The sequence below is a fragment of the Setaria viridis genome, chromosome 1 (genome assembly GCF_005286985.2).
Source record: "Setaria viridis chromosome 1, Setaria_viridis_v4.0, whole genome shotgun sequence".
Taxonomy (NCBI): Eukaryota; Viridiplantae; Streptophyta; class Magnoliopsida; order Poales; family Poaceae; genus Setaria; species Setaria viridis.
The window spans coordinates 18438166-18510254 of NC_048263.2; the positions used below are offsets into that span (position 1 = coordinate 18438166).

Sequence of the window (72089 nt, forward strand, 5' to 3'; positions counted from 1 at the left end):
TAACAAGAGTTGCTGGTAACAAGGTAAAATCGAAAGAACAGAGGCAAGGTGGAGAGGGCGCACCTCTTTTTTTTTTTTTTTTTTTTTTTCCTGTTTTTTTTTTTTTTTTTTTTGTTTTCACAGAGGGTGCCCCAAAACTGATAATATGAACACAGAGGATCTCAAATATCAAATGGCGGCACACACTCTCTCTCTCTCTCTCTCTCTAGAGTAAGGCGGACCTCAGAATAATAAAGGACCAAGAAAGAGAGATACGGATGTGAAAGGCTGGCACGGAATGCGTGGGGGAGGGGGGAATTAACACCAGAGAGTCGTGACCCAGGAGGAGTCACGGCGCTCGCAAAGGGAGGTTCCACCGAAACAAATCCGAATCACCTTCCTTCTCCCTGTTGGATTCTTCTTCGTCTTTTTTTTTTTTGCTTCTTTCCTTTTGTTTTTTTGCACTTTCCTTTTTTTTTTGATTGCTTTCGATCTTTTTTTTTTTTGACAGGGGAGGGGCGATCGGAGTAGTGGGATGGCGCGGCGCGGTTGTCGCGGGGGGAGGTGCGGTGGGCGCGGCTGGTAGGGCAAGCAGCGGAACGGCGGCGGCGGCGAAAACTAGGGTTAGATGAAAAATGAGAAACAAAAGATTAAACACAAGTAACCAGCAACAATTGAACGAGTAGGCACACAAATTCAACAAAGACACTTATTGAAAGAATGTGCGAGGCTAAACGGTTGCTGGGACAAAGGATCTAACCTGAAAAAATTTGTTTTGGTTTTTGTGGACTGTAGGAAGGGAAAAACACTCGGTAAAACTCACCGATCAACCTGGAAAGCTGATACCACTTGATAGAGTCGGAGTGCCCGATCTTTCGGTGAGTGGAGATAAATTCGATTTGGTGGAAGTAGACCCTCACGATCCGACTACGACGAGCGAACCCGAAGCGCCAATGCAATCGCTGAACCAACTCCCGATGGTTACCAACCTCGCCGGTGCGAGATCAGCCTGATCACGAAGATCAATTCCTGTCTGCAATCGAAGAACGAACAAGAAAAAGAGGCGAGCAATCTAAATATCACTCGAAGGTGGAGTTCTGAATCACACAAGGACAGCGCGTATTTGCGCGTGTTCAAGGGTAGCTAAAGCTAGATGTAAAACAAAACTCAAGTCGTAAACAAAAAGGACTCGGACTAAATAAAGGGGGCGCAGCCCCTGGAGTCCGAAGGGGTCACGGCGCCCAACCCTAGGCGCCCCACCTGGGCTGCCCTGTTGGGCCATCTTCTTATTCCGATGGGCCTTCGTTCCTTAACAGCATGATGAAGTTTAATTCTCTCGCACGGGCTCGAGTGATTGGCCCAACTGGATGAGCAACTGTAGGCGCCTGAGGTGGAGGAGCAACTGGAGGCGCCTGAGGTGCTGCTGGTGTAGATGTACTCGTGGTGTCCTCATCAGTATGTCTGTTCTCGTCATCTCTGTCCGGTCAGCTTTCCAGTGGTTCACTATGCTACCGCCCAATTCCATCATTACTGGGGCCGATCTGGAGAAACAATTCCACAAGTACTTCTATGCAGGAGTCCATGAGATGAAGCTCTCAGATTTGACCAGCCTTAGGTAGAGGAGCGACGAGCCAGTGACCAATTACGTGCAGAGGTTCAGAGAGGTCAGAAACAAATGCTACACCCTAGTCCTGATCGACGCTCAGCTGGTCGATATCGCCTTCCAAGGTCTCCTGCCACACATCAAAGTGAAGTACGCCTCCCAGGAGTTCGAAAGCTTGAGTCAAATCGTTCACCGATTGGCCGGTCAAGAAGTACGCCCTTTTGATCAGCGGAGAAATTTTCAAAAGAAGGTGGCGTACTTGGAAGGATCTGAATCTGAAGAGGAAGCAGAAATCGGTCTGGTAGAATGGGTAAAAGGGAAAAAGCCGATATCATGCCCATTCGGGAAGAAAGAACTAGAGATGTTCGGCTTTGACACGACAAAGGCCGATAAGATCTTCGACTTACTTCTCTAAGAGGGGAAGATCAAGCTCTCACCCTACCACACCATTCCATCGGCCGAGCAACTCAAAAAGATGAAATATTCCAAGTGGCACAATGCCACATCTCACGACACAAACGACTGCAAAATCTTCCATCAGCAGATACAGTCGGCCATTGAGCAAGGCAGACTCAAACTCGAAGTCCCGGCGAAGCTAGTAAAGCCGATGAAGATCGATCTGTAGGGATACGAGGTAGGCTACGCTAGCGCAATACAAAAAATTCTACCGTGTATAACCAGGAAGAACTGCCGTATAAGGATCACGGGATTACCACTCGACGCACTACTGGTGCGGAAGATGTAGATATGCGTCGATGCAGTGAAGACGATCACGTAGTCGTACGTAGTCGATCAACGTAGTCGTACGTAGTCGATCATGTCACGTCCAGCAGCTCCTCATCAGCTCATCCACGTGCAGCAAGATCGCCTCCGGTGCCGCGGCTCGTCGTCGGCTCGTCGTGGCTCGTCGTGGCTTGTCGGCGGCTCGTCCAAGTGCTGCAGGCGCAACACCTCCAAGGTATCCACACGTGCAGGGAGGAAGCGTCGCAAGCCGGACTGCTAGATTCGCGAGTTGCAACAGGCGAGGGCGTGGGAGGCGCGGCAGGTGTGTTTCGCCAAAAAGGTGTCAACCCTAGGGCGCCCCCACCCCTCTATTTATAGAGGTTCCTGATGGGCCTCTGGATCCGAGGCCCATTAGTACTTCTAAACCTAATCCAACTCGGATCAGATCCAAATTGGGCTTCCAGCCCCTTAAGTGTGTGACCCTATGGGTTCGGATACGTATAGACATGGCCCGAGTACTCCTACTCGGCCCAATAGTCGGTAGCGGCCTCTAGCAAGATGTGCCAACTCCTATACGCACACGAAGATCATATCAGACCAACCATCACAACATAATATACATTCTATTCCCTTTGCCTCACGATATTTGGTCTAGCTTCAAGCCGACCGCTCTTTCTCGATCCTGTGATTCGGAATCCCTTTGTAGGTTAACTCTTAACCGTACATAGCATGGCCATGCATTTTCGGATCCGATCACTCGAGGGGCCCAGAGATATCACTCTCAATCAGAGAGGGGCAAATCCCATCTTGATTGACCATGTCTCATAGCATGCTTCTTGCCAAACCCGAAAACTACCTTTATAACTACCCTGTTACGGCGTAGCGTTTGATAGCCCCTAAGTAGGTCGATCCACATGTAGAATACATGCGACAATCTCAGGTCTAAGGACAAAGCGTATATGTTGTTTAAAGAGAGAACTACTTCTCGTGTTGGGTCAGTCCTAACACATGTCTCCACATGTGTCCACATTATTAGTTCAACATCTCCATGTCCATGACTTGTGAAACATAGTCATCAACTAATACATGTGCTAGTCTAATATTCATGTGTGTCCTCACATGAACTCCGACTAGGGACAACTTTGGAATAACCATACAAGTAAAGAGTTTCACATACAATTCACATAATTGCAAATCAATTCAAGTAGCCTTCAATGGATATTCAATGAACACAACATACAAATCATGGATAAAAATGGAATATCATCATCTCTATGATTGCCTCTAGGGCATACCTCCAACACGATCAACATCCTTTCCCTACTAACATAGTTGATATGGGAAGAAACGTGCTTCAAACCAAGGTGCTGACGTCGGAATCAGCTAAGAGAAACGGCACCGTGGACCCCTGAAATCAGGCCACGGTCGAGGATGTCAAAGGGAAAAGATGGGTCGAAGATGAAGGCGAAGGATCGGAGAGACCGCGTAGAACCATCACCTCCCAATTCTTGCTCAACAAGTATCAGCGGCAGCAGGAAAGTTCGAGACACCGCGAAGAGATGATGCGCCAACATGAAGATCATTGGCGATGCCCGTTCTTCATCCACTGCTGGGAAAATATGTTGGGATACGAGGTAGGCTACTCTAGCGCAAATGAAAATTTTTCTACCGCGTAAACCAGGAAAACTGCCGTATAAGGATCACCGGATTACCACTCGACGCACTGGTGCGGAAGATGTAGATTCACGTCGATGCAGCGAAGTCGATCAGCGTAGTTGTACGTAGTCGATCACGTCGACGTCCAGCAGCACCTCACCAGCTCGTCCACGTCCAGCAAGATCACCCTCGTGCCGCGGCTTGTCATCGACTCGTCGTGGCTCGTCGGCGACTTGTCGTGGCTCGTCGACGGCTTGTCCAAGTGCTGCAGGTGCAACACCTCCAAGGTATCCAAATGTGTAGGGAGGAAGTGTCGCAAGCTAGACTACTAGGTCCACGAGTTGCAACAGGCGAGGGCGTGGGAGGCGTAGCAGATGTGTTTCACCAAAAAGGTGTAAACCCTAGGGCACCCCCACCCCTCTATTTATAGAGGTTCCTAACAGGCCTCTGGGTCCGAGGCCCATTAGTACTTCTAAACCTAATCCAACTCAGATCACATCTGAATTGGGCTTCCAGCCTCTTAAGTGTGTGACCCTATGGGTTCGGATACGTATAGACATGGCCCGAGTACTCCTACTTGGCCCAATAGTCGGTAGCGGCCTCTAGCAAGATGTGCCAACTCCTATACGCACACGAAGATCATATCAGACAAACCATCACAACATTATATACATGCTATTCCCTTTGCCTCACGATATTTGGTCCAGCTTCAAGCCGACCGCTCTTTCTCGATCCTATGATTCAGAATCCCTTTGTAGGTTAACTCTTAACTATACGTAGCATGGCCATGCATTTTCGGATCCGATAACTCAAGGGGCAAATCCCATCTTGGTTGACCATGTCTCATAGCATGCTTCTTAACAAACCCGAAAGCTACCTTTATAACTACCCTGTTACGGCGTAGCGTTTGATAGCCCCTAAGTAAGTCAATCCACATCTTGAATACATGCAACAATCTTAGGTCTAAGGACAAAGCGGATATGTTGTGTAAAGAGAGAACTACTTCTCGTGTTGGGTCAGTCCTAGCACATGTCTCCACATGTGCCCACATTATTAGTTCAACATCTCCATGTCCATGACTTGTAAAACATAGTCATCAACTAATACATGTGCTAGTCTAATATTCATGTGTGTCCTCACATGAACTCCGACTAGGGACAATTTTAGAATAACCATACAAGTAAAGAGTTTCACATACAATTCACATAATTGCAAATCAATTCAAGTAGCCTTTAATGGATATTCAATGAACACAATATACAAATCATGGATACAAATGGAATATCATCATCTCTATGATTGCCTCTAGGGCATACCTCCAACAGTCTCCCACTTGCACTAGAGTCAATCTAGAAGATACCTAATACCCATAGCTCTTACATGCGCATCATGCTTAGCCTGCGGGAGTGGTTTTGTCAATGGATCAGAAATGTTCAGATCCGTGTGTATTTTGCATATCTTGATCTCACCCCGGTTAACGAAGTCTCGAATGAGATGAAATGTTCAGATCCGAGTACTTATCATTGCATACATGATAGATCCAATAGCCGAGGCATATGGCACTCTACTCATGCGATCCCGCTCATCAGCAGTCGAAGGACACTGAGTCTTGCTGAGATGTATGCCAGGTGACATAGGCAAGAACCCTTTCTTTGCCTCTTCCATGCTGAACTGCTTCAACACTTTGTCAATGTAAGTATCTTGGCTTAATCCTATAAGCCTTCTCGATCTATCTCTATAGATCTTAATGCCCAGAATATATGCCGCTTCCCCTAAGTCCTTCATAAAAAAAACTATTTTTCAATGAAGTCTTTACGGACTCAAGCATAGGAATGTTATTTCCAATCAGCAATATGTCATCCACATATAAGATTAGAAATACTACAGAGCTCCCACTAACCTTCTTGTAAACACAAGACTCTTCTTCGTTCTTGGTGAAGTCAAACCCTTTGACCACTTCATCAAAACGAATGTTCCAACTCCTAGATGCTTGTTTCAATCCATAAATGGATCTCTGAAGCTTGCATACCTTTCCAGCATTTTTCGGATCGACAAAACCCTTAGGCTGTATCATATACACGTCCTCAGCTAGGTTTCCATTTATGAAAGCTGTCTTGACATCCATCTGTCATATCTCATAATCGAAATATGCAACTATAGCTAGAATAATCCGAATGGACTTAAGCATCACTACGGGCGACAAGGTCTCGTCGTAGTCAACTCCTTGAACTTGTCGAAAACCTTTTGCGACAAGTCGTGCTTTATAGATGTGAACATTTCCATCCATGTCCTTTTTCTTCTTATAGATCCACTTGCACTCTACGGCTTTAACACCATCAGGCGGGTCAACCAAGTTCCAAACTTGATTGTCTCCCATGGACTCTATTTCGGATTGCATGGCACTCTGCCATTTTTCGGAGTCTGGGTCCATCATTGCTTCTGCATATGTCGCAGGCTCATCATTGTCCAACAATAATATTTCCTGCATTTCACGGAGCCTTGCCAACCTTCGTGGTTGTGGCGGTGCCATGGGTATCTCAACTTGTTCTGCTACGTTAGCATCACTCATTGATTCTTGCCCGATCGGCTCATCTTGAACTTCTTCAAGATGCACTGTCTTTCCACTCTTTTCTCCTTTGAGAAACTCTTTCTCTAGGAAAACCCCGTTCCGAGCGACAAACACTTTGTCCTCTGACCGGTTCTAGAAATAATATCCCAAAGTTTCCTTTGGATATCCCATGAAAATGCACTTATGCAATTTGGGTGTGATCTTGTCCGATTGAAGTCGCTTGACAAACACTTCACATCCCCAAATCTTTAGAAAAGACAAACTGGGAACCTTTCCAGTCCACATCTCATATGGTGTCTTAACTACGGATTTAGATGGTACCCTATTAAGTGTGAAAGCTGTTGTTTCTAGAGCGTATCCCCAAAATGATAATGGTAGGTCCGACTAGCTCATCATTGATCGAACCATGTCTAACAAAGTTCGATTACGTCTCTTGGATACACCGTTTCTCTAAGGTGTTCCAGGCGGCGTAAGTTGTGGAACAATTCTGCACCTCTTTAGATGATTGCTAAACTCGTGGCTCAAATACTCGCCTCCACGATCAGATCGTAAGACCTTAATTTTCTTGCCACGCTAATTTTCAACTGCATTCTGAAATTCCTTGAACTTTTCAAAGGTTTCAGACTTGTGCCTCATCAAGTAGACATAGCCATATCTACTAAAATCATCAATGAAAGTTATGAAGTATTGGAATCCTCCTCTAGCCATCGTGCTCATTGGTCCGCATACATCGCTATGTACGAGTTCCAACAAGTCTACTGCTCTCTCAGGAAAACCTGTGAAAGGCGTCTTGGTCATCTTGCCTAGCAAACAAGCCTCACATGTCTCGTATGATTCAAAATCAAACGAAGTTAGAAGTCCATCAGAATGGAGCTTGTTCATGTGTTTTTCACTTATATGACCCAAACGACAATGCCACAAGTAGGTAGGACTCAAATCATTAGGCCGAGGCCTTTTAGCACTTACGTTACAGACAGGTGAACCATCAAGATTTAAAACAAACAATCCATTCACAATAGGTGCAAAAGCCATAAACATATCATTCTTAGAGATCACACAACCATTGTTTTCACTCGCAAATGAATAACCATCCTTCATCAAGCATGAAGGAGACAAAAATTTTCGACTTAAACTAGGAACGAAATAACAATTATTCAACTCCATAACAAATCCTAACGGGAGGTGGAGTTGCATCGTCCCGACAATCAACGCAGCAACTCTTGCATTATTGCCCACATGGAAATCAACTTCTCCTCTTTCCATGCTTCTACTTCTTATCATTCCCTGCATCGAATTGCAAATATGAGCAACCGATCCGATATCAAATACCCAAGAATTAACAATTGTATCAGCGAGAAATATGTTGTCTATAACATTAATAACAAGCGTACCTGAGGTGGAAGTACTCTTACTTCCGCCATTCTTCAACGAAGCTAGGTACTGCTTGCAATTTCTCTTCTAGTGACCAAGTTCATGACAGTAAAAGCACTCTTTGTCTGGAGCAGGTCCAGGTCCAGCTTTCACCTTGGGCGCTGGGTTTGGCTTGGACGTTCCATCCTTGCCCTTCTTCTTCCAAGAATTGCCCTTCTTCTTAAAGCTAGGCTTGTTCTGTATAGCCATCACATGGCTGCTACTAGCGCTTTTCTTGATGACAGCCTCTATTGTTTTAAGCATGCCACACAGCTCATTCACACCCTTCCCCGTCCCATGCATATGGTAGTTCCAGATGAAGTTCCCATAGCTAGGCGGAAGAGATGAAAGAATGAAATCAGTGGCCCACTCTTGGCCCATTGGGAAGCCCAGCTTCTCCAACCGTTGAGTGTAACCAACCATCTTGATTACGTGTGGTCCTACTGCTGCGCCTTTTGCTAGCTTGCTCTCCACAAAGGCCTTAGACACATTGAACCTTTCAGTCCTGGCCTGTGTTTGGAACATGTCACTAAGCGCCACGATCATATCGTGCGCCTCATGGTTTGTTTCGAACTGCATCTGCAGCTCGGGTTCCATGCAAGCAAGCATAAGGCAGCTTACTTCGAGGTTAGCATCACATGCTTTCTTGTAAGCATTCTTAGCAGCAGCAGGTGCATCATCAACAGGTTCTTCTGGTAGTGGGTTGTCTAGAACATCTTCCTTTTTCTTAGTCCTGAGAACAATTCTCAGGTTACGGATCCAATCCGAGTAGTTTGTTCCATTCAACTTGTCCTTCTTAAGGACCGAACGCAAAGCAAACGGTGTAGTGCTGCTAGGTGCCATTTAATCTACAACAAAAATAATGCAAAATACACTAAGACAAATGTATCCATGATAGAGCAAATCACATTAAACTATTTTAACAGAATCTACTCCCACTAAAACCAATATCCCTCTATTGATACTTAGTGATTCAGGATCCACAACTAACAAGTCTACTAGTGAGCTTTAGCATCACCGCTAGCAAACAAGGTAGATCGGTAAGCAACTTTTACTAATCATATCACATATGACTCCTGTTGTTGGGTGACATCTCCATGTCTCGGCGCCCAACCTTTATGCCCCAAGGTCCTTAACCGTTAAGATAACCTTATTAAGCAAACCAACCCTTATGCATGTAAGTGTCCGACACAAACCCGTCTAGTCAAGGAAAACTAGTGGCACCCTAATTTCATAGACCCACCACTAATTGTACAAGACATGGGATGGTGCAAGTTTTAGTTGGGAGGGCATACTAACTTAAACATTGTGAGGGATCGTTCTACTTCTAACATCACAGCATGCAGAAAGTAAAACATAAATAGAATAGCATTCATACAGTTGTGACACAGTATGGCCCGTTCTCTTATGGTGATCTCCATCTCCACAGAACCTGTTCACCATGGTGATCTCCATCTCTATGTTCCATGTGCGCCATCCTCCTGGTGATGAGTCCTCCAAGAACTAGAACATGCTATTACACCTAATGGCTAGTAAAGAAGCTAGCAATAAAGATTACATAGTTGCTTGGATCATCACAGATTGGTACGCAGACCATTAAATACATTAAAGTGACAACACATATAGCTCCAGTTGTGTTGCTGTACGCGTGACGCGCAGGTCACGAGTGAGTTACACACATGCATCACATACACAAAGGGGCCATACTGATCACAAGATACATACATCCTGCAAAACAGAGTTAAGTGTCCTAACGTTCCAATTTTCGGAGGCCCGAAACTCCATCTTCCAAGACAAATTTGGGAAATCTAATTTTGCCAAAAATGGCAAAGCGGTTGAATTTCATGTGTAACCTTTTCTGTAGATCAATTTTCATATAAAATTTGCCCCGATCCGAGATCGTACCGAAAAGTTATGGCTGATTTACCGAAGCACACGCACACGGCAAAATCTCGACCCGGTAGTAGATCCAATCTACTATAGCACATCACATGCGCCTGGCGTATGAACCTGGATTTCGATTCGACCAATCACATTGATCTTCGCTCACTGCAACTGGAATTACGTGTATCACTTAACTCCGATGGTGGAAACCTGACCGGTAGGAGTATGTCGTTACACTACCATTGCAGCAAGAACACGAAACCAGGACATAGATCGAACTGAAAACTCGCATATCTCCATATGCACACATCCCGAATCCAAAACTAAACAGCTACGGCTCTGATACCACTGTTGGGATACGAGGTAGGCTACGCTAGCGCAAATCAAAATTTTTCTACCGCGTAAACTAGGAAAACTACCATATAAGGACCATGGGATTACCACTCGACGCACTGGTGCGGAAGATGTAGATTCACGTCGATGCAGCGAAGTCGATCAGTGTAGTCGTACGTAGTCGATCACGTCGATGTCCAACAGCTCCTCAGCAGCTCGTCCACGTGCAGCAAGATCGCCCTCGTGCCGCGGCTCGTTGTAGCTCGTCGGTGGCTTGTCGTGGCTCGTCGGCAGCTCGTCCAAGTGCTGCAGGCGCAACACCTCCAAGGTATCCACACGTGCAGGGAGGAAGCGTCGCAAGCCGGACTGCTAGGTCCGCGAGTTGCAACAGGCGAGGGCGTGGGAGGCGCAGCAGATGTGTTTCACCACAAAGGTGTAAACCCTAGGGCGCCCCCACCCCTCTATTTATAGAGGTTCCTAACAGGCCTCTGGGTCCGAGGCTCATTAGTACTTCTAAACCTAATCCAACTCAGATCACATCCGAATTGGGCTTCCAGCCCCTTAAGTGTGTGACCCTATGGGTTCGGATACGTATAGACATGGCCCGAGTACTCCTACTCGGCCCAATAGTCGGTAGCGGCCTCTAGCAAGACGTGCCAACTCCTATACGCACACGAAGATCATATCAGACGAACCATCACAACATTATATACATGCTATTCCCTTTGCCTCATGATATTTGGTCCAGCTTCAAGCCGACCGCTCTTTCTTGATCCTATGATTCGGAATTCCTTTGTAGGTTAACTCTTAACTGTACGTAGCATGGCCATGCATTTTCGGATCCGATCAGTCGAGGGGCCCAGAGATATCACTCTCAATCAGAGAGGGGCAAATCCCATCTTGATTAACTATGTCTCATAGCATGCTTCTTGACAAATCTGAAAGCTACCCTTATAACTACCCTGTTGCGGCGTAGCGTTTGATAGCCCCTAAGTAAGTCGATCCACATCTTGAATACATGCGACAATCTCAGGTCTAAGGACAAAGCGTATATGTTGTGTAAAGAGAGAACTACTTCTCGTGTTGGGTCAGTCCTAGCACATGTCTCCAAATGTGCCTACATTATTAGTTCAACATCTCCATGTCCATGACTTGTGAAACATAGTCATCAACTAATACATGTGCTAGTCTAATATTCATGTGTGTCCTCACATGAACTCCGACTAGGGACAACTTTAGAATAACCATACAAGTAAAGAGTTTCACATACAATTCACATAATTGCAAATCAATTCAAGTAGCCTTTAATGGATATTCAAGGAACACAATATAAATCATGGATACAAATGGAATATCATCATCTCTATGATTCCCTCTAGGGCATACCTCCAACAAAATAACCTCAGGTTACCGTCAGCCGATAATTGCCCTGAGTGCAACAATCCATATCATGACAATCGCCCGTTCAAGAGGTCATGCTCCAGAGACAGAGGATTAGAGCCGATCAGCAGAAACTAGCGCGAGCAAGAGGATCGGTGCCTTTCAGTGCGTGATTGGATGGGGGGCAGAGTTGACCGGTATGATCGGCCAAGGGGCAGACTTGAATAGTATGATCGGCCGGGGGGTAGGATTGACCAGCACAAGTGGCTGGGGGGCAGAGCCAGCACACACGATCGGCTAGAAGAGATGGCCGACGCCAGGGTGTCAGATGAAAACCCCCTAAGACGGGAACCAGATTGGGAGCACGCCAAACCGCCGGCCAAACCGGTGAACCCCAGGTGGTGCCTTGATGGATTGACCAAATCCAAAAAATGAAGAATCCAACGTCTGCGCCAATGGGAACAACAAGAAGAAGAGCAGAGGCAGATGGTGGATAAGAAAGATGACAGGTCTCGAGAATGGCGCCCCAAAAAAACAACAATGAGGAAGGCGATAATCAGGAATCGGCAGTTGATGTCAGAATGGTGTTCATCTTGCCGATGGAGTTCATGGCTCCCGCCGATCGGGACGACACGACAAAGATGGAGGAGAAAATGGCACAATTGGCTTTGGAGCCAATGACAGCCACTTTTGAGAAACCAGAAGATGAAAAACGACAACATCTCAAGGCTCTATTCCTCAAAGGACACGTCAATAGGTGACCTGTCACCAGGCTACTGGTGGATGGAGGCACTGCAGTCAACATTATGCCGTATGCCATGTTCAGGAAACTAGGCAAAAGCGATGAAGATCTGACCAAGACGAACATGATGCTTAAAGACTTCGAAGGCAACGTGTCGCCCGCGGAGCGCTTTGCGTCGACCTTACCATTGGCAGTAAGACCCTTCCCACTACTTTCTTTATTATTAATGGCAAAGGGTCCTACAATATGTTGCTCGGTCGCGATTGGATACACGCGAATTGCTGCATCCCGTCTACGATGCACCAATGCCTCGTACAGTGGGTCAGCGACAACATCAAGATAGTCACCGCCGATTCCGCCTACAGTGTTGTTGCGACCGACACGCAACAATGGAGCTGCGAGTACGTCAAGTGCATATCCGGTAGAACCTGGGACACTGATTTCCTGAAAGTGTCCGATTTTAGCCTACAGCCGATCCGTGCAGTCGGCTTTGAAGATTCAGATTAGATAGTCAGTTCGTCCGAGAAGATGGGAAGCTTGCACACGGATTTATGTTGGCCGATTCATTGAAGATGGTGGATTTAGGAGATGGTAGCAAGCCAAGGCCGATGTATATTAGTGCTAGCTTGGATCCCTAGTACAAATATAAATTGACAAATTTATTGAAAGAATTTAAAGATTGTTTTGCTTGGGAATACCATGAGATACCTTGTCTAGACCGGTCCATTGTCGAACACCGGTTGCCTATAAAAGCAGGATATCGGCCGTATCAGCAGCCCGCACGATGGTGCAACCCTAAAATTCTGCCTGATATAAAGGCCAAAATTACAAGATTGATTGAAGCAGGATTTATTCGGCAGTGCCGTTATGCCGAGTGGATTTCTAATATCGTACCTGTATACAAGAAAAACGGAAAGCTGTGCGTGTGCATTGACTTCAGGAACCTTAATCAGACTACACTGATGGATGGGTATCTAATGCCGATAGCTGATGTTTTGATAGATGCCACCGCAGGACATAAAGTCATTAGTTTCATGGACGGTAATGCTGGGTACAATCAAATATTAATGGCCGAAGAAGATATTTCGAAAACGGCTTTCAGGTGTCCGAGCCACCTCGGTTTATTCAAATGGGTAGTAATGACGTTTGGATTAAAGAACTCCGGCGCTACATATCAACGGGCTATGAATTATATTTTTCACAAGCTTATTGGTGCACTTGTGGAAATCTACATTGATGACGTCGTGGTCAAGTCAAAAGGGCATCAGGAACATCTAGCCAATTTACGAGAAGTGTTGGAGTGCACAACAAAGCATGGGTTGAAAATGAACCCGAACAAGTGTGCATTCGGCGTGTTGGCCGGACAATTCCTAGGATTCATGGTCCATGAGTGTGGAATAGAAGTCAACCAGAAGATCATAGCTGCCATAAACAAGGTTGTAGCCCCGCAGAATAAAACTGAGCTGCAGTCCCTAATCCGCAAGGTCAACTTTATCAGAAGATTCATATCCAACTTGTCCAGGTGCATTCAAGCTTTCACTCCTTTGTTGAAATTGAAACCCAATCAAGAATTCATGTGGGGGGGAAGAACAACAAAAAGCGTTGGAAGACATCAAGCAATATCTGGTTTCGCGACCTGTATTAGTCCCGCCACAGGCTGACAAGCCTTTCAGACTATACTTATCGGCTGATGAATGGGATATCGGATCGGCATTGGTACAGGAGTTCGAAGGAAAAGAACGAGTAATATATTTTGTCAGCAGAAGACTCCTGGACGCCGAAACAAGATATTCCCCGGTAGAGAGGATGTGCCTGTGTCTGTATTTCTCATGTACCAAACTCAGGCACTATCTGTTATTGGCAGAGTGCATAGTCGTGTGCAAGGATGACGTAGTAAAATACATGCTATCGCCGCCAATTTTGAAAGGACGAATTAGGAAATGGATCCTAGCTCTGTCAGAGTTTGACCTGGTACGAATCGGCCAAAGCTGTCAAGGGTCAAGTCATGGCCGATTTCGTGGCCCAGCATTGCGGACCGGAAATCGCTGTCGTTGAACCAGTTCCATGGACTCTATACTTTGATGGTTCTTCATGTGGGGTCGGGTCAGGAATCGGCATCGTCCTCATATCGCCTCGGGGGGCAAGTTATGATTTCTCTCTGCCGATAGAAGCATCTGCGACCAATAATCAAGCGGAATATCCAGCTATCCTAAAGGGCATCCAATTGTTGAGAGAGATCAAAGCTGATGCTGTGGAAATTTTTGGGGATTCCATGCTCATCGTAGATCAATTAACGGGGAGATCTGAATGCAAAGATGACGTCTTAAGGATTTACTAAGAAGATTGCCTCCAACTTTTAAAAGAATTCAAGTCCACGGTTATTGAGCATATTCCTAGAAATTACAATGAGGAGGCCAATAGGCTTGGCCAACACGTGTCCGGGTATCGGCTGATTTAAGGTGCAATTTCTCTGGAACTTGCGGCCGGCAATTGGCGAAAGGAGATCGCCGATTACTTGAAGGATCCGTCCAAGAAAGTCGATCGGCAAGTGCGTTTTCAAGCCACGAAATATGTGCTGCTCGAAGATGATTTGTTTTACCGAATGATTGATGGAGTTCTACTCAAATGCTTGGGAATGGAAGAAGCAAAGGTCCTGATGGGAGAAATTCATGACAGCGTGTGCGGAGCTCACCAATCGGCTCACAAAATGAAGTGGATGATTAGAAATAACGGGTATTTTTTGCCAACGATACTCGAAGATTGCTTTAAATATTATAAAGGGTGTCAAGACTGTCATAAGTTTGGCAACATGCAGCATGCACCAGCCTCAGCTATGATCCCGATAATCAAGCCATGGCCGTTTAGAGGTTGGGGAATAGACCTTATTGGACAGATTTATCCTCCATCAAGCAAGGGACATAAGTTTATATTAGTAGCCACTGACTATTTTACTAAGTGGGTGGAGGCAGTTCCTTTGAAGGCCGTGACATCGGCCGCTATGGTCGATTTCGTAAGGGACCACATTGTTTATCGGTTCAGTATCCCTCAAACCATCACAACTGATCAAGGGACGATGTTCACTTCAGGAGAGTTCAAGGAATTCGCCGCCGATATGGGAATTAAGTTGTTGAATTCTTCTCTGTATTATGCTCAAGCTAACGGTCAAGCTGAATCATCCAATAAGGGGATAATCAAGTTGATCAAGAGGAAGATAGAAGAACAACCTAAGAAGTGGCACCTATGTTTAACTGAATCTTTATGGGCTTACAGGATGGCCTGCCACAGGGCCACCAAAATATCTCCTTATCAATTGGTATATGGTCACGAGACAGTATTGCCTTGGGAATTAAGGACGGGGTCAAGACGCACATCGCTTCAAGATCAGTTGATGGCTGATGACTATTCCCTCCTCATGAAGGGAGAGCTCGATGATTTGGCAGGTCAGCGATTAAGGGCCTTGATCAGCATTGAAGAAAACAAGAAAACGGTGGTCAGGTGGTACAATAAGAAGGTCAAGGTCAAACAATTCTTCCAAGGAGATTTGGTATGGAAGTTGGTGCTGCCGATAGGGTCTAAGGATCCCAAGTTCGGTAAATGGTCACCCACTTGGGAAGGGCCATATAAAATCGGTCGATGCGCACCGGGAAACGCATATATACTGGAAACGATCAAAGGAGAGGAATTCACAAGGGCCTTGAACGGAAGATATCTGAAGAGATACTATCCTAGTATATGGGTGGATGCGTAACTGACGATAAGGTGCATCAAGATGACATGGCCAACTCCTATTGGCTCCTGTTGGTATAGCCGATGCAAAGATAACATCACCTTAAGAACGAAACATTCGACTAATCTGGCCGATTTATTATTCGGTACAAATGATAGGGTACATAGTTAACACGGTACAAGTCGCCCTTAGAACAAAAGTACCAACACATTTATTGACCATGCTTTTTCTTAATCTCCCTCTCAATCCAACCTAATTCTATCAAGAGGCGGATGCTCTTTTCCTCCAGGTCCTCCATGGCGGCTTCAACCTCGACTTGACGAGGAAGGGGGTGGCTCCTGTCAAGAGGTGGTTGGGATGTTCCCGCTGCGACATTCTCGAGGGCGACCAGGCGAGGGAGCGGTTGACTCCTTTCAGTTGGCGGCCTCCTGGAGCAGTTGGTGTCCATATGGTCCAAAATCCTCTAAATGTTAGCGGGGATATGATCTTTGAGTTCTTTGGGATGAGCCTTGATCAGATCTCTGTCCGCCTGCGACAGCGGTTCATCAGAATGCATGACCTCGATCACTCATTCCAGTTCAGGACTAAGGCGCCTCGGCTGAAAAAAGTAGCAGGTAGCCGCCCGGCGTCAGATCAATTGAAATATCAGACGGAGGAACAAAAGAAGATTTCGTACCTGATTAACAAAAAAGGAAGGAGAGGAAGAAGACATCTCGACAAGTAGTCTGAGGGTATGGAGATCAAACTACTAGAGGAAAAGAGGACGAGCAATGTGAATATCTTTGGAAACGATATAGGGCCTCATACTTATAGAAGGAATAGGGCGAGGGGTTGGTGAGACGCGTCCCATCGGAGTAAAAGGGTTAATAAATGAAAGGCTGTCACAAAGGACGGTTCTGGTTTGAATCCACACGTCAACGGCCAAAGGACATTAATGTTTTTACAGAGCATTCTATTTTTACAATTTACCCGAGAAGGGCATTAATAGCCGCAATCGCTCGCTGCCTAACCTGATCGGCCGAGTCTAAAATTCGCTGGTCGTCGGCGGCCGATCCAGGGACTTCTAGCATATGGCGATGGAGCTTGATTGCTTCATGGGCCAGGCTCTACCTCTCTTGCTTCAACTCGGCGATAACAGAGGGAAGGTCTTGGAGTCTTTTCTCTTCAACAGCTATGGCTTTAGTCACCTGCTCCATCTCCTTGGCAAGCTCTACCCTTCGACGTTTGAGGCGGTCTATGGCACCAACGATATCTGGGCGAGAGCTTTCAAGGAAGCTGATTCACTGATGCACCTCTTGAGCTCGATGCTTGTAGGAGTCTTCCTCCTCGCGGGCTTTTGCTAGTTTGGCGCGATCGGCCATGTGGCGCAAGGCCCTGAACACTGGAATCCACATTGATTCGATGTATGCGGCGGGTGCTAGAGCCTCTTCCACCTCTTCTGGAACTCGGCCTCTGATTTCACTGAGGAGTCACCGAATCGGCAAGGCATCTTCCACTAGTCGGCCGATGTCGTCTTGGAGGAGGGTTTGTATGCTCTGAAGCTTGGCGCGGACGTCATCGGGGATCGAGCTCAGTGTGATTTGGCGCGAGGCAACCTCTTCATCGTCAGAAAGTGCAACCGCGAAGGAAAAAAGACTGTTGTTGGGAGTATCCTGCTCTTGCGAAAGAATAAGAAATAAAAATAATAATAATACAGGTTAGCCGACGGTAATGGGAAATTGGCCGATTTGGGTGACAAGTTTCTTACCTCTTTGAAGTGGATTTCTTCTGCTTTCGCTGGCGGGAGTGCTACCCTCATCTCGGGAACTAGCGTGACTGGTTCATCAGAGGAAGAAGATTCGACGATTATTGGTGCCCTGCTCGGGCTAGCCTCCTGGAAAGGTACGGGAAGCAGATTTTTATAATGCAAATGATTAAGTTTGATGATATATAATGACTGCCATACCTCTGTGGGTTGCCCGGCCGATGGTTGTTGGAAAGGTACAATCGATGTGCCCAGGGTAGCCTGTATCAAAATCAGTTAGCTTTTGGTTAAGTATCAAAAAATTGAGTTAAAGGACTTTCTACCTCAGTGGGAGGAATTGCTGGCATTCTGGTTTCTGCCTGGAGTGTAGCCGATTGCTACGGAGATTGTACTGGGGTGATTTGCGCAGCCTGACAGAAAGAAGAAGTTGATATCGACAGAATGCTTAGAAGGATGTGAGGTGTACGAAGTTACCGAACAGCTTCTACCAGCAGTGATGCCGCAGTCGCTCCATCTTCTGTAGCAGCTTGGGGATCGACTTCCTCAATAATCGGCAGAGTCGGTGCAGCTAGAGATTCAGCCGATGCCGCCGCCGACTGATCAGCCAGTTCTAATGGGCGCGCACTACTCAGTGACTTGTCTTCTTTGAAGAGGTTTTCTTCGACGTCTGTTTCGATTGGCCGGTGGTGATCTTCAATGGATGGGGCATGATAGTCGATGAGTGGGAATGGTGTGTATGGGTAGCGATTCTCTATCGGCCTACCACTCTGGCTGCGCGTTGGAGGAAGTCGACTTTCGGACTGCAAAAGGAAAATAAGAATTAGTGGTAAAATTTGTAACAGAAAAGGAAATGATATTGAAATCAGCTAAGAAGAGAGCATGTACTGCTGCGTTTGGGTTGATGTTGTCAGGGTCCAGATCATTGCAATATGTTGCAGGGGTTGCACAAAAGAAGTGCTGCTTCCATTCTGTCCACCATAGCTTGAATTGTTGGACAGCAAAAGGAGCCACTATCCAATTGTTTAGATCAATGGTACTGGAGTCCGGCACTAGATTACACAGCCGATTGTAATCGAGACCCTTGGTGAGCTCGTCCCGAAATTTTGCGCGGCCGGCAAAGTAAACCTGAATCGACAGCTGACCGAGGCCAAACTGTTGTGCTGCAACTAATGGATTGTAAAACTCATAAGTTGCGGAATCCTTCCCGGAGAAGAAGTTTGTTGGTAAGATCCTTGGCTTGATCAAGGCATCCGTGAGATCGTTGTCAAAAGAGTTGGACGTCGAATCATAACAGAAGGGAAGCTCAAAAAGCAGCTCTGTTCTCTGGTACGGGTACCAACTGGTAGTTTCTTCACTAAAGCTGTTGTAAAAGCATCTAAAATACTCGGCTGTCTGGGTGGTGGTGAACTAGCAACCAGGTAAAGCTGATGCCGCTTCGCTAAAAGAGGTGCACCGTCATCGTACTGTGGGGTTTTCCTCTGACTCGATGTTGGGAAATGTCTTGGTCTCTATCTGCTGCTGGGAGATCTTGCTCATGTACAAATTAAGCTAGAGGGTGATGAACCAGCAAGGGCCACCAGGGTTACCAATCGGCTCTCCCTTTGACAGTTTGACGCCGATCTGGTGCATCATATGGTAGGCCGATCCCAATAGGTGTTTCCCTAGAGGGACGCTTGATCCTCTTGACAGGGCTTCGGCCAAAGCTTGTGTCTTGGAAGAGGGACTGACTACTCTGCCACAGAAAAGATGCTTCTCTAGCCACATCATCAAAAAGGCCGCGTATTCTCTCTCTAAAATTGTCCCGGTCCTCATGTTTTTGTTGATATACCCCTTCCACCCGCTGATTCCTTTTGTTTCCAGCCGATGGGTCGACTTGATCATATAATTAAAGGGTGTATCGGGGGAGGAAATGTCAAGTCCGGTCAGCATCAGAACATCGGCCAGAGTTGGGGTCATGGGTCCGTGCCCGAAGAGGAATGCGTTAAGCGCGTCGGACTAGAAGTAGGAGGCTGCTATTACCAAGGGTTCATTTTTCTCCATCTGGGACAAAGATAGATTGATGCACTGGCCAATTTTTAATTCATCCCATTGAACTCTCTTGGAGTTGGCCATTCTTTGGTACCATTCTTTCCAGCCGGGAGTTTCATTCAGCCAAGATCTGAAAGTGCCTGACCAATGGTTCAAATCCATAGGTGATTGCTTAAAAGGGATTCTATGGGTTTCTAAATTAATCAGATCAGTTGGGTCTGGGTTCCCCATAGGGCCTAAGCAGATGAGACCAGGAGCTTCGGAAAGGCGGATAGTGATTTGGTGTCTGACCGCCTAAAAAAGGCAAAAAGGGAAGGACTAAGAATAGATCTAAAAGATGCATGGGCGGTAAAAGGTAAAAGAGAAAGGTTTTGGATGTTTACCTCTGGGATAAAGCTCATTGTTGCTGATGGGGTCGCTGATGGAACCGCCGTCGATGGAGCTGCCGTCGGAGCCTCCGTTGCTGGTGGAGTCGCTGATGGTGCCGCCATTGAAGGGGTGAAGCGGAATGCAGACGAAACAAGGATCTCCGGAGAATGCGGTTGGAAGCCAAAGGGGCGCTGGGAGAAGATGAAAAGTGATTCGCTAGAGAGGAAGTTACCGAGCTCGTGGAGAAGAAGTGGCAGGGAACGCCAATATTTAAAGACAGTCCGAGCGGGATTTTTACCGCGCCGTCTACACGAATTTTAGGGGAGCGGTTGTCTCAGGCGTCCAGTTCGAAAAGATTGCAATCATCAGGAAGAAGACCGCAAAACAGAAGGAGATTTTTGCCACGTTTTTTCGGAGGAGAGGTTAAAAAAGAATTTTTGAAGTAAAAGTCATGTTTTACTCCGAAACTGGGGGGCATGTGTTGACACCAGATTTTGACACGTATGGGATCGGCATCAAGAGAGGAAAGGATTGGCCGATACGGCAGATTAAAAGGTTACGGTTGGGAATCGGCTGGCTGGTGCTACAGTTGGGAATCTAACGATTGGCGCTACAGTGTTTCGGGCGTTTGGGCCAATATGGGATTAAGGTGAGCCAGAAAAAGAAGATAGAGAAAGATTGGCCCGTGGGAGTATGATAACCAACTCTGATACGAGTTGTGTTTGTAAATATTCATTTTTGTTTTAAATTAGAGATAGATCCTAGTCGGTTAGGAAATTAGTTGTAACAGGCTATAAATAACCATCTTTAGAGATTTGTAAAGAACACATCAATCAATACAAATAATCTACTTTTTCATCATACTTTACTTTCAAGTCGGCAACTTCGCCAATACATCTTTTTCTTTCACGAGTTCGTACGGGTTGGCAGGGCTGCATCGACACGATCTCTAGCCGATTCTGTAAGTTTCGTTTATCGAGTAATATCTAGGCTTTAACTATTGGAGGTATGCCCTAGAGGTAATCATAGAGATGATGATATTCCATTTGTATCCATGAGTTATATTCTGTTCCTTGAATATCCATTAAAGGCTACTTGAATTGATTTGCAATTATGTGAATTGTATATGAAACTCCTTACTTGTATGGTTATTCTAAAGTTGTCCCTAGTCGGAGTTCATGTGAGGACACACATGAATATTAGACTAGCACATGTATTAGTTGATGACTATGTTTCACGAGTCATGGACATGGAGATGTTAAACTAATAATGTGGGCACATGTGGAGACATATGCTAGGACTAACCCAACATGAGAAGTAGTTCTCTCTTTACACAACATGTACGCTTTGTCCTTAGACCTGAGATTGTCGCATGTACTCAAGATGTGGATCGACTTACTTAGGAGCTATCAAACGCTACGCCGTAACAGGGTAGTTATCAAGGTAGCTTTCGGGTTTGTCAAGAAGTATGTTATGAGACATGGTCAATCAAGATAGGATTTGCCCCTCTCTAGTTGAGAGTGATATCTCTGGGCCCCTCGAGTGATCGGATCCGAAAATGCATGGCCATGCTACGTACGGTTAAGAGTTAACCTACAAAGTGATTCCGAATCATAGGATCGAGAAAGAGCGGTCGGCTTGAAGCTAGACCAAATATCGTGAGGCAAAGGGAATAGCATGTATATAATGTTGTGATGGTTCGTCTGATATGATCTTCGTGTGCGTATAAGAGTTGGCACGTCTTTCTAGAGGTCGCAACCGACTATTGGGCCGAGTAGGAGTACTCGGGCCATGTCTATACGTATCCGAACCCATAGGGTCACACACTTAAGAGGCTGGTAGCCCAATTCGGATGTGATCTGAGTTGGATTAGGAACCTCTATAAATAGAGGGGTGGGGGTGCCCTAGGGTTTACACCTTTTTGGTGAAACACATCTGCCGCGCCTCCCACGCCCTCGCCTGTTGCAACTCGCGAACCTAGCAATCCGGCTTGCGACGCTTCCTCCCTGCACGTGTGGATACCTTGGAGGTGTTGCGCTTGCACCACTTGAACGAGCCGCCGACGAGCCACGACGAGACGACGATGAGCCGCGGCACAAAGACGATCTTGCTGCACATGGACGAGCTACTGAGGAGCTGCTCGACATCGACGTGATCGACTATGTTCGACTACGCTGATCGACTTCGCTACCCCGACGCGATTCTACATCTTCCGCACCAGTGCGTCGAGTGGTAATCCCGTGATTCTTATACGACAGTTTTCCTGGTTTACGCGGTAGAAAAATTTTGATTTGCGCTAGCGTAGCCTACCTCGTATCCCAACAGTGATATCAGAGCCGTAGCTATTTAGTTTTGGATTCAGGATGTGTGCATATGGAGATGTGTGAGTTTTCAGTTTGATCTATGTCCTGGTTTTGTGTTTTGCTGCAATGGTTGTGTAACGACATACTCCTACTGGTCGGGTTTCCACCATCGGAGTTAAGTGATACACGTAATGCCAGTTGCAGCGAGCGAAGATTAATGTGATTGGTCGAATCAAGATCTAGGTTCATATGCCAAGCACATGAGATGTGCAATAGTAGATTGGATCTACTACCGGGTCGAGATTTTGCTGTGTACGTGTGCTTCGGTAAATCAGCCGTAACTTTTCGGTACGATCTCAGATCGGGGCGAATTTTATATGAAAATTGATCTACAGAAAAAGTTACACATGAAATTCAATTGCTTTGCTATTTTAGGCAAAATTAGATTTCCCAAATTCGGTTTGGAAGATGGAGTTTCGGGGCTCCAAAGTTTGGAACGTTAGAACGCCTAACTCTGTTTTGCAGGATGTATGTATCTTGTGATCAGTATGGCCCTTTGTGTATGTGATCCATGTGTGTAACTCATTCATGACCTACGTGTCGCGCGTACGGCAACACGGCTGGAGCCATATGTGTTGTCACTTTAACATATTTAATGGTCTGCATACCAATCTGTGATGATCCAAGCAACTATGTAATCTTCATTACTAGCTTCTTTACTAGCTATTAGGCATAATAGCATGTTCTAGTTCTTGGAGGACTCATCACCAGGAGGATGACGCACATGGAACATGGAGATGGAGATCACCATGGTGAACAAGTTCAGTGGAGATGGAGATCACCATAAGAAAATGGGCTATACTGTGTCACAACTGTGTGAATGCTATTCTGTTTACGTTTTACTTTCTGCATGCTGTGACGTTAGAAGTAGAACGATCCCTCACAAAGTTTAAGTTAGTATGCCCTCCCAACTAAAACTTGCATCGTCCCATGTCTTAAGTTAGTGGTGGGTCTATGAAATTAGGGTGCCACTAGTTTTCCTTGACTAAACGGGTTTGTGTCGGACACTTACACGCATAGGGGTTGGTTTGCTTAACAAGGTTATCTTAACGGTTAAGGACCTTGGGGCATAAAGGTTGGGCACCGAGACATGGAGATGTCACCCAACAACAAGAGTCATATGTGATATGATTAGCAAGAAGTTGCTTATCGATCTACCTTGTTTGCTAGTGGTGATGCTAAAGCTCCCTAGTAGACTTGTTAGTTGTGGATCCTGAATCACTAAGTATCAATGGAGGGATATTGACTTTAGTGGGAGTAGATTCTGTTAAAATAGTTTAATGTGATTTGCTCTATCATGGATACGTTTGTCTTAGTATATTTTGCATTAATTTTGTTGTAGATTAAATGGCACCTAGCAGCACTACACCGTTTGCTTTGCGTTCGGTCCTTGAGAAGGACAAGTTGAATGGAACAAACTACTCGGATTGGATCCGTAACCTGAGAATTATTCTCAGGGCTGAGAGAAAGGAATATGTTCTAGACAACCCATTACCGGAAGAACCTGCTGATGATGCACCTGCTGCTGTTAAGAATGCTTACAAGAAAGCATGTGATGCTAACCTGAAAGTAAGCTTCCTTATGCTTGCTTGCATGGAACCCGAGCTGTAGATGCAGTTTGAAACAAACCATGAGGCACACGATATGATCGTGGCGCTTAGAGACATGTTCCAAACACAGGCCAGGACTGAAAGGTTCAATGTGTCTAAGGCCTTTGTGGAGAGCAAGCTAGCAGAAGGCGCTGCAGTAGGACCACACGTAATCAAGATGGTTGGTTACACTCAACGGTTGGAGAAGCTGGGCTTCCCAATGGGCCAAGAGTGGGCCACTGATTTCATTCTTTCATCTCTTCCGCCTAGCTATGGGAACTTCATCTCGAACTACCATATGCATGGGACAGAGAAGGGTCAGAATGAACTGTTTGGCATGCTTAAAACAGCAGAGGCTGATATTAAGAAAAGTGCTAGTAGTAGCCATGTGATGGCTATACAGAACAAGCCTAGCTTTAAGAAAAGGGCAATTCTTGGAAGAAGAAGGGCAAGGCTAGAACGTCCAAGCCAAACCCAGCACCCAAGGTTAAAGCTGGACCTGGACCTGCTCCAGACAAAAAGTGCTTTTACTATCATAAACTTGGTCACTGGAAGAGAAATTGCAAGCAGTACCTAGCTTTGTTGAAGAATGGCGGAAGTAAGAGTACTTCCACCTCAGGTACGCTTGTTATTAATGTTATAGACAACATATTTTTCTCGCTGATACAATTATTAATTTTTGGGTATTTGATACCGGATCGGTTGCTCATATTTGCAATTTGATGCAGGGAATGATAAGAAGTAGAAGCGTGGAAAGAGGAGAAGTTGATTTCCGCGTGGGCAATAATGCAAGAGTTGCTGCATTGACCGTCGGGATGATGCAACTCCACCTCCCGTCAGGATTTATTATGGAGTTGAATAATTGTTATTTTGTTCCTAGTTTAAGTCGAAACATTTTGTTTCCTTCATGCTTGAAGAAGGATGGTTATTCATTTGCGAGTGAAAACAATGGTTATGTGATCTCTAACAATGATATGTTTATGACTTTTGCACCCATTGTGAATGGATTGTTTGTTTTAAATCTTGATGGTTCACCTGTCTGTAACGTAAGTGCTAAAAGGCCTTAGCCTAATGATTTGAGTCCTACCTACTTGTGGCATTGTTGTTTGGGTCATATAAGTGAGAAACGTATGAAGAAGCTCCATTCTGATAGACTTCTAATTTCGTTTGATTTTGAATCATACGAGACATGTGAGGCTTGCTTGCTAGGCAAGATGACCAAGACGCCCTTCACAAGTTTTCCTGAGAGAGCAGTAGACTTGTTGGAACTCGTACATAGCGATGCATGCGGACCAATGAGCACGACGGCTAGAGGAGGATTCCAATACTTCATAACTTTCACTGATGATTTTAGTAGATATGGCTATGTCTACTTGATGAGGCACAAGTCTGAAACCTTTGAAAGTTCAAGAATTTCAGAATGAAGTTGAAAATCAGCGTGGCAAGAAAATTAAGGCCTTACGTTCTGATCGTGGAGGCGAGTATTTGAGCCACGAGTTTAGAAATCATCTAAAGAGTTGCGGAATTGTTTCACAACTCACGCCGCCTGGAACACCTCAGAGAAACAGTGTATCTGAGCAAAGTAATCGAACTTTGTTAGACATGGTTCGATCAATGATGATCCAGTCGGACCTACCGTTGTCATTTTGGGAATACGCTCTAGAAACAACATCTTTTACACTTAATAGGGTACCATCTAAATCCGTAGTTAAGATACCATATGAGATGTGGACTGGAAAAGTTTCCAGTTTGTCTTTTCTAAAGATTTGGGGATGTGAAGTGTTCGTCAAGCGACTTCAGTCGGATAAGATCAAACCTAAGTCGGATAAGTGCATTTTCGTGGGATATCCAAAGGAAACTTTGGGATATTATTTCTACAACCGGTCAGAGGGCAAAGTGTTTATCGCTCGTAACAGGGTTTTCCTAGAGAAAGAGTTTCTCAAAAGAGAAAAGAGTGGAAAGATAGTGCATCTTGAAGAAGTTCAAGTTGAGCCGATCGGGCAAGAATCAATGAGTGATGCTAATGTAGCAGAACAAGTTGAGATACCCATGGCACCGCCACAACCACGAAGGTCGGCAAGGCTCCGCGAAATGTGGGAAATATTATTGTTGGACAATGATGAGCCTGCGACATATGCAGAAGCAATGATGGACCCAGACTCCGAAAAATGGCAGAGTGCCATGCAATCCGAAATACAGTCCATGGGAGACAATCAAGTTTGGAACTTGGTTGACCCGCCTGATGGTGTTAAAGCCATAGAGTGCAAGTGGATCTATAAGAAGAAAAAGGATATGGATGGAAATGTTCACATCTATAAAGCACGACTTGTCGCAAAAGGTTTTCGACAAGTTCAAGGAGTTGACTACGACAAGACCTTCTCGCCCGTAGTAATGCTTAAGTCCATTCGGATTATTCTAGCTATAGCTGCATATTTCGATTATGAGATATGGCAGATGGACATCAAGACAGCTTTCCTGAATGGAAACCTAGCTGAGGATGTGTATTTGATACAGCCCGAGGGTTTTGTCGATCCAAAAAATGTTGGAAAGGTATGCAAGCTTCAGAGATCCATTTATGGATTGAAGCAAGCATCTAGGAGTTGGAACATTCGTTTTGATGAAGTGGTCAAAGGGTTTGACTTCACCAAGAACGAAGAAGAGTCTTGTGTTTACAAGAAGGTTAGTGGGAGCTCTGTAGTATTTCTAATCTTATATGTGGTTGACATATTGCTGATTGGAAATAACATTCCTATGCTTGAGTCCGTAAAAACTTCACTGAAAAATAGTTTTTCGATGAAGGACTTAGGGGAAGCAGCATATATTCTGGGCATCAAGATCTATAGAGATAGATAGAGAAGACTTATAGGATTAAGCCAAGATACTTATATTGACAAAGTGTTGAAGCGGTTCAGCATGGAAGAGGCAAAGAAAAGGTTCTTGCCTATGTCACATGGCATACATCTCAGCAAGACTCAGTGTCCTTCGACTGCTGATGAGCGGGATCGCATGAGTAGAGTGCCATATGCCTCGGCTATTGGATCTAACATGTATGCAATGATAAGTACTCGCCTAGATGTTTCATATGCGTTAAGTATGACAAGCAGACACCAGTCTGATCTAGGTGAGAGTCACTAGACAGCGGTGAAAAATATTCTTTAGTACTTGAGAAGGACTAAAGATATGTTCCTCATCTATGGAGGTGAGGAGGAGCTCGTTGTAACAGGTTACACCGATGCTAGTTTCCAAACCGACAGAGATGATTCAAAGTCACAATCAGGATTTGTGTTTGCGCTAAATGGTGGTGCTGTTAGTTGGAAGAGTTCCAAGCAGGAGACGGTGGCCGATTCTATGACAGAAGCCGAGTACATCGCGGCTTCGAAAGACGCGAAGGAGGGTGTTTGGATAAGGAATTTCCTCATTGAGCTTGGTGTTTCCGAATGCGTCCAGCCCATTGAATCTCTACTGTGATAACAATGGGGCATTTGCGCAAGCAAAGGAGCCAAGGAACCACCAGAAGAACAAACACGTAATGCGGCGATTTCATCTCATTTGAGACTTCGTTAACCGGGGTGAGATCAAGATATGCAAAATACACATGGATCTGAACATTTCTGATCCGTTGACAAAACCACTCCCGCAGGCTAAGCATGATGCGCATGTAAGAGCTATGAGTATTAGGTACCTTCTAGATTGACTCTAGTGCAAGTGGGAGACTGTTGGAGGTATGCCCTAGGGGCAATCATAGAGATGATGATATTCCATTTGTATCCATGAGTTATATTGTGTTCCTTGAATATCCATTAAAGGCTACTTGAATTGATTTGCAATTATGTGAATTGTATGTGAAACTCTTTACTTGTATGGTTATTCTAAAGTTGTCCCTAGTCGGAGTTCATGTGAGTACACACATGAATATTAGACTAGCACATGTATTAGTTGATGATTATGTTTCACGAGTCATGGACATGGAGATGTTAAACTAATAATATGGCACATGTGGAGACATGTGCTAGGACTGACCCAACATGAGAAGTAGTTCTCTCCTTACACAACATGTACGCTTTGTCCTTAGACCTGAGATTGTCGCATGTACTCAAGATGTGGATCGACTTACTTAGGGGCTATCAAACGCTACGCCGTAACAAGGTAGTTATAAAGGTAGCTTTCAGGTTTGTCAAGAAGCATGCTATGAGACATGGTAAATCAAGATGGGATTTGCCCCTCTCTGATTGAGAGTGATATCTCTAGGCCCCTCGAGTGATTGGATCTGAAAATGCATGGCCATGCTACGTACGGTTAAGAGTTAACCTACAAAGTGATTCCGAATCATAGGATCGAGAAAGAGCGGTCGGCTTGAAGGTAGACCAAATATCGTCAGGCAAAGGGAATAGCATGTATATAATGTTGTGATGGTTCGTCTGATATGATCTTCGTGTGCGTATAAGAGTTGGCACGTCTTTCTAGAGGTCGCTACCGACTATTGGGCCGAGTAGTAGTACTCGGGCCATGTCTATACATATCCGTACCCATAGGGTCACACACTTAAGGGGCTGGAAGCCCAATTCGGATGTGATCCAAGTTGGATTAGGTTTCGAAGTACTAATGGGCCTTGGACCCAGAGGCCCGTTAGGAACCTCTATAAATAGAGGGGTGGGGGCACCCTAGGGTTTACACCTTTTTGGCAAAACACATCTGCCGCACCTCCCACGCCCTCACCTGTTGCAACTCGCGAACCTAGCAGTCTAGCTTGCGACGCTTCCTCCCTGCACGTGTGGATACCTTGGAGGTGTTGCGCTTGCACCACTTGGACGAGCCTCCGATCAGCCACGACGAGCCACCGACGAGCCACGACGAGCCGCCGACGAGCCAAGACGAGCCGCGGCACGAAGACGATCTTGCTACACATGGATGAGCTACTGAGGAGATGCTCGACATCGACATGATCGACTACGTTCGACTACGCTGATCAACTTCGCTGCCCCGACGTGATTCTACATCTTCCGCACCAGTGCGTCGAGTGGTAATCCCGTGATCCTTATACGGCAGTTTTCCTGGTTTACGCGGTAGAAAAGTTTTGATTTGCGCTAGCATAGCCTACCTCCTATCCCAACATTAACTTCGGGTGCATCATTGTCATTTCGTTTAGATTTATTCACAACTTATCGAAATTTACTAGAATTATAGGTTCTATCTATTGTTCTAGTTTTATCACCGGTTATCCAGCCTGAGATTTGAACTGTCGGCTTTATCATTATTATTTTTATTTATCATTATACAGCCGATTAGATCTATTTCAAGTGTTGCTTCGTAGCATTGTCTAGTCTGCTCCGGTAGATTCCTTAAAATCGCTGCGTGATTGTTGGCTATTTTATAGCCAGTCATCTTCATAGCAAATCGGTCGATTCGCTGATACGCTTTTCAAGACAGATCGGAATTTTAGCCGATCAAGATCCCTGGAATTTAATACGTTTCTTTCCTTATCAATCACTAGGTCAGATTGACTGGCACGCCGCGTGAACCGCACTAGGGCGATCACCCGAACAGGAGCGAAGCAGATTCTACCGGGTCGTGTGTCCGACGCTGAAGGTCATCGGTCGACTTTTAGCGCAAACACAACCAAAACCATAATCCTTAACCCCATCCGGCCGTTATGCTGCTCGATCCAAACGCCACCATCGACTAAATCTAGCTGATACGCTACCAGCCGAAACCGTCAACATCCCTAGGAAATTAATAATTTCATAGGATATTACTCAAAATCCAACCATCCAAGCCATTAATTATTTAGAAACCTAATGCTAAATAATTAAGGAGTTATTCATCCATTATCCGGATATTCACCTCTAAATACCAGGCAATTCCCAAAATGTCCCTTGTCCTTTCCTGTTCCAATTCCTTAAGTATTTGATTGATGTATTGTTTTATTGATTATTATTTGATGTACTCCTGTAGCTGATAGACGACCAAGCTTTGCCCTAAATCCGAGGATCCAGAAGGCGTGAAGCCGAGGACCCTGGTCAACCTAGGAGACATTAAGGACCTTGGACTCCCACTGAAGGCAAATCCGAACTCCTAGTTCATGTGTTATCCTACTGAGTGTGAGAGATAATAATATTGCCAACCTAATACGGATTGCATTATTTTTAGAATATTTCTTCAAAAATACGTGCTTGCTAGATTAACCCTTTTTACTATTGAAATGCCACATGCCATATTAACCCTAGGCGAACTACATACTCCCTAAACCACCCTATATTAGATATGCTAGGCAAGTCGAGTTACACCCCGTATATGGGGATAACACCTATTGGATTCTCTATGGAGAGAATCCAACTCCTTTTCACAAAATATCATTTTTTTTATAAAAATCTTAGGAAGGGTTTTCTCTTTGGGGAAGTAATACTAATGACAATCCCTAGGGTGTGTTTTGGACTTGGGAGTAAGGGGATGGCCTTAGTGGAGGGTACTCCATCCCAAAGCTTACTCTGGTCACATAAGGACTAGTTCATTGGGTGAGTCTTTCTTGTGATATGTACTGTTGTATATACATCTATGGGCCCACCAAAAGATTTGGACAGTTCTAAATATGGGACTGGACACCAAGACACATCTGACATGGAGACTATGGCGCAGGACGGTGTAGTCTACATGGAAATATAGGAATTACTCGAGGATTAGAAAAAGTACTCGTAGTAATAAGAGTAGAAATTCTCTAGTCGAATCCGACTAGTATTCTTGTAACCAACCAACCTGTAACCCTGCCCTCGGCGATATAAGGTGAGGCAGGGACCCCCTCCAAGGCAATTCAATCCAACCAACACACAGGACATAGGGTATTATGCTCTTCAGCGGCTTGAACTTGTCTAAATTGTGTGTCTGCGTTTACCTTTGAGTTCCTGGCCTCGGTAAGCCCCACTAACCAGATACTTCCTCGAGCACCCCCCTCGATAGGTTGTTGGGCTTAAACACTGATAGCTGGTGCACCAGGTAGGGACCTCACTGAGAATCCACTAGTGAACTCGATGGCACAAGTTATCATCAAGCCAATTGTCGCGTTCAAAGCAGGCATGAAGTTTTTCTTTGGCTTTTTGGTTTGCATCGCATACGGTGATGGAAATTTCCATCGCCACATTGCGTCAACCCTAGAGAAGAAGCAGCAAACCATGAAGCTCTAGAACCAAGCTCTAGAGGATCTCGTCAAGAATTTTAGTGAATTTTCAATTTCTAACCTAGTCAGAGGCTGAAGGGATGAGTCCAAGTTTAATTCAACTTCTTCTGCTAGTCGCATTGACTTTTGCGAGCCGGCACATAAGCCATCATGCGAGTTGGACTACCACCCAAGTCAATTCCTGTTTGGACTCCGTAACACAATCACTAGTTATCAGGCTGCCCTATCCAGATCACAATCTGATATGGATATGATTAAGGACCTCGACTACTACTCAGAACCAGATGAGTAGACTCTAGCAAGGCCTGGTGATCACATCAACTCCCCAAGGCAGATTCGTCTATTGGCCCAACATGAAGCTACTCGCTCTTGCCAAAAACGACAATTCGCGCCTCATCGCCTACCTTGACACTCTCCTGTACAAGAGGGGAGCTCCTCTGTCGCCTATCTATGAAGAAGGTGGCACCACAGAGTTCATCACTTCAAGCTTGGGAAGCTACTCCCTAGAACGAGAACTCTTCGCCATAATTACTAGACAAGATAATGAAGAAGAAGAACAATGGGATAGAAACACGCGACATGAGCATCAGCCGAATGATGTCTCGCAGGATGAACTTACCACCAACATTATTGGAGAAGAAACTGAAGCTCAAAGAACTCGACGACGAGCAAGAAACGCCGCAAGAGCAGAGTGCCACCGCCATATTGCAGTGGACCTACCAATCCAGAACCTGGATAATGCCTTTGAAGCAAATCAAACGCGTCATCATCGTACTCCCCTAGCTACCATCGTGTCTATTAATCTCATCAACCGCGCGATGCCTCAGAACAAGTACACTAGATAGTTGGCTCAACTAGCGGAACTCGTATATGAACAACTCGATCAGCAGAATCCGATATAGTCAGTCCAACGCTCCCCATCCCAGCGTAGTCAACATGGCAGCAGCCATTGAGGCCCTCCATCCAGACCAAGCCAACTCAGAGGTGCCAAATTGATCCAAGCTGGAGCTGAAGGTAGTCGGGTAGGACCCTCGGGAGGCTGTGGCCTCCGTGGGGCTAACCCAGAGCCTAAACTCTTAGTAGTAGACCTCCGCAACAAGATCAATGCCAGCCACGATGCCTGTACCATCATCGACGGACCGCACCTCAAGTGCGAGCAAGAAGTCAAACACCCAGGAGATGATTCTGATGGGTTCCCCACCTTCTCAAGATGTGTGAGGAGGACAATTCTACCTAAAAAGTTCAAACCTCCGTGTATCACCAAGTACGATGCCAAGCAGGACCCAGTCCAATGGCTACGATGCTACTCACTGTCAATACAAGCAGCTGGGGAAAATGACGACACTAAAGTCATCTACTTCCCTATCTGCAGGGAGGCAGCGTCACTCACATGGCTCGAATCATTGGATAAGAACTCCATCAACTCATGGAAGGACCTTAAGGTAGCGTTCACCAACAACTACGTAGGGGCAATGCAACATCCTAGCAATAGGATCGACTTGTCTCAAGTTAAACAACAAGAAGGCGAGACCCTACAGAGCTACTTACATCACTTCTTCGACAAGAAGGCCACAATCATGGACATCATGGAGCGCGACATTATAGACTGCTTCCAGATGGCCTCCATGACTGCCGGATGTTCTAGGACTTCAGCAGAAGATGCCTCGTTGATGTCAAATCTCTCAAGATCATGGTATTGGTGTGGGCAGATGAAGAGGATAGGGAGATCGAAAGATTCAAGTCCAATCGCAACAAAGGCCAGAACAACAACAATCATAACAATGGCCAATGCAACGACAAGTACAGCAATGATCGCTCCAACAATGACAACTGAAATAACTACTAGGGAGGTAACAACCGCAAGCGAAAGCCAAATAATATTATCGTGGCAATTTCGCAATCGTCCAAGAAAGGTGGTGGCAGGAATCGAGATAGGCCCTAGATCAATGCGCTCTTGAAGAAACAATGCCCATGGCACCCATACCACAAGCACTATGTGATAAATTGTTTCAGTCTACGAAAAGTCATGAAGGACCTGCCAGAGCCATCTGACGCCAAAGACAAAGGCAAGGCCAAGGAAGACAAAGATGATGGTGACAATGGCAAGTTCCTGAACCCATCCAACACTATCAATGTCATCTTCAGCGGAACCCCGGGTACTGCTACTAAGCGGTCCTAGAAGCTCACTCTTCGAGAGATAATGTCCATTGATCTTGCGACGCCAACATTCCTCAAATGGTCTGAGGTGCCAATTAACTTCTCCAGGAAGAACTAATAGACTAGTTTCTCAGACCTAGGACGGTACCCTCTCGTCCTGGACCCAGTTGTCACTAGCTCCAGACTTACAAAAGTACTCATCGGTGGTGGTAGCGGTCTCAACGTCCTGTTTGCCAAGATATTAAAGAAGATGGGCCTCTACATCACCAATATGCTCACCCCGAAGAACTCTCCATTCTATGGGACCGTCCCAGGCAACGCGGCTATACCCCTCGAATAGGTGGTTTTGCTAGTTACCTTTGGGACTAAAGAACACTACCAGATAGAATACATCCGGTTTGATATAGTAGACTTCGAAACGTCGTAGTACGCCATCCTTGGAAGACCAGCATTGGCCAAATTCATGGCCATCCCGCACTACGTGTACTTAGTACTCAAGATGTCGAGACCTAAGGGAGTACTTTCCCTGCGCGAAGATTTGAAGAGGTCGTACGACTGTGACACAGAAGCCATGGAGCTAGCAGCAACTACCCAAGTACCAAACTCGATGATGCAAGTCTTCGCTGTATCCTTGAAGCTGTCCCCGTCAGAACTTGAGATTCCAGAAATGAAGTCAGGAACAACCAAGGTCAAACCGGTGGCACTAGTGCTTAGAGATTGGGCAGCAGCAGCGCTAGGGCAACTCACAAAGGTGAAACGGAAGGGATAACTACCTCCGTTATTTATCATAGTGGCACAGTAACAACAGAACGAATAAAGTAATTTCATGTTTAACAGATCCACAAATTTCGCGACACCTGAATTAGCAATTACCTTTATTTTTGGAAGAAATAAGATTTTCTTTCAGAGATGGTCACATTGACTAGAGGTTGACCCTTATACCCACCAAATTAGTCAGTAAAAGGCTCGGGGGCTGAGTGCCACGTGCCCATCGGCAAAAAGTTTTTTCTTTGGGTTTTTAAGGGGAAAGTGATGCAAATTTCAAATTGACCCTTAGCCTGATTCTTCGATTCAACCTAAGGCTCGGGGGCTACTCCATATGGAGTCTGACTTTCGCTACACTTCCATATAAAATTCAAGATTGAAAGATACGAGACTACATTAAATGAGGCTTGAGTACATTCTAGCCGCATGGCACTCTTTGGGTACCTGTGAAAATTCAACTAGATGAAGTACTCAAAGAGCACCAAGAACTAGTCGATGAGGCCTACAAAAGTACTAGAATTTGCTGCATTTGACTAAAAACTACTTGGGGGCTTGTCATAGATACATCTATGGGCCCACCAGAAGGTTTGGACAGTCCTAAATATGGGACTGGACACTGAGACGTATCTGACATGGAGACTATGGTGCAAGACGGCGTAGTCTACATGGAAATATAGGAGTTACTCGAGGATTAGAAAAATTACTCATAGTAATAAGAGTAGAACTCCTCTAATCAAATCCGACTAGTATTCTTGTAACCAACCGACCTGTAACCCTGCCCCCAGCAATATAAGGTGAGGCAGGGACCCCCTCCAAAGTAATTCAATCCAACCATCACACAGGACGTAGGGTATTACGCTATTCAGCGGCCTGAACCTATCTAAATCGTGTGTCTGCATTTACCTTCGAGTTCCTGATCTCGGTGAGCCCCACTAACCAAAACACTACCTCAGGCACCCCCCTCAGTAGGTTGTTGGGTTTAAACACCGACACGTACAACCATACATGCTAAAAAGGTACAGCCTTCGGGAATGCCTATTTATGTGAAGCCTTGGTTCAAACCCCGCTAGTTAAACCTAGTAGTCCATCCCAAGGGGCCAAGGTGGGCAACGGATATGCTGGAGTAGGACCTTCGCATGGTCCCAGGTCTAGTCGGCACGTGCCACTATTGAGCGTCAGAGACCCTGATGCCCACTAAGTTGGCATGTTTTATTTTGTGCGTACTCTTCCCGGGTTATAATCCACAAAGCAGATGATTAGTGGCCCCTGTTTAGACCCCAGTGCATCTGTGGATGGACCTAGGGAATGCTACCTAGAGATAGGCACGGGCCGGTATGGATCTCGTAGGTCAGTACCGCCTTTTCGCGAGGGTATGGGCTGATCAGATGTATGGGAAAGTATACACCTCTGTGCAAAGTATAACCTATCCAGATAGCCAAGGCTCACGGTTATGAGCTCACTAAGTCCAAGCCCCCATGATTAATCTTTGGGAAAGGGATTAGTGCTTTGGAAATACTGGAGGAAGGTCGATGGACTGGAATCCAGAATAAAACTTGGGGACTAGTCGGGGAGGTAGTTTTTCCCCCTCCAAGACCAGAACTTTTAAAATAAAAAATAACATATGAATCTTTTCCATTCTCACCTTTTAATTCACCTTGCATGTGACAGATGCTTTAGACATAGGATTATACCTTCAAACCATGCTCCTTGTCCACTTCCCAAAATGCATATAATTACTTAGTAAATGTTGAGACTTGCTGAATACCAACCATAAGTGTACTCAGCCTTGCTTTCATTGTAGATGTTAGACTTATGGTGCTATAAGTTCATTCCCCCTATGGAGTGGGTAGCTGCTACGCTGTCCGCTACGTAAAGGTGAAAAATATTTTCCATGTTTTCTATGTGTCTTTTATTGTTTTGATAGTAAATTGTAATGAGAACCATATTAGCTAGTGATCCAGGGACTGATATAGGTAATCGTGGGATCTCCAAAAGGAGGTCCCCACATTTTCAGCCAAGATTCTTTTGAATTCTAAGTTTAATTTTTTAATGATCAAAGATGAGATTCATTTAAACTCATGAACCAAGGAGTAGAAACGGTATGGTGCACATACCTTCACTCTTGAAGAAGATGGGGATCAAGGCAGACCAGTGGTGGCTCGGCCAAACCACGGGGGCGGCCGACTCCTTCTGGTGCCCTCACCTTGTCCCTTGTCATGTTGGCGCAGTCGATGTTGTGCGACACCTTTGTGGGAGATCTCGAGTGTGTGTGTATGTCGATGAGGTTGAGAGATCTTCCCCACACTTGTGCTTGTACCTGGTACTTTATTCAAACAAAAAGGCGGAAATAAAAGGGGGACTCTGCTGGTTCGAGAACCAAGGAGCCTAAATTTATTGGAACTCAAATATTTTTGGGGATTTTCAGATTATGCATATTTTTTATTATTTTTTTATTTCAATAGAGCAAGATGGAGGAACTAGCACCATCTCTAAACCAAGATAAGATTTGGAACAAGAGGAACTTACTCAAGATACTCACATACCTCCCCCACACTTGGAGTTTAGATTGCTAGGCAACACAACTCAAGTGTGTGGTGTTGAAGCTTCTTTTGAAATTGTTCCCTCATCAAAACTTACCAAGGTGTTGTAGTTGATGTAGCTCCCATCTTCTTAGGAATCACTATCCATCGTTCTTTTTAATCTCCACCTGAAATGGTTAGCAACCAAAGGTACCTGAAGGAGAGCTCATCCTAAAAACATGCTCTTGCTGTATTGAAGGGAAATAAATGATAATCTGGGCTTTCTCTTAGCAGTGCTTTGTTTATGGTTAGAGGCTCGACCATGGGAACTTCCTCTTGCAGCTATCATTGTCGATGTCATTCCCTTCTCACCACCACATGTTGATGTGTCATTGAAGTTTTAGATGCAAGGTTAGTGCCACAGTGCATCCACGAAATTTGCAATGCTTATAATAAACATATGCATCTACAACCAACCTTCTAAACATTTTGCAAAAGAGGACCTTAAGGTGGTTGTAGCCCTCAAATGCATTCATGGTGCAAAGCGTGGCATTAAACGAGCATGGTTCTTGTGGTGTTTCAAGAATGAAGCTCCCATGTTCATTTGTGGTACCCTTTCCTTCGGACTCCAGAGTTAGTGCCTCATGAAATTCCATGGCCCATGTGTTCTCCATCTCAAGATATTCTTCGTGGAAGATCAATGTTGATTCTCGATCATGGTCGAAAACAACATAATACGGGCCAGCGGAAAGAGGCTCAAACTCGATTGAGGGTGATGATGATTGTTTGTCTTCACAAAGGTGAAGGGTCTCTTCCGAGTCGTACTCTTTGGGGGCAAAAGGTTTTGAGCCCTCAACTAAAGCTGGCTTGGATGATACAAACAGAGATACATACATCACCTGCTCGAGCAGGTTTTGCTTGGGATGAGGCTTCGCCATAGGATTTTCTAAGCAAGAGGTAGTGGTGGCAGAAGTTGTTTCTCTAAGCTTTTCATCTAGGCTCCCATGGGATGCACCTTCCTTGAGATGTTTTTCTAACAGCTAGCGTAGGAGAAGATCAAAATCGATGATAGGATAGATATGGAAATCTATGTGCACCTCGATTTTGTCGATGATGATTGGCATGACCCTCGCGATCCCCCAACATTCAAAGAAGAGTCCCAAAGGACTTTTGAAGAGTTTGTCAATGAGGTATTCAAATTTGATAGGAATAGAGGCTTGTTACCCACAACAGTGTCCATGAGGTATTCGAATTTGATACAAGCCTCGGCAGTGGGGTCATGAAGGGCTTCTACGGTAGTTCCCCTCATAGAACATGGGATTTTCATGGAAGGTGAGCTAATTTGAATTGCTTCAGGAGAGTGTTTTACCTCCTTTGACCAATCCATCAGGGTTACATGGAAGGAAACTTCATCGAGAGCTTTGTAAGGACATAATGGTGATATAGGCTTCTCGCGCTTAAGATGATTTGAGGTGTTTCTAATGTTTTTAGAAGGATCATCCTTGAATGGGGAAGAGAACTCCAAAGGTTGAATTTCTTCTTCCTTCGATGTTCATGGTTCGGGATATGGCTCAAAACAGACGAATCTTGGGGTGTGGAAGGTAAAGGCTCGGATTTAGTTGTTGAGGGACTCTCATGGCTCGACTAGGCTTTCCCTTCCTTCTACCATAGTTTTGTGTGCAAACGCAACTCCGGCGGCGATGTCGAGATCTAGGGAAGATTTTATGTCTAAACCCAAGCAGAAGATGTACAATGATACATCATCAGGAAAGAACCTAGCCCATGCTGCAACTATGGACTCCTTCTCTAATTGCTCAAAGTTGAGGATGTTACTCGAAAGGGAGGCTATGTGTTCTAAAAGGGAGAATGAGTAACAAAAGTCATCTCGAAGTTCATCCTAATCACCGATCACACTCCCTATGGTGCAAGTGTACCATTGCTACACCCTCTCCATGAGAGAAAAAGGAAACAACTTCCACCTCAAAGTTTCCTGTGTCATGCCTGGGATAACTAGGCACGAACATAGTTCCTCGAACTCTAGCAAGTGATCATGGGGATCTTCATTAATTGATCCAGAGAAGGATCAATTCTGAACCATGGCTATAAAGCTGGGGCGGACTTTGTAACCAGGTGAAGAAGATGGTGGTGGCTCATAGAACTCACCGTTTAGGGTAGAGAGGCTTTGAAAGGAAGGCTTCTCCATGGGTAGCGGGGGTAAAGGTAGAAGGAAAGAAAACTAAAAAGATACGAGGACGACTAGGTAAGAAGAAAGATACAACAACTATTCCCCAGCAACGGCGCTAGAAAGCTTGTTGGTATATTTAACGAATGTGAATAAATTCACAAGTGCACGGATAATGCTGTAGCTTTCACCTCAGAGTATTCCAAGAGTATCGAATCCAAGGGAACGTGTGTGCACTAACTTCTATTCTAGTCAGTCCAAGGACACACCAAGATAAGTGGCGAGGGTAGAGAGGATTCCTAAAGGTAGCACTTGAGGTAAGCTAAAGATCGATCTCTCGATTATGGATACTTGTTTCGGGCACCAGCTTACCCCTGGTCTGCCAGGCAACTCCGACTAGCGGCTCTACTCTATATTCAAACGTGCAGGATTATAAAGGATCAATAGGGTTGTCATCACCTATGGCCTACCTCTAGCAACCCGTGGGATATAAGGCAAACAAAGGATAACCCTAGCCTAGACACCACATCTATGCTATTGATTACTACTGTAGTCTAACTACATCTGACGTCCCTAGCAAACTACAGCACTCTATATAAATATAGAGCGATGAACTCGCAAGCAAAGAGAACTGATCTCACTTAGATATAAATACTACTAGTATATACTGTAGCAAGGTCTAAAGATATACATGACATCATATAAGCCTATACTATGATAGAAAGGGCATCAGACTACTCATGAAGATAAGAACCAAGTATAACACCATAAGAAGGAATTACAAATACTTACTTTACTGAAGGAATCCAGCATTCGTAGAGGTATAAGCTGAGAGGAGAGTGCCAACACCTCGGCACTCCCCCTGAACACCCCTCACTCTCTCACTATTCTAAGCACTAGCTAGGCAGGGCTTTGCCTTTGCAATGGACCACTAATTCTCTCTTGTGTGGTGTGTTGAGAGTGAGGGTAGGGGGTCCTATTTATAGTATGGAGGTGCCTTGGGACAGTGGACATGCTCCTAGCATCCTAAGGAAATATTCTCCTCCAAGTCCTCTCCTTTTGCCACCTAGCAGGATCCGAGGCCTGAGGCGGTAACCCCTAACAAAATGGTCACAACTGCCTTTAGGAAGTCACCAAGAGCCGCCATGAGCAAGCTGGGCACGAAGGGGGCCACCACTAGTTTGGCTGAACCCTAGGCAGTGCCTCTCGTGCCGCCTTTCATCTGGGATGCTGCCTGGTGGGCCTTCAAGTTAGTTTAAGGTGTCTCGCGCCAATTTAAGGTGGTTTACCCCTATATGTGGGCCCATCGATCCGTGTGCTATTCCCTGATTGGCTGGAGTTGCGTTTCTTTGCCTCTTGGGTATGTTTTCTCCTCTTTTCTAAGGATAGGTCACATGCATACAAATATTCACCAAATCTTGCGGAAATGATTAGTAATAAACCCCTACCACTGGGTTTGGTGATTGATCTTGATAGCCTTTATTCATGATTTGACGGTCAAATGTGGTACTTAAGGACTGCCAACACCCGTCGTACCCTTCCTCCCGCCTCCGCTCGCCTCTCACCTGGTGCCTATGGTGAGGTGCGGTGACAGGGCAAGACATAGTGGCGGCTATTGGGGTGAGGGAGCACCATGCCACAACAAATGCGGAGGGGCACGGTGGCCAAAGGTAAATAGGTGTGGCGGCTCAACGACGGGGCGAGGTGAGGCACGGCGGCGCCCTGCTCGGTGGGGAGCAACGCAAGGAGGGGATCTAGCGACGGGATCCAGTGCACGGCAAGGTAAGTGTAACAACCCTAGTTTTAATTAGGGTCATTAACATTTAAATTAAATAATTAAATGTATCTAATCATTTTTGTTAATTTGTGAGCACATGTGGCCATGTTTTATCTTATAAAATGTGATTGTTAAGGTGTTTATGTTATTTTTTATAACTAAAAATAACTTAAAAAGTATAAATACGAAGATTAGGAAATTATGCTCAAATGTAGTTAGAGATGCTAAACAAATCAATTTTGAACCAGGGTTATGTTTGAATGCTAAATTAAATTTGAATTTTACTTTTTGGGACCTCTCTGGTTGACAACTCTATGTTGGTTTACTCCAATTTAGTCACCTTTGGCTGACAATTAAGAACCGTTTTTATCAAACACTAAACTTTCGAGCAATACAAAACTTGTAGCCTCTCCTATCTAGTTTCACCTGGATAGGTGAAAACAAAGTTTAAATGCTCAAAATCCTGGTCAAACCTTGAGCAAACTGTTGTTTTAACCACATCCTGAAAATGCCTAAGTCATTGATTGTTGGCTAAAATCATAAGTTTAGGAGCTGCTAAATTCAGTTTTACTTAAACACAAATTGACGGTAGTTAGCACGCCAATTTATGAACCGCAAGCGCACGGACCAGTTGTAGCTTTTCCCTTAGAGATTCCTCCAAGGTTTATCAATCCACGGAACAAGGGATTTGCACGCTTAACTAAGCACTAATCTAAGTAATCAAAGATTCTTTGTATAGAATAATATTATACTAACAAAAGAACTAAGTAATCTAGATCAAGTGGATAGAGAGTAGAGGTTGTGAACAAGATAGATAAAACTCTTGTCCTAGGGATCTAGGATCACTTGAAGATGCAATCGCCATACATAAAAGAACTAGATCTAAGTGTTATCGTGAGTGGATGTGAACCATGCCCAACACTTTCCCTCTCACATACCGTCACTACACAAGGGTACTCAACTATTGGACAATAAGAATAGGGCATGATGATTGTTCTAGGTAAGAAATTAAGCAACAAAAAGTAGCACTGGCTAGCCATTACATGAAAGAGCATCATCAAGATATGAATGATAACACAATAGATCTTAAACAAGAGGTTTAGCGATTAGAAATCAAGATCTCCATACAACCCCGAGGACAAACAGAGACTTTACCCCATGATCTTACACATGTTGACACAGTTTGGGGTGAAGGACGCCCTATAGATCAACTGGATCGAACATGGCGACGAACAGGGGCAGGAAAGCCCCAGGCTAATGGGCCTGGGCACCTCTGAGTTGATCAGCTCAGGGGGTTTCAGCCTCCTCTGGTGCTCCACTTCGCGTGGCCTCCTGTAGATCCAATCTTCTCTCTATTTTTTCCTCCTCGTGGTGGTGGTGCATGGTGTTTGATTGGTGTTTTCCTATCTCTTCCCAACTCTCTTCCCTTGTAGTCCATGAGGGGGTATTTATAGTCTTCCATACGTAGTGGCTCTGGGTAAATGGTCGGTGGAAAAACCATAGGTATGTCGTAGACTTCACGCTGAAGAAACGGGAGGTCGACCGGGCCCTTGAACGGGCTAGGCCGATCCTCCTTGGCCTTTTCTGGACCTCCGAGTCCTCTCCTTTCTCATGCTAGCTTCCCTTGATGACCTATGTCCAAATATCCCTTAAGCTCTTTATAAAAACCCACTTGATTACATCGTATTTCCAGTCAAAACACAATATGCTCCGAAATACAACACATATGCAATAATGGGGTTATTTCACGTGCCAAGTGGCGGGTTAGTATAAGAATAAACATGAAAACACAAGTTAAATAATACTAAAAGTGTGTAAATAATGACCATAGATAATCCCCCCACGCTTAGCTCTTACTCGCCCTTGAGCAAGTCAGGTGACTATAAACTTCTCCAAAAGGTTTAAACAAAGATCTTAAACCAAACCTGATCAAGAAAGTCAAGTACCTAGCCCTTCGAACAAAAGATCAGAGGAACAGCAAAGATAATCAAAGTATGGGTGTTCAAAGATTTATCTTAGCAAGATTTACCCTACATCTTTTATTTATAACCAAGTAACTTTAAGAATCAACCACTAATCTTTCTGGCTTTCCTTTGACGGTTTTTCTTTCATCATAAAACAATCCCCATGCAACAAAAATTGAAACAAGAATCCTTTTCTAGGTGCTTATATGTCGCTAAATCAAATAGGTGGCTATCCTATTTTCTTGCAAGCTCTCATCTCTCAAGAGTCAGTCAAGAGACACTTATATTATCAAATTAATAAAACTCTGTAACGGTCACCTACCTTTTGAGCCAATGATCATAAGAATATCCATATAATGTGAGGTTTTCAAGGATGAGAAGATTTAGAATGGTGGACATGTGCAAAGGCAAACAAAGTAGTGACTCTAAGGCACAAGCGATGTCCTCGTCGTCGGATTGCACATGGTTGGAATGAAAATCCATTCAAAAAACAAGGTCATCCTTCTTTGCACTTTTCTTGATCTTCATGACAGTAAAAAATCCTCCTTTATTTATTTCTTTCTTTCCCTATTATTTCTTTCTCTTCTTCTAGATATTTTTTCACTTTCTTTCCTTCTTTCTTTCTTTCTTTTGTTTTTATTCTTTTCTCCGAAACTCCTCTGAACAGCACTCCATAAAAATTAGTTTTCGATCTTTCCAAAGACCTTCCACAAATTTGTAGCATGAAAACCAAGGCAAGGAAGCCCAGGTTGATTGGCCTGGCCTCTCCCTTCCTCCTCTCTAGCCCTCCTTTCTTGTGAAGCTTCCATATCCTTTATTCTCTATAATTTTTCATGAACCTCAACTAGAAATAGAACAGATATGCGTCTTTTGGTTGTGTTCAAGGAATTGGCAATAAAATTGAGAAATTTCTGGTTCGGGTTTAGGAATTCAGTAGAGCATATAGTTATTCCAATGAAGAACTTTCGTTACTGGATACTAACGAGGCTAGCAATCAAAGATGGCAAAGGATATGATCAATGCTCATAATTAAACCAAACCAAGAGAGAGCGATCCTAACTCATTTCAAAGCATCAACTCCACTAATGGTGGTACGATAAGTTTTATATAGGCAATGGATAGGATAGGCAAAACTCTCACCCTGGTAGAAAACTTGATCAATCTTGTTTATTTTAGAAGAGGTTTTAGATATGCAATAAAAATTTAAATCACCTCTAAATCAAACCTTACTCATAAAGCATAATAAAAACCAAAGCACTAGATCATCATAAAGCATGGGTGTTGCATAAACAAATCGATTACTAAACTCCACAAGCAAGATTTCAAATTCAAGACAAGGCTCATGATCCAATATTGTAAAGGCAAAGCAAAAATACAAGCAAGCAAAGGTAGACATTAAAAACACTCACGATCCTCGAATTTTATTCATGCTTCTTCTCCTAAAGACGCTAAAGTAGCGATCTAGGCCTAAGTCTTCCTAGAAGCTTAAGAAGAATACTACTTTATCTACTTTTGATTGAAATAAAATACTAATTTAGACTCTCACACGACTTGACTTGACCAAACTAGATCCAAAAATTCCAAACGAGCGGCGATCCTCCCCCCCCCCCTCACGGCTAAAATCTACGACGTCCTCGTCTTAACCAGAAAAAGTACAAAAGGGAAAGACGTTCGTAGACGCACTAGGGACGTTGTTCGCATTGCTTGCACATGGGGTGGTTGTTGCTTCCTTCTCCTTGGGCTTTGTTCTTCCTCATGTTGCCGCACATCATGAAGAGCTTCCTCACATTCCTCTACAAGAACTTGAAATTGTCCTCCTAGTGGCGATCATTCTCTTCTACCTTGTGATCCAGCTCCTAGATGGTTTGTATGATGTCATCGACGGCGTCAAAGAGGTACTAGATATTTTGCCTGCAAGCAGGGCAGCAAGCATGTTGATGTTCTTCCAGCTCCGGCTCGCCGTCTTCTAGATCCTTCTCTCTGCCCTTATCTTGACGGTGGCCATCTTGCTCCTTTCTCTCCTTATTATTTTTCGCCCAATCCCAGTATGTGTTGTCATCCTCTTCGAAGCCACGACTAGCAGCACCCCATGATCCAGGGTTCTTGTCATCTTCCCTATCGCTATCATGTCCATAGTTAGCCGGCGTGTACTCGGGCGTCTTTCCTACATAGCTCTTGCGCTTGATCCCGAGGAGCCTTGCTGAACACCTTGTGGGAGCGACGACAGCCTCCTTTTTCTTCTTGGGTGCTTCGTCTTCACTCGAGAGGATGATAAACTTGAAATATGCGATCTTTCCATACGGTACCTTGCCTCCAATGCTGATGCAGGCATTGCGAGAGATCCTTGGTGGATTTTTGGGATCCAAATCGCACCTCTTAGCTTCCATCCAAAGGGGATCACTGGCGGACACTAGAGGGGGCTAGGCTGATTGGCCTGGGGAGGGCAGGCCGGTCAGCCTGGCCTTTCCATTGGCTGCCAACGCCCCTCCTCTCGTCTCCCGAGCTCCTGGTCGCCTCCATTGCGCTTTTTTTCTGGTTTTGGTGGTTATGAATTGCTTGTGTAGATATGAAATTGCTCCTCCAATTAGCTCCATTATATATTCTTGAACTCTTGGCCAAGGATTCACACATTTCCAAAATCTTTCTCACCCTTTCCCGCAAAAATCATAATTGGTAGAATTTCAACTAGATGGTCAAGCATCCATGTCGCATCGCGTGTCTACATGCTGCACACGGGTGAAGGCGTGCTGGAGCGCAGGGGTCTTGCTGACTTTCACCGGTGATGCCAGGCACAGAGTTGGGTCTCGCCGGCATCACGAATGAAAGTCTATCATGGCTTCGGATTGGGACAACAATGATGATGCCATCGAGCATTGTTCACCACTTGTACCTTACTGTAGGCGTTGCCGTCGAATCCTCCAGGTGAGAATCTTGCCCAATTTATCCAAAATCTTACCCAATTAAGCCGGCCGGACGACGACGCTACTACTGCCAGCGGCTTGGGTACAAGTTGATTTGATAGTTTAGAAGCGGATTTATTTGCAGGGTGTTGAATTGTATGGTTGTTTTCCGAAGCCGAGTTGGTTTGGTCGTTTCTCGGAGGCATTTCAATTCACTTGGTTGCTTGTGCGTAGTCGCCCTCTTATTGCGCTCTGTGTCTGTCAACTGCTTAGGTGCGTACCATTGCGTCTGTCAAGGATAGAAGATACAACCTTTTCTTGACCAAAATACCACTCAAGGATGAATACAAAATTCGGTGTTCATTTTCGTTGAATCACAGCATACAAGCAGAAAAATATTCTCTAAAATCTCCGCGTTCTGCCCAATCGAAACAAAATAGCATAGTGATGTGAAGAAAGTTAAACAAGAATAATAGAAGGGAAGAAAGGAGGCAGGAAGCAGCAACAACGATCCAACCAAATCAACAACGCGATAAAGATTACTCGCCGGCTACCGTTGCTGCTGTACCTGTACCCCTTCAGGCTTCGTACGAACGCCAGGGGTCAAGAGCCGCCGCGCGGGAGTCCGCAGCTTCAGGCCTCGAGCGCTAGCGCCGGGTGGGCGGTGGACGTCAAACACCAACACCCAACGGCAAGCTCTGCAACAAGATGGAGGCTAGGGCGGGCGGTATATGATTTCTTGTGCTTTGCTGAGCATGATAACGGCCCTTGCTTGACCCTTGAGGTGTTCGGTCGTGTATCACCGTGTGTCGCTTGCGCTTCGAGGCCCTTCTCGCAGCCACGTCATTATACTATTTCTCCGTCCTTAATGAAACACAGGTTCTTTCAGGCTCTTCTCGAAGCAGCTTCATTGTACTATTTCTCCTCAATCTTAAACACGTTCTCGATACATACCGTTTGCGGTATTACGAGAGAGCTTTGCAAAAACTGAACGGACGGGTGAATGTAATCTTTAGGTCCCTCATCAGTACGCTGAATTCTAATAAAACATGACCTCAACAAAAATAATATGAATTTCAAAATAATAAAACTTGGGTTTTCTGCTCCCCCGAGGCCCGAGCATCGTTTCAGCAAAAGCTAATCCGGACAGGGGTAGCGAAACCAAGATTTATTTGGGATACCCAAATCGCATAACAACACTATGATTATTGATATCAAATAAAAACACTACTGTTACCATGACACTCACCGACGGACCACTGACAACTTTGCTTCAAGAAACTATAGAATATTTTGCATAATATGAATTCTGTGATTAATCACGACAAGCTCTTTCCGTTCAGAACCATATCTACTAAAACTGGAGAAAACATGATGTCCAGAACAACTTGGAATTATGATATAAGCAGTTACAAATAACTAAAAAAGATGTCCCCAAATGCTGATAGGTACATGTGTGGAAAGCTTCAAATAGAAAGACAAACTTTACAGGTTCACGGCTTCAGCCCGTGAGGTCTTTTAGGATGTTCTCCATTGCAATTCCAACTGAATGCGGCCATTTTTCGAGTCAATTAGATGGTACTTCTCATTAATCCTCGTGTTGTTTATAACATCACCAAGGCTAATGACAACGTAGCCAAGACTTTCCTACAAAGTTAAAACATACAACACCAGAAAGCAGGATGGTTAGCAGCAGAGAATGAAACATAATGTGTTATGTGCAGACACTCATGCTAATGGAAGCTTAAGGGATTATAATCTACATGTCATTTTATATGTGGTATTGTGCTCTCTAAACTTCCATATTGACTCATTACTTAGCAGTTAGCACAACTAAACACATACAAAAAACAGTTCAACTAATATAGAATCAAAGTAGAAAGCACAGATGGTCCCAGTCCTAACAAGTCTGTAAACAATAAAATTAATTTGGTACAATATGCTATGCCTACTACATAGCTGAGTATTTCTTTTCATTTTAGGCTTCTATTTTCTATATATATGTTCTTTTAGAAAGCATATATTTGTTACAGGTTTCAAACCTGACATATTTGTCAACTAGGTCTTTATATCAGTAAAAAGGTTGCAACTAGGATTCCTAATAATATTTTTTTTATCTAAGTTACTTCAGCAGTAAAAATTACTGCAAATTTAGCAACCATAGATTTCATGCACAGATTCTTCAAAATCATGTACCCTCAGTTCAACATGATGTTTAGGGCATCGGCACATTAAAAATTAACAATTCGACTATATACTTCCATGAAGAATATGGCATTTCAAATCAAGCTAACTAAACATTATGAACACATTTCATTATGAATCAAATAACATCTATCATACATTGCTGATCTACATAATTTTTTATATATTGACATATTGATTGTCAAAATTGGACTAGCAGAAATCTTAAAACAAAATATATATTCGAACAGAGTATTAAACGGTGGCTACAGACTTTCTTACACAGACATGAAAAATACAACTATGACTAAGCGGCTAACACGTCTAGTCAACTTTTTTTTATCTTATGTAGTTGACAATGTGTGAAAAGGATGGCTATGCCTTTGTTTAAGCTGTTGCAGCAGTTCTTATGCTATCATGTGTGTGACAGTGCTCTCATGGATCATGGCTAACAGTAGGGGAAAAATGGAGTCAATTTTGTTGATCTTATATAGTTGGTAATGTGTGAAAAGTATGGCTATGCCTGTGTTTAAGCTGTTGCAGCAGTTCTTGTACTATCATATGTGTGACAGTGCTCTCATGGATCAAGGCTAACAGTAGGGGGGGGGGGGGGGGGGGGGGGGGGGGGAATGGAATGCCAAGTAACATCCAGGGTGCAGGGGAAAATGGATACTAAGGAACCAGGAAGTGTGTCTGCAACAACACTGGTCTTGTTAACCTATTGCTTATTTTCCAGCTTGATTGTTAGAGTAGGTTGGGAGATGTTAGTTTGGAAGGTCAAGTAGTGCATAGGAAGGATACCTTTCGATATTTGGAGTCAATGCTACAGAGAGATCATCAGCATAAAAGGCAGAGTGGTCTTCTTGTGACCAAACAGGATGGACCTCCAGGTCACCAAGGCCATTCTGGACTTATTTGGGCATGCTTCTGGTCTGCATACTAACCTCAGTAAGAGCTCTGTCTCTCCCATCCAATGTTCGGAAGATGAAATGCTCCTCACTGCGGAGATATTGGCTTGTCCTGTTAAAAATTTCCCCTGAGCTTAGGAGGGGCTCCCTCTTCTTCCTCCTCCTTCCCTCCCTTCTCTTCTTCTTCCGTTTTCCTAAAAATCATGGAGGGGCTCAAGGGAAGGCTCCATTGTCCGAGGGGCGGTAGGTGGGGCTTGAGCCCCGTCCGCCCCACCGCTAGATCCGCCCCTGGTTACCCCTAATATATAAAGTGCCTGATCATCTCCCAGGATGGAAGGCCTCTATGATGAATAGGGCTGGTCGTTTGGTTATGGTGCGGGTGGTGATGACAGCCTTTCCTATTTATCACATGTTAGCCTTTGACCTCCCAAAATGGGTTATCAAGGCTATAGACAAAAGAAGACGGGGTTTCTTGTGGAAAGGACAGGAACATGCAAATGGTGGAAATTGCCTGGTGTCTTGGGAAAGGGTCCAGAGGCCCCTGGAATATGGAGGATTGGGGATTCATAACTTTGAATTGCTAGGCTGGGCTCTCCGAATCCGTTGGTTGTGGACTAAAAAAATGGACCCTTCTCGACCATGGGATGGCTTCCAAATTCAAGTTCCTCAAAATGCTCAAGGTCTGTTCAACATGGCTGTGGAATCAATTGTGTGAAATGAGGAGACCATACGTTTCTGGAAGGATAGGTGGCTGAACGGCAAAACTATGGCCAAGGTTGCACCTAATTTGATACTTGCCATCCCCAAGAGAACAGTTAGAAGGCGGACAGTGGCTGAGGCCCTCAATAATCGGAATTGGGTGTCTGACATCAAGGGCACCCTATCTGTCCTAGTTCTGGTGGAATACCTTCAGGTCTGGGATTTGGTTGACAGCATTGTTCTGCAGCATGATGTACCAGATCAGTTCAGATGGAAACTAACCCAATCTGGAAGTTACAGCAGTAAATCGGCTTATGCTGCTTTCTTTGTGGGGACCATTAAATCCTCTCCTTGGAAGAGGATCTGGAAGAGCTGGGCCGGCCTTGGCTAGACCCCTTGTTCCTTTTTCTATCTTAATGAAATGACACACAGCTCTCCTGCATTGTTCCGAAAAAAAATGCTACATAGAGACGAGGATATTGATGAAGATGTTAGCCATAGAATCAAAGTGGGGTGGATGAAATGGCGCCCAGCATCTGGCATTCTTTGTGACAGGAGGTTACTGCAGATGCTAAAGGGCAAAGTTTCATAGAACGGCGATTAAACCTGCAATGTTGTATGGTGCAGAATGTTGGCCCACAAAAACACGACATGCCTAGCAGATAAGTATTGTAGAAATGCATATGTTGCATTGGATTTGTGGTCATACAAGAAGGGATCATGTCCGGAACAATGATATACGTGACAGGCTAGGGGTAGCACCAACTGAGGATAGGAAAAAGTCCAGTTTACTCCCCTCACCAATTTACTTTGTCCACTTAGCCCCCTAAGCAAAATTTAGGCTCACATTACTCCCGCGAACTATTTCTTTTGGTCCAATCTACCCCCTAATTATATTTTTCTTTTTTGTTTCTTCACGTACAAGTTGAGATTGAATTTCAAATTTTGTAAGTTGACTTATAACATTATGCTCTACATTAGAAAAATACATTAGCATTTTTTCAAGATTACTTTTCATACAATTTTATATATCTAAGATCAATTTCGTATTAAATATTCCTAACCTAGAAAATAACCATGAAAAATTCTTAGTATAATTTTAACGTAAGGCATCATGTTTTGTATCTGCTCAGAAAATTTGAACTCAAAATTCAACTCATACACGAAGAAACAAAAAAGAGAAATCTAATTAGGGGGTAGATTGGACCAAATGAAATAGTTCAGGGGAATAAAGTGAGCTTAAATTTTGTTCAAAGGGTTAAGCGGACAAAGCTTGTCCAACACTGGTTGAGATGGTTTGGACATGTACAACAGAGACCTCCATAGGCACCGGTGCATAGTAGAATCCTACGGAGCGACAATAATGTGAAAAGAGATAGGAGGATGAAATTGACATGGGAGGAGGCAATAGAAGGAGACATGAAAGGATGGAATATACCCAAAGATTTATCCTTGAATAGGGCTGCTTGGAAAAGAGCTATTCACGTGCCTGAACCTTGCTAAGTGGTTCATGGTTGGTTTCAACTCTAGCCTACCCAAACTTGCTTGGACTAAAATGCTTTGATGATGATGATGATTGTTTGAGTAGGTTGCTTTAACCAAGCACGTAACTTTTACCATTTTTCCAAACATAGAACTAATAGAAAAGTGTAAAAATTTGGGGACCATAGTGAAATATGCTCAATTGAGAATTGGTTGTCTTGGTTCACTGCGATGTTGATAGCCCGGACAAGGGGGCAGGGGTGGGGGATTAGAGCTTTTCAAATATTCTCCAGACTTTGGTTGCAGTCCAATCTCTGCAGTTCATTTTTCTTTCGATAATCAACAATTCCCGCTTATACTTTGAGCTGCTGTAGAAAAGCAGTTGTGAAAAATACTGCATTTTCTCTTTATACATATTAAGGTTAGAAAAATCATGTAGTACAACTATTATTTCTGTCATACTTGGTGTGTAATTTGAAACCTATTAGTATCTCCATGCGGTTAGCCATATATTAGAATTTCTACAGGCAGTTCCACGGAACAAAATTATTACAATCCAACTCAGAAGCCAAGTTTTCCAAGTTTTCCAAGACAAGCTATAAGCTAGTTAATGCCAAGGGAGAGTCAGACTTCAAAACAAAAGCCAAATAGAACATGATCATAAAATGGATAGGAACTTTCAGATCTCGAGGAGAATTATACAAAGAATCAGCTTACAACCTTTCTTGAAGGTCTTCAGTTTGTCTTTAGATTGAGAGTATGTTTTTTTTCCATGAAAAAGGTTTACAACATTGTCATTTCATTACCAAATTCAGTAGAAACAGTGAATATTAACAACCTAAGACTGAGTTTCAAGTTTGGAAAACATGGACCATGTTGACAAATTTATTAACTAATAGTTAAAGCTACAACTCCCAGCTAGTTCCCAGTGGTCCCTTCTCATTACTCATGAGTAATGTACTAGCATTATCTTAAGCTAACTTAGGGGAAATGATTTAATAGAATAATAAGACCATTGACCACTAAGAGTAAAAGGCACCATGGATCCTTAAACTTCCCCGGATTCTCACCTAGGTCCATAAACTATGAAAGTGAGCATCTGAGTCCTTGAAGTTTTCAAGTGGTTCACTCTAGGTCCAATTATGACCTGGATTCTTACCTGGGATGAACCATTTAAAAAGTTCAAGTGACCTGGATTCTCACTTTGAGAGGTCATGGACCTATATGAGAATCCGAAAAAAAAAAAGTTCAAGGCCCTGGGTGCACTTTACTCTGACCACTAATTGTGTGGTTGTACTCCTGAAGCAACAGCTGCCATGCAGTCTTGATGAGGTATGTGCCTAGCAATAGTATTTACATTTTTACTCTATCAACTCACACAAAATTCAAAATACCAATTAATCTGCATCACAATAACAAGAAAGGTAAAATCAGAGAACTAATACCTTCGAGTGTATGCCAAGACTTGGTGGCCTGCTAATGACTTCAACTTGCATTTTATCATTTATAGGTGGTTCCTCACAAACGAACTCAAATTCTTGTTCCCATCGTGGATCTCTATTCTTCTTGATATGCTGCACATATTTTACCAAGCATTATGTCTGTAACATGGTGACCAGAACTATGTGTAATGGAAGTACTTGTTATAGTAAAACATTCTAGACAAAACAGACATAAAAATCTACTACTGTGATTTATGAATGAGTATTTATTGCCATATCTAAAGGTTTATTGCGTACCTTTGTCTTTCTTTCTTCGCCTTTGAACAAAATTCGCACATATGGATTGGTGTGGTGCTTTCCTTCAACATCCTGTGCTTCATGGACAATAACTACCAACAAACCACCACCTTCCGGCGTGCCATCAGGAGCCTTTTCAATGACACCAGACTCATCACTCGTCTCAACATCAGAATCACCATCCTTGAATGGCTTATACGTTAGATCAACAGTGAGCTGTCCCCGGAACTTCTCATTTGCTGGGTCATTTGCATCCATGCTCTTGAGCAGGTTAAGTGTAATAGATTTTGTCTCATCTGGAGTAATGTCTTTCAGTGGGATAACATTCATTCCAATCCTGTCATGCTTCCCAACCTGATTAGGCAAGATACAGTCATATAGGTTGGAATATATGAGCCCAAGATAATTAGAGAGAGGGTAGAAGATATGGGACAACTAATGCTTACCTGCTCCCAATCATAAACAGTAAGCTCCAGAGCTTGAGATTCTGGGTCTTTAACAACTATTTTGAATTCCTCGTTCCATTCAGGGTTCAGGTTGCTTCGCTTCACTGATGTTTTCTTTGATGGAAGTTTGTCCTCAGTTAGCTTTAACTTCACATATGGATCTGATTTGCCCAGAAGATCTTTCTTGGTGAGTTTAACAGCCTGTACTACATTAACAAAGAGAATTCCCACAGGCTTCTTTTGTGCTCTGCATGTATCATGTTAGAAAAAAAAAACAGATACTAAATTAACCAACATAACACAGACATTATAAACAAAAGAATTAATTGAACAATGGCATTACTTTGCAGGATCCATGATTTGCACCTCGAGTACTTTGGGCCACAAGTACATATTTGCTACTTGGGTCTTGATAGTTTCCTGCAGGATCCATTAATGATATGTAAGTTTCTTTGGATAGAGGATATGCACCAACAATGCATTGGTAGATGATTTGAGGAATTAGATTTACGTATTGACATTGAAATTAAGTAGTTAATAAATAGAAAACATTGAGCAGTATACTATACATTTTATGAATACCAGAAATGCTATTGGGTGGATGAAATGACAAGCCTGTTAATGTAGAACGGACCTGAACAAATCCATAAAGGCCAGGAATTGCCATCAGATCTGCTCCTAAGAGTTTCAGACCAAAGTCAACATGGGGCTGCAGAAAGGTGAACAGCATATAAGTCGTGTGATACATTGGTAATACACAAAATTAATACATGCTTCAGAACTTACTTTCTCCATGAGTGAAACGAGTATTTTAGCAAAACATGGAAAGCTAGGAACCAGTGGCCTCAAGGTTATGCGTGGGAGAGCAAATACTTGCAAATCAATTACCTGCAACAGTAGATATGATACGGGACAATTATAATCTTACAATGAAATCCAATCTCTTCAAATTAGCTTGATCTCTCAAAGATAAAATGTTGCAGCATGTTATAACTACATATGATCTAATTTCACCCACATACATAGAAAGTACCTGTGCCGTTGCTTTTAGCCCATATGCTTTGACTACAACAGTGATATTAGGATTCCCAGCCCACTTTACTGAAGGTTCCATTATAAGTTCTTGTTCGTCAGTGGTGTAGACCTTCATCCCTGCATTGGAGTGTCAGGGAAAATGCCATATTAGCACATCATCGAGCAACCTATGGTCTACAACAACATCTGCTTTTAATGACAGAAATAATGAATTAAAATAAGGGCAGCTCCAACAGTTGCTAGCTGTAATTTATTACTCCCTCTATTCTTAAATATATGACGTTGAGGATAAGCTAATTAGTTGAATTTGAACTAATTAGCTTGTCATAAATGTCATATATTGAAGATCGGTGGTAGTATAACTGCCAGCGTCTACAGATAGCATAAAAGGCTAGCCCTCCAACAATCTAACATTAGCACATTGTCCAAAGTTATTGTGGGTTGCACGTGGTAAGGAGAGAGGAAAGGTGTGGGTGACCCCATGAGCAGTTCAGATTACACTATAGATTAGCTCTAGATGAAGAACTAGGACACAAGCAGAAATTTGAAGTGGATGCATATAGATAGATGAGGGTGCATCTCCAACAGTGCCAGCTCAGCTAGATATAAGGGTGCTTTATGTGGCAGGGAAAGTTAATAAGGAGAGATAAAACCCTACTAATAGTTAGTAGACAGTCTAGTCACCTCTTCCAACTTGGATGCAGTTAATACATCTCTATGACATGTGGACCTTAGTTGATCCATTCGATATGTTATTCTATCATGCTATCTTTAGGTGACCTGTAAATTTCTTATAGGTAGTGGTTGACTCTACCATTGGATACGCCGACCTAACTGTAACATTCAGAAGTATTCAATAAATAAAATGTGCCAAATGTCTCTGATACAAGAACTTAAGAGCACATGAAAGTAATGAAATATTAGGAATGATTGGATCGTTGGAAGATGTGTAGTGAATAATTCAGGTATTATCTTGGAAGTTACCTTGGAAAAAACATGGCCAATTGTGGAGACCTGATTGGAATATTAGTGTGTGTGATGGTGGTGAGGTTAAGAGTTTGGATAATTTCGACAGCAAATAACCAGGAAACAAATGTAACAGCTCAGATCACCATGTACCCTATTTAGTGGAAGCATGGATGAACACCCGAGCAAGTCACCATGTACACAAGCTGGAAACCAGTAGAGAATTTTGAACCACGGGTCACGAAACCTGTAGTGGAGGTCCTTTTTTTGTTTAATAAAGGATTATTTTTTTCTCGAACATGAAGGAGAGCTGCGTATCATTATATTAAGAAGAAAAAAGGGATAAGAACCCTTACAATACCCATACCCACCACTATGGAACCATACTAAGAAGGGCCTTTTCCACAGTATAACAACCGACCTCGACCTAAACATTCACTCCTCGATTGGCACTAGAACGAGCAGGTGATTAACTCCTCGAGCTCCAGCCAAACCCCACATATGTAACTCCTCACTGGCTGACAACAAAGCTCTGGTAACACTTGGAGAGGCCCCATCAAAAACACAACGGTTGCGATGGTTCCACAACGTCCAGGCTCCCAGAATAATCAGAGAGTTAAGGCCTTTTCTAATGGGAGCAGGCACATTGTTAGAACTTAATTCCCACGATTCCTCAAAACTTCTCACATCCGGATGAGAGGTGAGAACCTGCAGCCCAACCCTCCTCAGAATATTAAACCAAAACTCTCAAGCGAAGACACATTCTATCAGCAGGTGATAATGGTTTCCTCCGCTTGATCACAATGTGGGCAGCTTACAGGGTGTGGCAGATTCATTTTTTTAGCCGATCAGCCGTCCAACACCTGTCCCTAATCACCAACCACATGAAGAACCGGCATTTAACGGACACCCAAGTCTTCCAGATCCTCTGTATTATGATATACTATCAGCACACAACACTTAAAACATGACATTCTACAACACCTTTCTGAAATAAACTACTGCAAGTCTGAAAACATTTTGTTGGAGTTATATCATACAAAATGTACATTACTTAAGTCAATTTCAAATATCCATTTTACCTAAAATGTTAAAGAATAACTTACCTTGAAATGTTGGCGGCAATGAGCCTAATGTTAATGTCTCAAATTCAACTGAATCAATCTTATACTTTGCAGTGTTCTCAGCAATAATTGGCTTGGCGATTTCCTTTGCCATTTTACATATTGCCTGGGAAAGAAGATATTTTTAAAAATAGAGGTGAAAATACATGGAAAAAACATATTGCAAATTTTTTTAGGACACAGAACGTAGTGCATACCTTGTCAAGATAGGACCACATAGTCTCAATGAACTTGTTCAGCCAATCAATCTTTGTTTAAAAAAAGGGGGGGTTTGTGTTATGTTACATCAGTCAAATATAAGATACCATGGAAAGGGCACAGAAATTTGACTGGGAGGATAAGCATACCCGATCGAAGTCTGGATTTTTTATCCAAAGAGGAATCTCAGGAAGCATGTTTTCCAATGATTTTGTATCAAGTTCAACAAGTGCCGTGATTACAGGGTGCTGCGCAATCACCATTAAAGAAGATTACATTAAGCTGGGTGCTAGTAATAAATAAACAAGACTAAATTAATCAATATTAAGCAAAAGTGATTTAAGACATTCAGATACCAGATACTAGAGTTCAATCTATTTTTGCACCGCCATGTACATGATATCAAATATTGCAGTCTAGTGAGTGGGCTTAGGAAGAAAGCATAAACATGCCATATATATATATATATATATATATATATATATATATACAATATACATATATGTATGTATGTATGTATGTATGTATGTATGTATGTATGTATGTATGTATGTATGTATGTCTGTGTAGAACACTGGCTCAAGCAAGCAAAGAAGAGACACCTATGCATCACTAGATGCAATGGCCAATAGCTAATTTTCATATGGCCATGAATCAAAAAAATGTGAGCTTGAACAATATTTAAATCTGAAACAGGAAACAAGAACAGAGCACCCTTACACTCTGATCTGATACAAAACATGTAATTTGCATTTAACACAGTTAAATTGTTCGAATTCAACCTGAAACCTTTAGGGCAAATTAAAGAACCAAATTTCTACCATGTTTTCCCCCTTGAATTGCATTAATCATTTGATTTATTCATCACCTGACCACTCAGGACCTGCCAGCTTCCTAGCAACTATATTTCCCTTCTTATGTAGTCAGTATTCACTGCACTGAATAAGAGCATGCAACCAGACAAGAACCCTCTTGTATGACCAACACAAGGAATTCCAGAGCATTAGATAAAACGACCATACTCGCGCGTGCTCAACACAAGCGATTCTTATTGAATCAGCCGGCAACCAACATAACTGAACAACTTTTCTTGTTAATATATAGATGCGCAGCTCTCCTGCGTGTTCGAGAAAAACATAACTGAACAACTAAACTATGCGTCCCAGGCAAGCTCAGCACTTCATGATTTGAAATCGAAGACCGTACCTTCAAACATTTACAGACCAATCCCAGAAGAGGAGACGAGACACCCAAATCACACAGAAAGAATCAGGGGAGTGAGCCAGATCGTACCTTCACATCGGTCGGTTGGTAGTAGATGAAGAGGTAGTACCCAATCCCGAGCCCCAGGGTCACTCCCACTCCAAACCCAAAGAAACCCAGCACGGTGCTGAAAAAACCCATCACCGCTCTTCCACCGCACCCAAGAACGCGAGCAGGAGCAGCCAAGAAAGAAAGCAAGACGCGCCAGCAGACGGAAGTCAGACTCCTTAAATCACACGCGGAGACAAGGAGCAGCAAGAAACAGTACAATGCCAAAAGGGAGAAGCGGATGAGATCTGGAAGAGCGAGCGGAGACGAGAGGTTGGAGAGTACAGTAACAGTCAAGATGGCATCAATGGCATGCCCCTAGTGGTAGGGAAGGGGGAGGAGGACCATTATCATCCTAATAATGGCGCGCTGCTGGGGGGTTACTGTCAGGCCAAATGGAAGGGGAGAACGGGAAGGAAATCAACACCAAGGGTGCTGCAAGAATGGGGCTTGATTATCTGCCCAATCGGGGATCAGACACGGGGTTAATGACTAATGAGGATGGGGGCAGCCGCTCGCTGGCGATGTCGGCAGAGGAGCACGTTGAGGACAACGCCTCCGTGTATAACGGCCACAAGATTCGGCCATTTGTTTTATGTTTCGCTAGGATCCGAGTCCTGTCTCTTTCCACTAACTTTGTGTGATCTTTTTTATTGGATGCTTTTGGGAGTCCACTGATGCTGTTTATTGTTTGAAAATAACCCTTTTTGATCATCATCTAGTGTAAAACTTGGAGGCTCAAGTGAAAAAATCTCAGGAGTCATCTTCATGTCAGCTTTGCTACCACCGATATGATACTAAAAGAGGCAATTTTCTATCTATCAACAAAAAGAAGTGCAACTTTGTTTGCAAGAATGGTCAAACCGTGAAAAGGGGTAGCGGCTAGAGGATAGAACAGTGTACTTGGGAGATCCATTCAGTTTTACAAACAAAACCCGCACAAGATGTGATTTCACACTCCCTTGCATATCTTTCCAATCAATTGCGTCTCTTCCTTTCTCCATGAAATAAATCCATCCTCAATTATATCGGTATTTAGATCTTTAACTAAGTACCTAATTAATTTAATTTTATAGTATTTTGTATTTGTCTCTATTCCTCTAGAAGCCATAACTGTATTTAAAGATTCTATAAATTTAACTTTAATTCCAATTTATTCATTAGGTTATTTAGCTATAAAATAATATATGCCTGCAAGTTATTGTTTTTACTTTTATGAGGTGGTTTCGACATTTGAGTAACTCACCTGTATCCTCTAAGCTTTCTATGGACCAAAATGTCCAAATAAAATAAGAGGAAAAGTAAAGACCGCAACGTTCCCAAAACCCACAAACTCAACCACAATCTATATATTCGGTTGCTTCTTTGCCACAATCATGTATCAAATCTTTACGGTAACCCCACCAGCGCACTTAATCTAAGGGCATATTTGGATCCACCCAAGCTCGTTGAAATTAGCTACAAGTGCTTTAGATAGGTTTTGGCTCCATTTGAATCCGGCTAGCTAAAGTTAGCCACGTAGAATTACTTACCTGGTGGATCTTAATAGACCCTGATGGCTATCTACTTGAAACTATCTATCACCAATAGGTGTGCCCCACTTGTCCTGTAACATGGCTCCATAAAACTTTATAATCCATATGCCTATGGTGCCCTCTCCTTAACATACTTGGTACTAGCAAGGATGCAACACCGCCACTAACATTAATGGTACAATTAAATAGCCCCGTGCGGACCTCATTTTTTTAGCTTGAATAATTACGGTAGTGTAGTATGTGAACGTACACACAAATACACACTACACCCACACAAGCACCACATACACCTGTACGCACACTGGATCTACAAACTATACATACACAACGTGCTTCTAGATATCAATGAAGTTGCACAACACTTCGTAGGTAACGAGCAAGGCCGTCCTTACTTGGAATCGAACCTAGGTGGGTGTACTCCCCACCGGGAGACGTACCACTGCGTGCTGTCCTCATTTTTGTTGCAACACAAACTCCAAAACAAAACTTCATTGGAGCTTAAGAGCTCACCGAAATTCATGTTGTGTTTTGCAGCGGAAGTACACCTACCCGAGGTCATGATAGATTTTGTCTTCTAAATCTGTCCACAAATATATGAGATGAATAATTACGAATAGTTGTAATCTATAAATGGACAGTGGAATCTGAGAGACAAGGAAAAAGGGAAAAAGATGTAAGAAAGCTGAATGTCCGGAGAGGCTATAGCTAGAAGGGTTTTTGCTGTTTGGTCTCCACGCTTTGCAAGCTTCAAGATTCGTGCGCACCGGGACCGATGGATGTGATTGTTTCTCCAACCTCCCGGTCATCCCGGTGATAGGACATCTCGACATTTCGACTTGGGGAAGGTTGCTCGCAACCCGAGAGCTTGTAGAGTGGAGATCTCCCACAGCTAGGAGACCGTGCGGCAAAGCTCGACCGTAGTCCCTGATTTCTTTTTTTCATTTTTTTATTTTCTAGAACATTCATAATTGTTTCGTAACATTTTAAATTGTTTCTAGGTACTGCTCTATAAACTGTCCGAATAATATGTGAAACAATTGGCAAATGTTATGAACAAAATAAAATGTTCCAGAACATTAGCTTTTCTTCTCAGAAATCAGAATAATTATTCATGATTCATCCTGGTATGGTGGGTCTAACTGGTTGACCTTTGCTCGAACATTTATATTTGTTTCTGGAATAATGATTCCATCTTCTCATGATTAGTCTAACGGAGTGGATATTTAATGGAAAATTTTCCACAACATCAAAAACTAACTACTGCAACATTAGAAATCACCTCTTGCAACATTACCAAAATGCATAAAAAAGACTCTGACATCCCATTCGAATTCTGTGATAGAAAACTTCCCACTACAATATGACATACATGTGTCATATGCTTCATGTAACATCCACTAAGAGCGGTAAAATGAAAAAACATGGTTTGCAACATCGATGCGTGCCTTTTATTATATTTCAAATTTATAATTGTAAAATTTTTATATTGCAGTTGCAACATCCCAAAAGCATATTAAAAATTTAAACAAAATATATATTACTTGGTAGCATGTAATGAGAACGCCTAATATATAGAATTGCATCATTCAATATGTGATATTGCAACATATGACATTTGTCACCATAACACAAGCTAGATGAAACTCTCACTGCAATATTATCGCATGTTTATCGTACAAAATATGTATACAAAATTCCCACTGCAATATTCACCGCTGTGATTGGAGTGTCACTCCTGTCACAACATTATCGTATGCCTATTGCAACAAAATGCATGTAAAAAATTCCCACCGCAACTTTCTGTCGTTGGATAGGACAGTAGCCTAATCAAGCTAACGTGCTTAGAAGCTAAAAATATGTCACCTGTAGATAGGGCTGTGCTGTTTGGTCATCATAATGAGCTAGCAACTTCTTTTTTAATTACTAGGATTGTGCTTGTGCCTTGCTACGAGCAACAAAATATTTATTATATTGTAATACATTGAGTATTCAATAAGATCATAATAGTGTATTAAATAACCAAAAAAATCCTAACAAGAGTATAAAAATATAAAAACATAGTGCTTTGTTATCATACAATCCTAACAATTTGTTGTTTTTTAGTCCTATAGAGATACACAAGGATCAATTCTACATAAGTGTCAAAGCAAATATGAAAACACATAAAGTGGCTCATATCCAAGCCTTGAACTATTAGGAAGTGTATAGGACTTTGAGTAAGAAGGCATGAAGCACTCATAACATTAAGCCCATGCATGCCATCTGATGCTAACAAACAATTATTTTGCAAAGAAAACTAAGACTAAAAGAGTGCCATCTTTGACCTTCCCCCTGCCGCAATCTTGTCTTGTTCTACATAATTGTATTCACCTTTGCCTGTACACGGTAGGATTGCTTGAACTATTCTACTAAAGTAAAGCAATAAACATGTAGGATTGCTACAATAGCACTGATTGATCTTCTATATACCTATCTCATCAATAGCATAAGCTATGAAGAGTATTCATTCTTTTCACCAATCCATAGTAAATAATAATGTGTAGACCGCATTAGAACACATAAAAGGATGCAAAGGTGAACAATATGAGGCCAATCAATATACTGTTGAATCATAGGCTTTCCCTTCCATCGATAACAGCCGGAAAAAGCTACAAATAAAGTTCACAGTTTCAAAAGACAATGACAAAAAAACCAAGTAGATATTGTCATCTTTACCTGATTTACAGTTTCCCAAAATAACCAGATGGAGTGCATTCATAATATTGCAATGCAGATTCAATTCAGAGTCTTCAGTGTAACGCCCGTGAAAACTACGAATTTAAATCACCCGTTAAAAATGCATTCCAAAATTTTCCGACCGTTGAGCCCCAACAAATCTTCTCCTTCCCGTCGGACTCGCCATTCCGGCCCTGACGTTGTCAACCCTCCTTTTCTATTCCCCGTATTTTTCGCCACGTGCCAGTCAAGTTCATCACGCGCGCCGGTCAAATCCCGAAATTTTCGCCACTTTCCCCTCCCCTTTTTCCTCTTTTTCCTCTCCTTCTCCCTTCCTTTTTTCTTTCTCCTTTTCCTTCTTCCTCCTCTTCTCCATCCTCCTTCCCTCCTTCTCTCTCTCCTTCCTTTTCTCTCTGGTGCCAGGCGCCCGGCCCTTCCCTCTTGGCACCACCCGAGCACCGCCTGCCCCTGCGCGCGCCTCGAGGCGTACAGCGCCCACCCCTGCGCCGCGCCAGCCCCACCCGCACGCGCTCGCGCGCGCCCATCCGCTCGTACCAGGCCGCGCGTGCCGCACCGCGCGCCGCCGGCCGTGCCGGGTCGCCCGCTGGCCGCCGCGCACCACCCCCCTCCTGGCGTACCTCCCCGCGCCGTCGCTGCCCCTGTGCGCCCTCGACGACCGCGCCTTCCCACCACGCCATCCCACGCGCCCGTCCACTCCGGCACGCCACCGGCCAGACAAGTTCGGCCGCCGTCAAGTCACCAGCCCCGCCGCCTCGGGCGCCGTCGCCCTTCCCGCCACCTATAAAAGAGGGGCCGAGCCCTGCCGCCTCCCCACACCACCAACACCATCCTCCAAGCTCGCCGGCCCTCCTCTTTCCGCCTCCCCGGCGCCAACCGCCGCCGCCGCCAAGAACTCCGCCGCCACCTCCTTGCCGCCGTCGGCCCTCTTGCTCCGGCCACAAATCGCCCAAGGTGAGGGGTCAAATGGACTCCTCTCATCCTCCCCTATCTCCCCCGCCGCCGGCCATGTCTTCCCCCCCACCTCTGTTCTGAACCAGAGGAAAAAAACAAGAAGGATAAAAGGACTTCAAATTTCGATCTGCCCCACTTTTTCCTTTTAATTACAATCTGGTCCTTCCACCTCTCTCCAGGGATTCTCACAGCTGAGCCCTTCCACTTTTTAGAATAATTACAATTAGGTCCTCGGTTCTCGCAATACAGTCCTAAACCTCCTAATTAAGCCCCTAATCCCTATTTAACTCGTCATTTCATGCGCCAAACTTCCTCCAATTGATCCCAAATTCGACCACGGCCTCCTCTCATATATTTCCACCAAGGCATATCCAAATTTCATGAAAATAATCCTCCTACCTATTTTCCATTCACATTTCCTGTTCAGAGCTCAACGGGTAAAATCTTATTTCCTTTTTATTTATTGTGTGCTCGTTTTTGTGTGCCATAGATCGCGGTGTACCCGAGGAGGAGCACGAGGAGGAGTTCGACCATGAGCCCGAGCCCGAGGACCAGTACCGCGAGCAGGAGCTCTCGGAGGGCTTTGAGAACGGCAAGTCCAACCTCACCCTTTTGATGCATATTTAATACCTAGTTTTCAAACACAACCTATTGGCCTGTTTTATAAAATGCATATTGTTTTATCGCAAGACATGGTTGGATAGCCACCCCTTGATTGTTGTGATTATTCCTTGTTGTCCTATATTTGTCTCTAAATATGAGTTGCTCTGTTTAGATGATAAATACTGCTAGAAAGCTTAGGAACTTGCTACTCTTATTCAATCATGACTACACTTGTTTATTCAGAGAATAAATGTGTGAGTGTGTTCAACTTAGGAGATGGTTTTTTGGGTGTAAAGAGAAGTGGTGCATAGATGAGATGGATGGGTGTTTCTCGTGTGAAATGCCGGGTTGTTGAGCTCGTACCTTAGTGGTTGAGCAAGGTTGGGAGATATCCATCTTGTCATGGCTAAGGACCGAGTTGATGTGTCATCTTACCTAATTCAACCATCGTGCAACTACTCGACCGTTGTATGGGCAACGGCTTAGCATAAACCCCACTAGCTAAGCTGCTAGGCTTCAGGTGTGCTGGTGAGCAACGGGAGCCCATGGAAAAGGATTAAGCTCTTGGTGACTTAGGTCCCGGTTTTGACCTCGTGGATGGGTCGTTAACCCCTTGGGTGCTTCTGTGTTGACTAGTCAGTTTTGGCTAAGGTGGGTAATGGCTTTGTTAGGATCCGCACCGGCACTAAGGTGATTCGTGCTGCGGTACCCTACTTGTGGGAAAAGTGTACAACCTCTGTAGAGTTAAAACCTATCCGGGTAGCCGTGTCCACGACATTGGACGAGTTACGGCTTGGTCACATAACTAGCTTTTGGGGATGGTTGATTTCTTCGGTGTGTGTGGGATTTTGGAAGTGTCCGGCAGTTGTGCCGTGTGCTACGGCGGATGGGGAGTCCGGTAGCGATAAAACTTGGATCCTTTGTGTAGGATCAACCCCACTTAATGTTTCGGTTATTAAATAAAATACTTGTGAAAACTCTTTGAAAATGAACCCTTGCATGAGTTGAAAATCTAGCTTTATTGCAAATGAACCTTAACCTTATCCTTGTTGTATCCTATGCATATTCTTGCTGTATCCCCCTCCGTGGATGGGGTTAGACTTGTTGAGTACTTTTGTACTCACCCCTGTTTTGTTGCTTCAGAGGAGGATCCGGACTACGTCGCCGAGGACTTCGAGTAGGAGGTTGCGTCAGCACCCAACGCTGCCTGCGGTGTTGGCCCTTTTGCAGGATGCTTCCGCTGACGCATAGTTCCGATTGCAGCCCGGAGTCCGACTGGACTGCAACTTGGATTTGTATTGTTATCGCTTTAGTTTTGCTTTGGGTGTGGCTTGCCCGCCCGCTCCTTCGGGAGTTGTACGGTTTCTGAACTGTCTGTTGAATAAATGTGTTATCAGCCTCCTGGGACTGATAATTGGATCACATTTAGTCTCTACTTATGTGGGGACGCTTCATTCAGCCTGTGAGAAGGTGGACAGAAGGATCAATTAACACCCAGCTGTTTGAAAAAATATGAATAAGAAGTTATCACTGCCTATAAATATGCCAGCAAGGCAGTCCAACATCTGAAGAAAGCATCTGTTCAGGCTGAAACAAAAAAGAAGTTTCATCTATTCAGGCTGAAACAAAATCAAGTATATCAGCTCATTGGCCACCCCAGTGATGACTTCCCTCATGTGGCCTCAATCCTTGTGAGCTCATCTTTCCTGTCAGGCTGAAACAACGAAGTACGTGAGACCAAATTTGCGATATGTAACTGTAAACGAATAGTAAGTTCTGGTTATATTTTGTAATCGATGTACAAGTCAATGGCTTCTTACCATAGCACACGTACAAGTCAATAGCTTCTTACCATAGAACACGTTCATTTCCTCCGGTTTCATTTATCTGATAGTCTAAGGACTGCACAAGTTATCGTAAGTTGCCTACCAGTTACAAGTATTCCCAACCGAAAAAATAAAATTATCCACATTCGAACTTGGTACCACATACCAACCAATTGAAAAGGTGCAAAAACTAAGTGGCGAGATGGTAGTAATAGAATAGAAAAATGGGAGATAACTGAAATGTGGTACCCTCCTAATAGGCTAAACAACAGCTCTCGTAGCACGAACGTCTATATGCACTGACCATAATAGTGCACACTCAATCATTTCAGAGTATGACATACAAATTTGCAGACCACAAAGCAAACAATGAGCTATACAGCTTGGCTGGTAATCTCTTGTCATCCTCAGAGTGCGCAACCTGGTCTGTAGAAAAGAATGAAATAATATAGAGGAGAATGATCAGTAGCAGAGAATTGGCAAGTACAGATATTATTTCTTTTGTTGTATTAAAGTCATCATCCCATGAGAAAACAAACAAAATAATTATATGTAAACCTTGTAGGTTCGAATGAAAATTGTGTAGGTTCTCAAAACTTTCGGTAGAATGCAAAATGCTTTGGTAAATATTAGTTTCTTAAAAATTTACAATACACATTCTTATAAGAAAAAAAAAAGAACCTAGCAACATAGGTTCTGTTTGCTTAAGATTCAGAGTTGCTCCAAGGCAGCATGTTGCAAATTACTGAAATTAGCAAAATAACCTGCAACCTAAAAATAGCTACAGGGAAAACCTATGATTAGGTATGAATAAAACCATCAGAGAACTAAAGCCTAAATCCTGAACTATGAAGAAATTTCACTTGAAATATCAAGCACTACTCTGTATGGTAAGCACACTGTCTTCCTACAAGCAAACTCAGAACACAGTCATGATTATATTTCTTTGCATCACGTCTCAGAAATTTATTGTCCACAAACTCTGAATGTGAGGCAACAGCTTTTAGTTGAATCAGTGCCATCACCTTAAGATAATCAAAACAGGGAACCAAACTGAAGACCACGTAATAATTAACTAACTATGTGTGACAATGCAGTATGGTTTCTTAGACAACAAATCTAATAAACTATGAGTGGCTGTCTTTTATTGTTTTGGTTCAGGAAAGGGTAATCCAAGTTCCCAGGTACCTTGTTTGAACAAAGGATAGCCATCAAAATTCAACATGGAAACACATTGCAAGCGGATAACACCAACTCACCTGTGGATCCATTTTGCACCACTCAAGACAGGAACTCGCCCTGCAGCCACTCCACTGGCAAGGAGATCACCACGACCAAGACTTGCCGGAACCAGGAGCACCGACCAGGCGAACAGCACAACCCCTCGGCCATCAGGACCAAGACTTGCGGCCACACGAGCACAGGACTTGCTGCGACACGACGGCCAGCCAGCCAGGTGATAACCACAACCACGACCAGTCGATCTCAGTGGAGCGCCGCTGGATATTGATGGAGAGGAGCAGGAAGCAGTGTCGAGGACAAGCACAGCGTGATTCCTCTGATGGGATCAGATCAGAAACAACAGATAGAACGTCAATCTGGTGATAGCCTGAAGCTAGCCATTCTAATTTACATTTCAGTTTAATGTAACTATGCAGCAAATGTCCATACCAGCCTAACCTTTTTCAAAACTGAAAATATAAACAAAGGGTAGGCGTGTATTGTATACCTCTGTGACACTTCACTGGTATTATTGGTGCAAAATGCATCCTATGTGCACCAGCCAAATCATTTGCATGTCTGGCATATGTCAATCAAGTTAAAAGTTCAGAACTCTGAAACAGAAAGAAACCAAAATGCACATACCAATAATCCATCTAACTCCTCACTACCTCCTTATTTTGCATGAAAGTCTGCTGGTGCATTTCAGATACGTCAGCAGCAAGTTGATTGATGTTATTTCGGATCCTGCAGAGCAAACAAAGAAATTATAAGATACCATACATATTGCCAGGAGGCCATGAGCCCATGACAGCCCCCATGTCCAGTCATGACCGCCTTGAATCAAAACCATTCAGTGTAGATTTAGCAAAGAATAAGCATCACAGTTAAGTAACCATCGCATATTGCGCACAGCAAGGAATCACAAGCAACCAGGTAAGAACTCAGAACATAGGAGCCTGCCCCTGCTGTTACATCAAAAATTTTACACGTTGAAGGAACATATAAATTTCTAGTTGCTTAAAAAGAACATGATGAGCCAATTAGATTACTATAATTCTTTCCATTTATGAAGGTAGAAGTACCGAGGCGTCAAGATGGCCACTGGAACCCTCTCAAGTCTAGGAACTGTTTGGTTTGAAAAAAAAAGGTCTAGGCACTGTCCTTCTGATCTGTTGCATTTGTATGTACAAAAAGGGTTGGAGATAACCAATGAGGTTTCATCTAGAAAAATGTAGGCCTGCTGAACGAACAGTCATGATAACTCCACTAACCATATTGTTATCAAATTCATACAAGTCAGGTGAATAGAAAAAAAAACTGCTGACAAGGGTTTTGTTCTGCTTTCCAAATTTTTCCACGAAGAAAATTAATTCCAAATTTCTGCAAGAAAATGAAAGCCGTTAAAGAAATTGGGTATGTTTGTCCTCTGCATATGGTGCCAAACAGCCAGGATGATGAATGGTTAAATTAAAGTTGTTTTAACTGGACTCATCTAGAGGCTGATCATATGTCTCTGATTCTAGATGATGATTCTATCAACTTTGTTCTACTCATGATCATAATATTTGATACTATCATACCAACAAATTCTAGTGAGATTTTCAAGGGGATATGAGAACTCACTTTCAATTTTTTGTCGAAGCATAACCTTGTTCAACTGGCCCCTCTTGCAAACAATTTGTGTAATTCCCCACAGGGGCTGAGCACGTTCCATGCTTCTCTGAAAAATGAAACTTCATGTTAAGGCTATCCAGTCATGTGATTCTCGCAAGCGTTTGAGCCATGAGAGCATAATGGCAGACGCTACTTCGCAAATGAAAGTTTGTATCACAAGGCCTAGAAAAGAAAATTGCCCCACTGAAGATAAGCAACAGACTAATCGAGCAGAAAATGCCATCACACCAGACAACATGCAAAGGATTTAGCACAAAGGTCAGCTACAGTCCCAACTAAGTTCAACAGCACAAGCAGACTAATTAGTTCTAAGTTTTGATAATGTTACTGCACCTCATGAGCCCAAAAGGGTCCCAGTTAGGGGAATGGCCCTGCTCATGTAAGAAATTAGCCTTATGTGAAGGTCCAAAGACCTATTTGTAAATTATGTAGCCACCAGGAGCTTGTGAAAAATTACCATCATCTCCCTTCTCTATATAAAGGACCCAAAGGGTCATAAGAAGGGGACTCACTTAATCTCTCCTCAATTGCTCCTATGTTTTTGCGCCTTCATCCCTCCCATTTCCACCCTTTCACCTTCCTCTCACTCTCTTTTCTATGTTCGGAGGAGTAACATCTTAACAGTGGCGCCCACCGCGTGTTTGGCTCAAGGAAGGAAAAAGAAGAAGAGAGAGGACATGAGAGGTCCGAAGGGGAAGAATTTCGAGAGTGAAGTCGATCATGAGCGCGAGCACAGCCTCCTCATCGTCCAGGAAAGAACCGAGGTTACCTTCGGAGCTGAGTCTGGCTTCCTCATCGTCCAGGCAAAGAACCGAGGCTCCCTCCGGAGCGAGGCAGCCAATGAGAACGCATGCTCTCCGTGCAGAAAGAACAAGGAGAGAAGACATTAAGCTAAGTTCCGATCCTAGCTATTTTGTTTTGCAAAATGTGGTAATAATCCAACCCAGGAACTGATGGAGCTAACAATCGGGCTCCGACCACCAAGCACCATTTGCAGTTTGTGGCATGGAAATGTTTAAAGCTTTTGTTATCTGTTGACCGAAGGGACCCAGCAACCAAGCAACGAAGCATCCAATTACACCAGCCACTTCGTGGCACAAGACGAGGCCCAGCCAGCACAACCAACCGTCGGAAGCTCAAGTTGCTCCATCAATATCTGCCCAGCACTACCTCGGGCCGCTCGTGGGCTGCTGTGTTGACTAAGCCCATTTCAGGGCTAACCCCCTCGATTTTTTTTATTTTTTTATTTTTATTTTACGTATTTGCATAAATAAATAGGCGATCAAAAAATTTGCACAAATAGACCTCTATCGCCGGATCAAACGGCGGTAATGGGCTACCGCCATCTCAACCGGCGGTAAGAGAAGGTACCGCCGGGTGAAACGGCGGTAGCTTCCAGCGTCCGCCACGTCGGCTGCCAAACCCGCTTACCGCCCTCTGATCCGGCGGGCGGCACATGGTTTGCAGCAGCGCATGGGACGAGGCTGTACCACCGTTCGATCCGGCGATAACAGCTTTCCGCCAGAGGAGCGGGCGGTAGCAGGCCCCGCCAATTCAAATGGCGATAGCTGGGTAGCTACCGCCGACTGATTTGGCAGTAGCTCCCCTACCTCTAAAGCCGTAGAGTGGCTGGCCCCAGGCGCACACGCACGGTATTTGCTCTGCCCAGCGCCAGAACCGAGCGAGCAAGAGAAGGAGGGAGCCGAGGGAGCGCTCGGGATAAAGGAGGAAGGGAGGGAGGGAGGAGAGGAGAGGAGGGGAGGGGAGTAGGGTGGAGATTGAAGCCCGGTTCTTCACTTCGTTTGAGGTATTATTACTAATCCCCTAGTTTAGATTAGCTCGTAGTTGGTAGATGTATTAGTTGTTGTCGTAGCTATAGAAATGGTGTAGTGTTAATTAGTAGATAAAATCTAGGTGTTGATATGAGACATAGAAAAATATAGGTTAGTCGGTGTAGTGGATTTAGCTTAGGTATTTAGGTTATAGAAAAATTAGTTTGTTGATTTATTTAGATAAATTTAAGATGAATACTATTGGCAATGCAAGCTTTATATTTTGTATAGGTATTCAGAATGTAGGTGTTTTAGGGGTAGTTGAAAGTATTAGATTTAGTTACAATTTTTGTTCATGTCGTGCATATCTTTATATATGTTTTAGAAATGTATGGGTGTTTAGGGTTAGTTAAATTTTGTAAAATTTAGTAATTGTCTATGTTAATGTCGTGTATATTAACCGGGTAAAATAAAATGAATTTATTCATATTTTTAGATAACTCTAAAATTATTATTATTGCAATGCTCAAGTTAGATGTTTCTACCGTATATTGAAATGTAGGTGTTGTTGGAGTTACTTAAATTAAATTAAATACATGAGAGTAATTTCCACTCCTGGTGTCGTGTATATTGCAGGTATGTCGGAAAGTTTATTTTTCCAAGTGTTCTATGGTCGGGGGAGGTTAGATATGGTCCGGAAGGGGTAGATTTGTCTCAAATTTAGTTGTACTGCAAGAATTTACCAAGAGCAAGGGAGAGGACTTGGGCTTCAATATGCAACTGGCTATTTAAGGCTTTCGATCTTGATAGAGATCAAGTGGAGCTGTCTGTTAGGGCTGTAGTGAAGAGATGGCCTGACATAAACTTTTTGGAGTTGATGTCGCTTGAAGGAACCCAGAACTACCAGAGCTATGTAAATGGTTGTACTAAGCGCGGTTTACCGCTCATATTGTTTGTTGAAGTGTTCAGGAAGATTGGGTCTAGCAGTTAGATGGAAGAAGAAGTGGGAGGTGATGAAGTTAGAGCCGAGGAAGGTGTGGAGAGTACTAATGGGAAAAATGAAGAAGATAATAAAAATGGGGTAGAAGAAGGAGATGCAGAGGATGATGTTGCAACCCGTGAGCCAAATGGCAAGGTTGATGAGGGGGAAGACATCCCTGGGTTAGTTGAGCACGTGGAGAGGGAAGGAGAAGAGGCCAATGGTGCCATGGATGATGACTCATCGGATGAGGATGATACTTATCCTGTCTCGCAGAACTTGTCAACTTATGACCATTCTGCCCTACAGGTCAATGTAGGGGAAAATGTTCCTTGGGAGTATAGGAAGAATGAGGTTTGTGTGGGTGTTTTGTACCCTAGTAGGGATAAGATGAAGGCGGTTGTGAAGTGATGGTCCCTTTATCTTTGCAGCGGCAATTTAGGGTGGTGAAGAGCAACCCAATAGTGTATGATGTGTGCTGTGTCAGAAGCAATTGCCGTTTAGAGTGCACGCATACAAGGAGAAGTGGAAGGATTATAGGGAGATAACTAGAGTGGTGGAGCACCAATGCTTGCTGGATGAATTGGAAGGACAACACCGCAACCTCACTGCTGATTTTGTTGCTCAATACATGTATCCTCAGATAGTAGAGAATCCCAGCTTCGAGCCCAAGTCGATTGTTTGTGCCATGAGGAGAAGTTCAAGTACAAGATTAGCTACCACAAAGCTTACCGAGCCAAGCAGAATGCGTTGGAGATGAAGTGGGGTACGTACGAAGCATCGTATGATAACCTCCTTGTCCTGTTGCACACCATATGCTAGAGTAACCCAAGAAGCTACTACGACCTGAAAGCCTATCCATGTGCTCAATTTCCAGACAAACAGGTCCTGGAACGGTTATTCTTGGTCTTGGATCCTTGCATTGAGGCTTTTTAGTGATGTCGTCCAGTCATTTGCATTGATGGCACATTTTTTATTGGAAGGTATAAAGGCACAATCTGACAGCTATTGGGTCCGACGGTAATAATCAGGTGTTGCTGCTGACGATCACCTTTGTGGAGGAGTCTGGAGATAGTTGGTACTTGTTCCTGGAGAGGGTGAAGCAGATGATTGTGAAGGACGTGAAGGGTGTTTTTCTAATTCATAATCGGCCCAAAGACATTTTA

The 72089-nt window shown here is 43.8% G+C and overlaps 1 protein-coding gene across 4 annotated transcripts; it reads right to left on the reverse strand.

Annotated features, from left to right (window-relative positions):
• Window positions 1-46785: 46785 nt before the first annotated feature.
• Window positions 46786-58149, reverse strand: LOC117849243 (synaptotagmin-2). 4 transcript variants are annotated; one of them, XM_034730813.2, is made up of 12 exons: window positions 57606-58145; window positions 56462-56560; window positions 56312-56362; window positions 56097-56220; window positions 54023-54141; window positions 53776-53877; window positions 53624-53698; window positions 53333-53409; window positions 52990-53236; window positions 52544-52897; window positions 52250-52378; window positions 46786-47178 (listed from the first exon to the last, which is right to left on the reverse strand). In XM_034730813.2, the coding sequence occupies exons 1-12, from the start codon at window positions 57714-57716 to the stop codon at window positions 47050-47052; spliced, it is 1617 nt and encodes a 538-aa protein (XP_034586704.1). In that variant the 5' UTR covers window positions 57717-58145; the 3' UTR covers window positions 46786-47049. The 4 variants fall into 4 exon arrangements, with proteins under 4 accessions (XP_034586704.1, XP_072148978.1, XP_072148980.1 ...); XM_034730819.2 differs by lacking the exon at window positions 46786-47178 and adding an exon at window positions 51526-52144 and having other exon boundaries at window positions 57606-58149; XM_072292877.1 differs by lacking the exons at window positions 56312-56362; window positions 56462-56560; window positions 57606-58145 and adding an exon at window positions 55809-55918.
• Window positions 58150-72089: the final 13940 nt, after the last annotated feature.

What these genes read in the sequence shown, in the direction of transcription:
- LOC117849243 (XM_034730813.2), bottom strand. Translation starts at nt 57,716, where the DNA reads ATGGGTTTTTTCAGCACCGTGCTGGGTTTCTTTGGGTTTGGAGTGGGA. An exon ending in AAAATCCAGACTTCGATCGG is followed by an intron (nt 56,363 to 56,461) that starts GTATGCTTATCC and finishes TTTTAAACAAAG; the next exon opens with ATTGATTGGCTGAACAAGTT. An exon ending in CAAATCATGGATCCTGCAAA is followed by an intron (nt 53,237 to 53,332) that starts GTAATGCCATTG and finishes TGATACATGCAG; the next exon opens with AGCACAAAAGAAGCCTGTGG.